The sequence below is a fragment of the Medicago sativa genome, chromosome 8 (assembly GCF_051527215.1).
Source record: "Medicago sativa cultivar Bolivia chromosome 8, Bolivia_mono, whole genome shotgun sequence".
Taxonomy (NCBI): domain Eukaryota; kingdom Viridiplantae; phylum Streptophyta; class Magnoliopsida; order Fabales; family Fabaceae; genus Medicago; species Medicago sativa.
The window spans coordinates 84,647,428-84,718,602 of NC_140756.1; the positions used below are offsets into that span (position 1 = coordinate 84,647,428).

The 71,175-nt window shown below is 33.2% G+C and overlaps 7 protein-coding genes and 1 pseudogene across 12 annotated transcripts; 6 read left to right on the plus strand and 2 right to left on the minus strand.

The window, feature by feature from the left end:
- The first annotated feature begins 971 nt into the window (after positions 1–971).
- On the plus strand, positions 972–2,360 carry LOC146902481 (uncharacterized). Its single transcript, XM_085737144.1, has one exon. The coding sequence runs from the start codon at positions 972–974 to the stop codon at positions 2,358–2,360; it is 1,389 nt and encodes a 462-aa protein (XP_085593270.1).
- Positions 2,361–7,785: 5,425 nt separating this feature from the next.
- LOC146902482 (uncharacterized) lies at positions 7,786–11,662 on the plus strand. 3 transcript variants are annotated; one of them, XM_085735353.1, is made up of 5 exons: positions 7,786–8,078; positions 8,963–9,376; positions 10,365–10,447; positions 10,538–10,628; positions 11,179–11,662. In XM_085735353.1, exons 2-5 carry the CDS (start codon positions 8,975–8,977, stop codon positions 11,443–11,445), a joined length of 843 nt encoding a protein of 280 aa, XP_085591479.1. In that variant the 5' UTR covers positions 7,786–8,078; positions 8,963–8,974; the 3' UTR covers positions 11,446–11,662. The 3 variants fall into 3 exon arrangements, with proteins under 3 accessions (XP_085591479.1, XP_085591477.1, XP_085591478.1); XM_085735351.1 differs by having other exon boundaries at positions 7,787–8,078; positions 8,907–9,376; XM_085735352.1 differs by having other exon boundaries at positions 7,787–8,078; positions 8,952–9,376.
- Positions 11,663–20,338: 8,676 nt separating this feature from the next.
- Positions 20,339–22,061, plus strand: LOC146902483 (S-adenosylmethionine decarboxylase proenzyme 4-like). The gene has a single exon (XM_085735610.1). The coding sequence runs from the start codon at positions 20,723–20,725 to the stop codon at positions 21,761–21,763; it is 1,041 nt and encodes a 346-aa protein (XP_085591736.1). The 5' UTR covers positions 20,339–20,722; the 3' UTR covers positions 21,764–22,061.
- A 4,048-nt stretch (positions 22,062–26,109) lies between these two features.
- Positions 26,110–29,854, plus strand: LOC146902484 (putative protein phosphatase 2C 35). 4 transcript variants are annotated; one of them, XM_085732696.1, is made up of 5 exons: positions 26,110–26,904; positions 27,027–27,569; positions 28,542–28,676; positions 29,176–29,341; positions 29,470–29,854. In XM_085732696.1, the coding sequence occupies exons 1-4, from the start codon at positions 26,782–26,784 to the stop codon at positions 29,335–29,337; spliced, it is 963 nt and encodes a 320-aa protein (XP_085588822.1). In that variant the 5' UTR covers positions 26,110–26,781; the 3' UTR covers positions 29,338–29,341; positions 29,470–29,854. The 4 variants fall into 4 exon arrangements, with proteins under 4 accessions (XP_085588822.1, XP_085588819.1, XP_085588820.1 ...); XM_085732695.1 differs by having other exon boundaries at positions 26,333–26,904; positions 29,176–29,376; XM_085732693.1 differs by having other exon boundaries at positions 26,110–27,569; positions 29,176–29,376.
- A 2,853-nt stretch (positions 29,855–32,707) lies between these two features.
- LOC146902485 (pyruvate, phosphate dikinase 2-like) lies at positions 32,708–42,067 on the plus strand. The gene is made up of 19 exons (XM_085734057.1): positions 32,708–33,022; positions 35,092–35,148; positions 35,302–35,535; positions 36,196–36,333; positions 36,467–36,629; positions 36,723–36,958; positions 37,127–37,255; positions 37,368–37,547; positions 37,869–38,006; positions 38,654–38,818; positions 38,906–39,067; positions 39,166–39,255; positions 39,406–39,722; positions 40,066–40,195; positions 40,451–40,579; positions 40,708–40,845; positions 41,166–41,243; positions 41,365–41,456; positions 41,598–42,067. The coding sequence occupies exons 1-19, from the start codon at positions 32,777–32,779 to the stop codon at positions 41,638–41,640; spliced, it is 2,865 nt and encodes a 954-aa protein (XP_085590183.1). The 5' UTR covers positions 32,708–32,776; the 3' UTR covers positions 41,641–42,067.
- Positions 42,068–49,464: 7,397 nt separating this feature from the next.
- On the plus strand, positions 49,465–56,398 carry LOC146902486 (pyruvate, phosphate dikinase, chloroplastic-like). Its single transcript, XM_085731338.1, has 19 exons — positions 49,465–49,794; positions 50,086–50,142; positions 50,326–50,559; positions 51,501–51,638; positions 51,808–51,970; positions 52,067–52,302; positions 52,426–52,554; positions 52,651–52,830; positions 53,086–53,223; positions 53,471–53,635; positions 53,723–53,884; positions 53,983–54,072; positions 54,269–54,585; positions 54,744–54,873; positions 55,069–55,197; positions 55,339–55,476; positions 55,715–55,792; positions 55,901–55,992; positions 56,077–56,398. Exons 1-19 carry the CDS (start codon positions 49,759–49,761, stop codon positions 56,117–56,119), a joined length of 2,655 nt encoding a protein of 884 aa, XP_085587464.1. The 5' UTR covers positions 49,465–49,758; the 3' UTR covers positions 56,120–56,398.
- Positions 56,399–58,526: 2,128 nt separating this feature from the next.
- LOC146902487 (F-box/kelch-repeat protein At3g23880-like) lies at positions 58,527–59,942 on the minus strand. The gene has a single exon (XM_085733726.1). The coding sequence runs from the start codon at positions 59,828–59,830 to the stop codon at positions 58,760–58,762; it is 1,071 nt and encodes a 356-aa protein (XP_085589852.1). The 5' UTR covers positions 59,831–59,942; the 3' UTR covers positions 58,527–58,759.
- An 8,070-nt stretch (positions 59,943–68,012) lies between these two features.
- Positions 68,013–71,175, minus strand: part of LOC146902488 (F-box/kelch-repeat protein At3g23880-like) — a 4,019-nt pseudogene continuing 856 nt past the window's right edge.

Consider the following 71,175-nt stretch of genomic DNA (forward strand, 5'->3'; position numbering starts at 1 on the left):
ACAAAATAACTCAAGATCCGCCACTACCGACCATATACCAACAACCATAAGAGAATCAATTTCCATGTGAAGAGAAGTAATACTCACTCTGCCGGGTAACCTCAAACCATGCACAAGACATCAAAGCTTTGTCATTAATGAAGTAGATCAACATATGTTGCAAGTAAAATCACTAATAAAACCATCCTTAAAATCTCTTATAAGTCTTTCACAATATAAGAGACCAATGTTACTTAAAATCTCTTATAAGTCTTCTACAATCTAAGAGACTGATATTACTAATGAAAAAACCATCAAAAGAGTACCATTTTACATCAATCATTGTTTTAAGCTCTTATATATAAGAAAACCAGTAGATAAGATGATGATGATGATGAAATGTAGTGAGACACATCCGCAAATTATTCAAAAGTTGCGTAGGACGAAGAGAGGACCCTAAGAAAACAAGTTGATTTTTATCGATCTATAATAAGTCAGTAGTGACTACAAATAAAATAGGTTAATTCCAGTTAAACATTTATTGGTTTGAAGATTAAAACTCAACCACGATGATAAACAAGGACTAAAAATGAGTTCCAATGAACATCTTTCATTGAAACAACCCTTCTCCAAAAGGTCATTGACAACATCGCAATATTGCATTGTGTATAATAGTTTCAGTTTTAAAATCTAACCTTTCAATAAATCTATTTTTTTTTCTTTCAATAGGGACACAAATATGAGACATTATATTTTATTGTTCATCCCATATTTTGTGCTTAATACAGTTTAAATGAATGATTAATTCATATAATAGATGATTAATGATAATATAAATTTAACTAAGGCTGATTACATAAATAATGATAATTTATTTACATAAAAAAATAGCAAGTTTAAATTACGTTAACTATGAAAAGAAAAAAAGGTTCTCTTTGTTGTTCATAAACAAAATTAAATGTAACCTAAATACATCACACAAAACAAGAGCAATGAGTGCTGACTTCGTCTTCTCCGCCCAAAGTGACTTCAACCTGCAAGCCACCAACAAGCCACCCGACCCCCATAACCCCCCAACCCCCAAGCTCTCCTTCCGTGACAAACTCTTGGGACCCTCCCGAGAAATCCAAACCCGTGAAAAAGAGGACATGATCGAAAAGAAACTTGTCCGTATTGAATTGGAGGATGGTAACCGCCTCTTACCCAAAGTCTATCTGGAACCAACTGTTTTTCAAGAACTGTGTACGCCATGGAAGGATGCAATAGTTGTGAAGCTGCTAGGAAAAACCCTTGGATACCATACCATGAGGGATCGTTTGCAGAAGATATGGAAACTTCAAGGAGGTTTTGAAATCATGGACAATGACAACGGATTTTATATGGTGAAATTTGATTTGGCGGCCGACAAGGAAAAAGTTATATCTGGTGGTCCGTGGCTTATTTTTGATCATTGTCTCGCAGTTTCACACTGGTCACCAGATTTCGCCTCACCAGATGCAAAGGTTGATCGCACTGTTGTATGGGTTCGCTTCCCAGGGCTGAACCTTGTTTACTACGACGAGAGTTTCCTATTAGCTATGGCTTCTGCAATCGGTCGACCAATCAAAGTCGACACAAACACTCTGAAAGTTGAAAGAGGTAAATTCGCAAGAGTTTGCGTCGAAATTGATCTCACTGTCCCAGTTGTAGGAAAAATTTGGGTGAATGGCCATTGGTATAAGGTTCAATATGAAGGCCTGCACCTGATTTGCACCACTTGCGGATGTTATGGACATCTAGGAAGAAACTGCACACAGCCAGCCAAACCAGCCGCCGCCACCCAGACAGCGCCGCCCCAACATGTACCCGCCGCCAGCAATTCGGAAGACTCCCACACACCTGATCAGCTCAATCATACGCATTCAATGCAGGACACCCAAAACGGTAACAACACAATTAATTCTCCTATTATTTTGCCAACTGAAAAGGGAAAAGCAGTTACCAATTATGAGGGAAATCAGGAATTTCATGGAGAGTGGTTATTGGTTACCAGGAAAAAGAAAGTGCCGCTCAATTCATCCTTGAATTCAGCAAAAATCGGTACAAACAAAAACAACAAATTCAATGCTTTATTAAATACCTCACAAAAAGTTAAGCCTGGCCCACAGCTCACAAAAATTCCCCCACGCCCCAAACCATCAATTGCTGCACGCGCTAATGCTAACAACCATGACACTAAAAGACGGCGTAGTGATGACCACTACAATGACCAAGCCTTTGACCTCACCATTGACCCGTCTCCCATTGGCCAAACACGAACAACCAAGCCTGGCAGGACCACTCAAACAGCAAACACGCATGGGATCTCCACTCATCAAACTTTCCACAAGCCTAACCAATAACCATGAAAAACATAATGATACCAACAACATACCTCAACCGTATCCCATGATGCAAAATAATACTAACCTTCAGCCTGAAGCAAGCAACAACAGCCATAACATATCAACAACCAATACAACCGTTCCAGACCAAGACACCATTCACACTTTGCTAAACCCTGGTGATGAACAAGTGAAAGTCATTGCAGACAAACATGACCTCCATGAGGAGGATATGGTAACTTAGCCCTTTCCCATTCTCGGCCTATCAATCTTTCAGTTGTTATGGAAGCTATTTTTGACACTACATTTCTCTCTTGGAATATTAGAGGGGCTCTCAGTAACAATGCAAGAAGACACTTGAAAGATTTGATTAGGAAGCACCAGCCAACTTTTATGGCTATCCTTGAAACACATGTTCCTTTTGCTAAACTCTCTGTTTTTTGGTCCAATATGGGATACACCCCTATTCATATTATTGAAGCTAATGGTCACTCTGGAGGAATCTGGCTTTTTCAACATTCTGCAAGTAACACTACCGCCACTATCCTTGACTACAACCAATTCTCCATAACCATCAATATTAGCCGTGGAAATGTTACCACTGCCTGCACCTGCATCTATGCTAGCCCCAACCATACCCAGCGTCCCAACCTTTGGAACTACCTCATGAACATTGGCCAATCAATTGATGTCCCTTGGATGCTCATAGGTGATTTCAATGAAACCCTTCTTCCTAGTGAACAAAGAGGCGGTATTTTTCACCACAGTAGAGCTGCTCTTTTCTCTAACTTTATGAACAATTGCAACCTTCTTGACCTCTCAACCACAGGTGCTCATTTCACTTGGCATCGAAACAACAATGGCATTCGCATTCTCTCCAAGAAACTTGACAGAAGCATAGCGAATGTTGAATGGTGTGTCTCCTTCCCTGAAGCTTTTGTTGAGGTTCTCTGCAGATTCCACTCCGATCATAACCCTCTCCTTCTCCGATTTGGTGGCCTCCCTTTAGCAAGAGGGCCTAGGCCCTTTCGTTTTGAAGCGGCTTGGATAGATCACAAGGAGTATGCGGATTTGGTAAAAAATTATTGGACTCCTCAAAACAACAACATCACTGCGGCATTGGCTTCAGTTCAAGAGCAATCCATCAATTTTAATCATGAAGTATTTGGCAATATTTTCAAAAGGAAGAAGCATGTTGAAAGTAGACTTAAAGGTGTCCAAAACTATCTAGAAAGAGTTGATTCCTCTCGCCACACCCTCCTTGAAAAAGAGTTACAACAAGAATACAATCACATCCTCTTCCAAGAAGAAATGCTCTGGTACCAAAAATCTAGAGAACAATGGGTAAAGTTTGGCGACAAAAATACATCTTTTTTCCATGCTCAAACTATCATAAGAAGAAAGAGAAATAGAGTTCATCGACTTCAATTACCTAATGGCATATGGACCTCCGATAGCTCCATCCTCCAAGAAGAAGCTCAAAAATACTTCAAAGATTTTTTTGGAAGCCATCAACCCCCCACCAGCGCCGTATTCCATGATGGAGTGCCCCCAACCATTGATGACATTGACAAAACTTCCCTCACTAAACCCATCACTAAAAAAGAAGTGTTTGCTGCCCTTAACTCCATGAAGCCCTACAAAGCTCCTGGCCCGGATGGTTTCCACTGTATATTCTTCAAACAATATTGGCATATAGTTGGAGATGACATCTTCCACATGGTTCACTCAGCCTTCACCACCGGTTACTTTGATCCGGAGATTTCAAGCACACTCATTGCTCTCATTCCCAAGATAAACCCACCCACCACTTACAAAGATTTTAGACCCATCAGTCTTTGCAACATAATCTACAAGATTATCACAAAAGTTCTTGTTCATCGCCTCAGGCCTATTCTTAATAATCTTATTGGCCCTTACCAAAGCAGTTTTCTGCCTGGTAGGGGAACTTCTGATAACTCAATTGTTTTGCAGGAAATCATTCACTTCATGAGGAAATCCAAGAAGAAGAAAGGTTATGTAGCTTTCAAGCTGGATTTGGAGAAAGCCTTTGATAATGTCAGATGGGATTTTCTCAACTCTTGCCTTCACGAGTTTGGCTTCCCAGAAATTACCATCAAACTTATCATGCATTGTGTCACCTCCTCCACTTTCTCGGTTTTATGGAACGGTAACAAAATGCCCCCCTTCAAGCCTACCCATGGTCTCAGACAAGGTGATCCGCTCTCTCCTTACCTATTTATTCTTTGTATGGAGAAGCTCTCTATTGCTATTAATACTGCTGTGCATCAAGGAAGCTGGGAGCCTATACACATCAACAATGGAGGACCCCAGATATCTCACCTCCTTTTTGCAGATGATGTGCTTCTTTTCACTAGTGCAAAAAACTCAAATTTTCATTTCATCAATAATTTATTTGATAGATTTAGCAGGGCATCAGGTTTGAAAATTAATATTTCCAAGTCTAGGGCCTTCTATTCTTCAGGGATTCCGCAAGCTAAGATCAACAACCTCACATCTATATCTGGCATCCGCATCACAACGTCTCTTGGCAGGTACCTGGGTTTTCCCATGCTAAAAGGCCGCCCCAAAAGAAGTGATTTCAATTTCATCATTGAAAAAATGCAAACCAGACTGGCATCTTGGAAGAACCGTCTTCTCAACAGAACAGGTAGACTGGCTCTAGCTACATCTGTTCTATCTTCCATCCCTTCCTACTACATGCAAATAAACTGGCTTCCGCAAAACATTTGTGATTCAATTGACCAAACAACTCGCAACTTTATTTGGCATGGTACTAGTAACAAGAGTGTTCATTTGGTTAGTTGGAAGAAAATAACTGTCCCAAAGAGATATGGTGGTTTGGGTATTCGAACGGCTCGAAATGCTAACACTTGTCTTCTCGGGAAGTTAGTTTGGGACATGGTCCAATCCACAAACAAGTTATGGGTAAACCTCCTTTCCTCAAAATATTCAGCAGGGCCTAACGTCCTCCACGCGAACGTATCCAGCAATAGTTCACCTACTTGGGCAGCTATCATCCGTGCCAAAGATATCTTCAAAAATGGGTATTCTTGGCGGCCAGGCTCGGGTTCATCCTCCTTTTGGTTCAGCAATTGGTGTCACCATGGGCGCCTTGGTTCCTTGGTTCCGATTATTGACATTCATGATATTCATCTTACGGTTAGAGATGTGATAAGCTTCAATGGCCAACATACTCAATCTCTATACACTGCCCTCCCTCAATTCATAGCTGATTTCATTGATAACTTTCACGCAAATTTCAATCCCACCGTTGAAGATGCCTTCATTTGGGGTCATAATAAGAACGGTGTTTATTCTACTAAAAGTGGCTATACTTGGCTCCTCTCCACCACCGAATCAGCGAACACCATTAATCCGGGTAATTCGTGGTCTTGGATTTGGAAATTAAAGGTACCGGAGAAGTTTAAATTCTTGCTATGGCTGGCTGTTCATGGAGCGGTCCCAACACTTGCTGTTCTGCATTACAGAAACATAGTGGCGTCTGCAATCTGTGGTAGATGCGGTGAAGATGAAGAATCCTTTATGCATTGTATGAGGGACTGCAAATTCTCGAAACCAATCTGGCACAAGTTTGAGTTCTCGGACAACACTTTTTTCTCTACAAGCTGCACGCAAGAATGGCTCAGAAGCAACGCCAACAGCACCCGCTCAACCATCTTCCTTGTTTGTCTTTGGTGGATTTGGCGTCATCGAAACAACATGTGTTTCAATAACGAGGTCTGGTCCCTCACGCGTTTGAACATCAGCATCATTAACTCAGCTGACACAATCGCGAAAAGCTTCCAGCCAGCCATCATTCCTGCTGGTTCGGACAGATGGGTCACATGGAACAGCAGTAACCATAATTGTCACATTCTCAATGTCGACGGCAGCTGCCTTGGAACTCCAATTCGGGCTGGGTATGGTGGTTTAATTCGCAATAGCTCAGGGTTATTTCTGAAGGGATTCTCCGGTTTCATCCAAGGATCAACGTGCATTCTTCAAGCTGAGCTCATGGCCATCCTCAAAGGCCTTCATCTAGCCTTAAACATGGGAATTGAGGACCTAGTATGTTTCTCAGACTCTCAACTGTCAGTTAATCTCATAGCAGGAGAAGTTTCTAAATTCCATGCCTATGCGGTGCTTATTCAAGATATCAAGGATTTAATAGCTTCCCACAACTATAATATCCTTCACACTCTAAGAGAAGGGAACCATTGCGCCGATTTCATGGCCAAGCTTGGGGCTTCGTCAAATATAGCTTTCTTGGAACATCAGTCACCTCCTCATGATCTCATTGACAAGATTAAAACTGATGCTATAGGAACTTGCTTCCTAAGAGCTTGATTGTCTTTTTTCTTTCTTTCTTTTTTCTTTTGCTTTAGCTTTGTAACCAAAAAAAAAGAAAAAAAGGTTAGTGTTGTTGCCAATAAATATTGAATCAACTCGTAAGGAGTTGATTCACTTATCACAAGGCTTTGATGGCTATGAATAAGTAACTTTGTAAACATTTTTCAGTTTTTAAAGTCAAGTATTATTCTGATAAGTTTCAAAATTTGATTCACCTAACCATTTAAAATGTAATTACATATTTGAGTGTTCGTGCCTCCTTACTCAATTAATGATGTCGAAATTGTTAGATTAAACATTTTTAGCCGAACTTAAACGTCGCAGTCAAGTAGATGTGTGTGTAATTTTTAGCTGTGTTGTTTGGGAGTTTATTTATGTCAAAATAAACCTTGAGTTAACATAACAATTTGTGTGGAAAATTGTGCTAAAAAACATTTCTGAAATTTCCTTAAAAAAAAAAAAGAAACATTTCTGAAATTAGAATGAGGGTTTAAAAATGGGAGCAAGTCTTACATAAGCACAAACCTAAATAAAATTTATTTGTGCGTTTGGTTTGCAAAACAGTAAGTAATGGACAATACAGTACAATGCCGAACAGCACAACACAAGGCATAACATCACAAGACAAATTTTTATGGTATTGAATAATTTCTTGTTTTATATGCTTTTGGGGGGACGAAATGCTATTTTGGTGTTTTAGACAACTTGTATGTGGGACAAAAAGTTGTGCTGTGGTTTGGTGAGGGACAAAAATTTCAGTTTTTGTCCTGTCCCTTGCCTCCAGTTTGTTCTGTCCCTGAAACAGTTTTACAAATCAAACACTGGACAACTAGAGTTGTTCTCTCATGTCCTTTATTTTTTAACAAATCAAACGCACCTTAGACACACACTCATGATTGATAAAATTTAAAAGAGAAATGATATTAAGTGATGAGACTAAATTGTCCAAATACTTTTTTATTTTTTTGTGGTGGTCGTGGTTTAAACCCGACCTTGCATATCAACTGTATACTTTTGATTTGGGGTCGTGTCCAACCAAACCAAGTATTTCTCTTAAAAATGGTTACATCACACTCTTCATTTTCATCTCTCTCATTGCCGCGACAAGCAGCCTCCCTGAGCCCCGCGGAGCATTCTCCTCTTCTCCTCCTCAGCATTCTCCCACCTAGTTGCGCCACCGGTAACCATCACGCCATCCCAAAATATAGTCCAATACCCACCCCAGTTAAAGCAAAAATAAAAATAAAAAATACTTTTCCTAACCTCATTCCTCACGGTCGTGTTTCTCTCTTCTTCTCAGTTCTCCCCTAACCTCGCGTCCCCGCCCAACCTCCATCTCTCTACCGGAAAACGAAATTGAAGGTTGGTTTGAAAATTGCTCCTTCTTTCTTCTTATCTAATTTGCTAATTACTTATTCTTCTTTCCTAATTTCATTACTATTTTGTTGATTCAATTTATTGTTACTTTTCTTATTCTTATTTTTTGTTACTGGAAAAATGAGAATACATATGATATGTTTTTAATCCTTGCCATTCAATTGAATAAGTGGTTATATGCTAATTTAACTTGGTTGAATCCTGTTAAATGATGATGATGATGATGATAATGAAAATGTTGATAATGTTAATGACCTTCACATTGGTGTACATGTATTTCATCCAAGAAATTGGAATTATGGCAAGTCTAAAATGATTGAGTTATTAGCTACAAAAAGAGATTTTACTATTGTGTAGGTTTCTAGAGTGTCATCATGTGAATTAAGAGAACTGCATTTTAGGGGTTTTATTTGATGCTTAAATGAAATTTCATTTCTTTGTAATGTGAATCAGAAATCCGTGTTTCTGGTTATGAACCTCTTTATTTTTTAGATTGTGTTTTTGTGACAAATATGATATCACATTAAACAATTCTATTCTTTGATGCTTACCTGTTATCTATCTGCATTTGTAACTTTGCACCTGGTTTTACTTTTTCGTGTTATGGTTATTGATTTTATTGTTGGTTGTACATTTTGGCACTTGAGTGTTGTATACAGACCTCACTTGTTTTTGTTGATTGGAAACTTGGATTCGGATTCTACATGATTTATTTTTTATTTGGAATTGTAATTGTAATAAACCGATGTCTGATGCATGTTATCTGATTCTTTTAGCATTTTTGTTTATGGTTCTATTTTGGTTGGTTTTAAGGTTTGAAGTTATTACCATCTGGAAGTAACACTTCCTGTTTGTTAGTGAAAAATTAGAGTTGAAGAAAGATGCTAAGGAGAAGGCTTTCTGTTCTCTCGACTTCAATCATCAGAATTTCAACTCACAACAAATCCGTTCTCGGATATCCGTCTATCCAATTTCATCCCTTGCAGCTCCCTCACTCTCTCAACGTTTGTGCCACATTTAATCCCAATGCTCACCCAGATTTTCAAGGTTTTAGAGCTTACAGTCTTCTGGCCTTGAATGATCTGAGAGATAATGTTCCCCGAAAACAGAAGACAAGGAAAGGTCGTGGTATTGGATCTGGAAAGGGAAAGACTGCTGGGAGGGGTCACAAAGGCCAGAGAGCCAGGAAAGTTTCAAAGTTGGGGTTCGAAGGAGGCCAAACCCCTCTTCGCCGTAGGATGCCCAAACGTGGTTTCAAGAACCCATTTAGCCTCACTTTTCAGGTATACCTTTTCCTGTCTATAAATTTTTTTTGTTTTTGATTAATGATTCTTCTTTGTATTTAACCGGGAACTTGACCATTGGCTACCTAATGTTTGCTGCATCAGGAAAATGAAAATATGCCTTGGTATATTACTAGAGTTCATTAGTTATAATTGTGGAATTCCTATAGTTTTGAACATTATAATTCTGAGATTTATCGGTGGTTACTTGTGAGCAATTATGGAGTTCTCCATCTGAGACTTTTTCAGAATTTCTTTTGCATACTTATTAAAACCAATAAAGACTATTCTGCTTGACTTCCATTCCAAGAAAGAAAACCATATCTCCAGGAATATTATTAAAAAGGAAACATACCCGAGCATCCTTGTGAAGCTGAAGTGCTATGCTTAATGCAAATATTAGGTTTTAATTTTATTACAAGACATCACATGCAAGATAAGATTTTTCTTTCAATGACTCTGAAATCTTCTGTAAACATATGTGGCTGTGTGGCTTAACTGTGTTAGTTTTGATTGATAAACCTCTTATTTCCACATGTCAATTGCCAAGTATGATATGCACTAAAAAGTAATGTGAATGCCGGCAACAAATATACGTCAAAGTTTATACTTTATTGTATTGACATTTTACGGATATTTATCGAATGTATTTTAACTGTGTGTGATTTTTGATATAGAATGACATAATTCCAAATGTGTAGTTCACTTTGGCTGATATATTTGAGCCTTCAGGTTTATGAGCGTTAAGTATTCTAGGGGCCTATTCAAGCTGTATTAAATAATTGTGTGCATAATTTAATTCCTTAATAATTTTTATTTTAATGTCTAGATATGTTTATGTGGAGTAGAGTAGTCATAAGCCCCTAGTCGTGGTTTGAGCTCATATTTTTGGACCTACCCTGTTTGGTATCCTTCCCCTTTGTTCCTCAATATATTAGTCATATGTATTGCTATATTCAAAATTTTTGTTTTATTTCTTCTTTTGCAGCCAATAGGTTTGGGAAAAATTGCAACGTTTATCAATGCAGCCAAGATAGATTCTTCTAAATTGATCACAATGAAAACACTCAAGGTTTTTGTGACCACTTCCTCACTTAAAATGAATTTGTTTGCTTCATGTGCTCCCTCTCATTCTTTTGTTTGTTATTATTACCATACACGGGATGCAGGGGTACTTGGGAAGCAAATTAAAGATGGAGTAAGATTGATGGGGCGTGGTTCTGAGAAAATCCAATGGCCAATTCATCTTGAGGTATGTATACTTTGATCTGAAGGCTAAGTAAAAAGTGTTTTTGAGGACCACTAAAAATCTACAATGCCTTTTGATACTTAAATCTTTAGAAATACTTTTTAACTTTTTTGAACTTATCTTTGTCTAATATCATGAATTTAGCCGTTGGTCCTAAGCTCATAACTAATCACCATTCTTGCCTTTGTTTTAACTTTGACAACATGAATGGTATATAAAGTTTCTATGGTGTCTAAGGATAAAGGACAAAGTGTTGGCTTGAGGTTTCGTAATTTGGATTTTGCTATGAAGGGTTGGAATAGCTCTTATATCTTCAGTGTTTACTTGCTAATTGTCTCTAACTTAGGTATTTTCCATTTTGAATTTCAAATAAAGAATTAAACTCATATAGTATGAGATTATGATTACATGTTATGCTTTTGTTTATCAATGAGATGAATAAATGTAAAATTGATACTTTTTTCAATTCTAAACACTTAAGGTGTAGTTTTTATACAGTCATAAACTTTATAGGCATAAAAGAGGGATGTGTTATAACATATTGAGTTTACAGGTGACAAGGGTCACTGTCAGGGCCAAGGAAGCAGTTGAAGCGGCTGGTGGGTCCGTCAAAAAGGTGTATTACAATAAGTTAGGCTTTCGGGCACTGTTGAAGCCCGAGTGGTTTGAGAAGAAAGGAAGATTGTTGCCTAAAGCAGCTAGACCTCCTCCAAAGCAAAAGGATAAAGTTGATAGCATTGGACGACTGCCTGCCCCGAAGAAGCCAATTCCATTTTTAGTTGAAGGAAGCAAAGATCTTCCAGTAGGTCAGCTCAGTTAAATAACTAACATGTTTAGTACTCTTTTTTCTGGAATTTGTAATTTTTTGTAAGCGGTTTTGCCCTAAAGGTTTTTATACAGTCTCTCACAATGTCCCGGTAGTTCATTCCTAATAGATAAATTAGTTTCATTTGGGACAAATGAAATGAGGAAATCTTGTTTTTTATGTAATTTCTTTTCAAGAAACTAGTGTTGATCACTCAGCTGAACAGAACTAATTTGTGTGTGCTGGGAGGATGATGATGGCCTCTTCAATAATGAAAAATGGCTAGAACTATTTCACCTTTCCTTTTACATTTGTGTAAGATTCATAAGGATGGTAGGTCAAATAAATTGGTTGATTTTTTTTTTTTATATAGAAAAAGGTTATATTTTTAACAAACATAAAAAATCACTTGAGTGGTTTTGTAATGTCAAAGAGGGTTTGTGTTTCCAATCTTCTTGTGGCAAATCGTGCATCTTGATCCGAACTTCTTGTTTGTTAGTGAAAGATTAGAGTTAAAGAAAGATGCTAAGGAGAAGGCTTTCTGTTTTCTCGACTTCGATCATCAGAAGTTCGACTCACAACAAATCCATTCTCGGATACCCGTCTATCCAATTTCATCCCTTGCAGCTCCCTCACTCTCTCAACGTTCGTGCCGCATTCAATTCCAATGCTCACCCAGATTTTCAAGGTTTTAGAGCTTATAGTCTTCTGGCCTTGAATGATTTGAGAGATAATGTTCCTCGAAAACAGAAAACAAGGAAAGGTCGTGGTATTGGATCTGGAAAGGGAAAGACTGCTGGGAGGGTTCAATTTAGGAAATATTTGATTTAGTTATTTATTTCTCTTTGATTCCGTCCTAGAATGCGTGACTCAGTTGACTGTTTCACATGACACATTTGGTATCTTTAATTATCTATTAGCAAAAACGATGATGATCTAATCTTTGGATCAATTTTCTCATTAATCCTAATGTGATGGATCCCGTTCCCCTATGGTCATGCTTCCACGCAATCAAAACGTCAATGATCTTTTGATTAAGATTAGACGGCAGAGATTCGAACCTAATATTTTAAATGAAGGAAATGTTTACTTTTTTTGAGGGAGAAGGAAATGCTTACTTGTGCATTGTGCATTAAGACATGTTAAGAAACTAAATATGGAAGTATTTTTTTTTTGAAGGAAAATATGGAAGTATTTTTTGAAAACTATGTCTTTAATATTGTTAATAATTTATCTTTTTAATACAAAACATAACTTTTTTTAACTCGTAAACAAGTTAACATACTTTTTTTTGTCACATTTATAAGTAAAACACGGTTTTCTAAACTCGTTGAATACATAATGTATCCGGTCTACTTCCTCCAGTCACTATTATAAACAAATTTCAATTTTTTAGATTCATTCAATAAATGACGTATGTGGTCTATATTGTAGACCACATACATCATTTATTGAACGAACCTAAAAAGTCAAAATTTGCTTATAATAGTGACTGGAAGGAATATATATAGGTCAGATACATTAGTTATTCAATAAATCTAAAAAATTATTTTTTGTGCTTATAAATGTAACTGGAGGGATTGCTTTTTACAACAAAGATTGCTTGGAGAATTCTAGGAGCACGGAGAATCCAATTTGTAATGTGATGGGTGTGTTCATCCTTCGAGATTGATTTTGCCCTGGCATGGGAAGGGCTCGAGGTATGACATTATACATTACAAAGGGACTACAATAATTTGGTCACCTTTGGTTTGTGGTAAGGGACCAGCGTTTATTTTGCTTGTGGGGACTTCCTATGAGATTTGGCCACTTAAAAGTTCAGAGAATGTCTTGTTTGCTTCAATAAAATCTTAAGCACACCTATCAGGAATGATTCTTGTGGGAGCCATTCGTTGTAGTTCTGGATTACTACTACTAATGTTTCTTCTCAATACAATAATATGGACCACTTTGTGGTCTCCTCTAAGTTTATACTACTCCCTCCGTTTCAAAATGAGTGTCGTTTTAGGTGTTTACACACATATTAAAAAATGCAATGATTAAGAGAAAGAGAATGATTATTTTACCAAATTATCCTTATTAATTATTGGTTAGTTTTAAAAGTAATACTTTGGAAGTGGTGTGCAGAGTATTAATTAGAGGGTACAATTGAAAAGAAAAAGTTATTATTGCATTGGAAACTGAAAGCGACACTCATTTTGAAACAATTTTTTTTGGCTAAAGCGACACTCATTTTGAAACAGAGGGAGTAATATTTTTTGAAACCCTGAATTTTAAATTTGCATGGTTGATTTTTCCCAAAAGAATTCCTTAAGCATGTTCACATAATCATGATCAATATCCTACTTTGATCATAATTGATACATGACATCGTGGTGCTCTCACAATTACTTGACACCTGGGGTGTTTTGGCCATATTAGATTTGTTCATTTTCCTCCAATAGCTTCTGCCACTAAATGCACGAGATTAAAGTCCCGTTTTTCTTGCACTGCACATCACGTTTTTTTTTTTTTTTTTATTATAGAGAAGTGGATGGAAAGTAAATGGAAAGGAATAAGATTAAGACGTATGAGACCCACACCAATCAAGCTGATCAATCCAGTGATCTTGATTCCTCAAATGCTTGAGAAGTGTTATGCCTAGCTACAAAGACAAAACATGAACCCTTTCTAAATTTTTAGTTGAAGCATTGTGGAAACCATGTTTTCATTTTTAAAATGAGGTTGTTGTTGTGGTTACCTTGCAAACTTTTATATCACGGCTAAATGCAGAAAAATACAATCAATCAAATATGTGGTTGTGATGTGACCTCAAATTTTTTTATATTGTGACCGCAATTACATGTGGTTGTGATGTGACCTCAAATTTTTTTATATTGTGATCGCAATTACAGTTACAGTTGAGGACCGCAATTTTAAATCATCGTAGGCACATTTGTCCCTAGCTAGCAAACATTTTACCCAATAACTATGCGCATGGTACAGTGGCACTAGCACTTACTTGTGGCACACTCACTCACTAGTGTGGTGTGTTAAGTTGTGGTGTGCACACTCAAAAATGAAAATTAATTTCCAAAAACAAAACAACCCATTAGTGTGGGTTAAGCCAATAGGCCGCATGTGTGCCAAAAATATGCGCATGCTAGCAAGTATGGCGGCTTAAGCTCGCTTGTTCCTTACCAACTAAAGCCATTGTCTCAAAGCTGAGGGAATGGTGGGGACCACGTGTCTCCTAAATCTAGTTTACACTTGAAACAAATGTACCATGAAGTTGAAACACATGCTAGATGATGTGTAGTCCCATGGAGCCATCCACGGTACTTGTCGGGGGCACATAGTGGGACCAATCATGAGTTTAGGGTTTTATGATGATTTAGGGCAACAAGAGGAGGAGGCATTCAAGCTTGTAGAGAGGTTCATAAAGGTAGAGTAACTACTTTTAGTGGGGTCAAAAAGATTAAGATTAAGTTGGATTTTAATTCAACTCTTAACTTTTGTTTGTGGAGTAGTAATTCAACTCTTAACCTTTGTTTGTGAAGTAGTCAAATGTTCAGAATCTCACACTTAAGTGTGAAGAAGTGGAGAATTGCAAGTTCAAACTTGCATCTCAATAATCGATTGTCATTACCACTATCAACCGAGTTAAACTTACATTACAATTCAACTCTTAACTTTATCTTTTCAAATTACTAAAGTCCACGCCAACAATGAAATTGAGGTTTATTTAGGATTTGCCTTGTAACTATGTGAAAAAGTGGGAGTGGCTAGGTGAGAGTTTGTTTGTAACTTTTTAAGAAAGATTTGATTGGGCTAGTTGGTTGATGATTTTCTACTATCTTTTGTGATGGATATATGCAAAAGGTGAGGAGAGAGTGATTGTGTTTTGTGTATGCAAAAATAGGAGTAGCGTATGTGATGTGTAGATTGCGTGTGAGAGTGAGAGTGTAGTTAATTGGGAGATAGTGTGTTGAGTTTGGTGGTGCGCGTGCATCACAAAGAAGACATAATGGAAGCTGCCAGCCACACCCCATTCATTTTATTCCTCAGGCCATACATTATGCATCATTTCTTCTACATCTCAAAACAGAAAATTTTCATTCTGAACTCACAATTTTTCATCATTGCCTCCCCCTCCCTTCTCTATACTCTTTTACTATATGTATTCTATACATATGTCAATGAAACAATGAATACTTCTGTTTGTATTTTATAGTTTCTTTTTCATTTATTTTAAAAAATTTATGTCAATAGAGATGCAAATATTTTGATAATTTAATAAGCTATTATATCCGTCCCATAAGAAGTGACTCATTTGTTTATATATAAAAATGATTATGACCGTCTGTGCAACTATATCGTCATATTGCAACCGTAGAGGATCCAAGCACATAACTTTGTATCCTAGCTTTAATTGAGAGCTGGAGGCTTATGCAGTATTGATTATGATTAATTATTGATGAGCAATGCAATATCTCTAGAAAAATAACATCAAGAATTCTTCAAGAATAAAGAATAGCCAATCACAATGCACTATTTGCCACAATTCAAGGAGGTGTGGTTGAAAAATAGGAAGTGGACAAATAAATCATCCAATTAAAATTTGTCAACTATTTCTTCAAAAATTCTTGAAGCTATTTTTCTTGAGATGTAGCATTTTCCATTATTGATATAATCTACACAATACTCTTAAACTGAAAGTCAAGGAGACCACTAATTGTATGATGAAGAAGGTAGTTTTACATGTAACGTCTACCAAAACTTGCTATAAAAGACCATAAGCTACTAATTACTCCCTTTTACTACTTTGCAATTAATTACTAGTCACATTAAACTAGTTAAACATAATTATCCAAATCAAACTTAATGCTAAATGAAATTGGAAGAGAGTATAGTTGTTATTATAATTGAATCAGGGTTTGGTTAGAAATAAATTTGCAAGTTGAACAACATCTATGAGCTTTGTTATACTTTTAGTAACAAGTGAAAATTTGAGTACCATTAGACTCAGATGTATGTATCTGGTGGTATAATTAACATGTCTCAAAAAATTATTTAAATGCCATCAACTAAACATAATGATAAACGTCATTTGATTGTTTTTAAAACTAGTGACTTGGAGAATAAAGAGAATCCTTTTTATTAATTTTGATGTTGATATGGGTGCATGCATGCTTTGATAAATGTATAAAACCAATTGATAAATAAAATAGATAAAATATAATGATAATGCCACCTAGCTAGCTACATGAATTTGCATGAAGAATAAAAATGATGTGAGTGCTTTTCATTTCACGTACGGGGCCTCCCTCATTCAAGGATATTCTCATTATTTACATGCCACGCCTGATTCTTTTTTGTTTTCTTTCTTCTCTTTCATGGTTGTCTTCTTCTCCTTAACAATGATAATAATAAGGCAAAATTACTTCAACTTTTTTATCTTATTTACTAGTAAAATTTGAGTTTTTACTTTTTTAACCCGTTTAAATCTTTTATATGTTAAAACGTTTACAAGAGAGTCTTTTCTTCAAATTTTTATCAACAAAAAGTGTTGAGGTAGCTTGCCATATATGATTATTAATAATAGTTTTTATCATGTATAATTTGTATTGTTAATTTTTTTTAGAAAAAACAAATATTCATCTTCGTATGTTTATCACCTTCACTATCATCATCTTTTTCATCAAATCCATGAAATTCAAATCAAAATGTCAATTTAACCCTAACAGCATCCACAATGATAGTACATTGATAGGGACTCCAATGACAATACATTAATAGAGATTCCAATATGTACTTAAATAAGTCTCATTAATTTTACATCATTATACAAAAGTAATTTATTTATTAAATTATAAATTACCTCATAAAATATATACTTATTTTGAAAGTGAGACTAGCTTGTATATATTTTATTACTTCTGTTAAAAGTGAGACCCGTTGGTTGGTCAAAGAAATGATCCTTATATAGTTGCATGTTATCTAATATGTACTCACTTTTTCTTCCTTCAATAAGGGTCCTTAAGAGAGAAATAATCATATGTGGCTAGTCTCGTCAATGTTTTTTTTTAATGAAAATGAAATAAATGACTAACTTGCATACGTTTCAAGAGATAAAGGACTTGAATAGTTAAAAAAAAAAAGATAAAAGACTCGGTTGTTACAAATAAATTAGATAAATGACCCCTAAATATAATTAATTTTGGTTAAAAATAATGTCTCGTAAGCGTAGTTCAAAAGGTAAAAGAATGCATAAACATTTTATGCAATGACATATGACATTCGATATGTTGGTGTGCAAGTTCAAACTTCTAATATCCTTCTTCTCTGTGTTTAGTGTGCGGGAATTTTCCCTCAAAGACTCTTCATAGAAAGAAAAAAAATTGATTATTACTCCCTCTGTTTTAAAATGAGTGTCGCTTTAGCCAAAAAAATTTGTTTCAAAATGAATGTCACTTTCAGTTTCCAATGCAATAATAACTTTTTCTTTTCAATTGTACCCTCCAATTAATACCCTGCACACTACTTTTAAAATATTACTTTTAAAACTAACTAATAGTTAATAAGGATAATTTGGTAAAATAACCATTCTCTTTCTTTTAATCATTGCATTTCTTAATATGTGTGTAAACACCTAAAACGACACTCATTTTAAAACGGAGGGAGTATTATTCCAACCCAAAATATGGATGACATTTCGAGCACGTTAAACTTTTTGTTAATTAACGTTTGCTCTCCTAGGAATAGACAACGTTGTCTCCATCAATTTGAGTTGTTTTCACCTTTCCATTATGCAGTAGCCATTATCATCAGTATTGGAGTGTGCTCATTTATCAAACAACTCTCAAGTGATTGGTGCTTCTTCTATTTTGAATTTACTCCCTCCGTTCCATATTACTTGACACAGTTGACTCTAACACACATATCAATGCATGTTTTTTATCTTCAATATATTTAATTCTCTATTAAAAAAAATTATGAAAATTTAATATTTTAAAAATACACATTGAGACGAATCCAACAACATCTTATATGATACTGTTTTTCTTTGTATGTTAGTAGAAAAATACGGTCAAAATATGTTAAGTTAATATTGTAAATTGTCAAATAGGTCATCTATTGTGGGACGGGGGAGTAAGTTTTTAGTTGCAATTTAACTAAACCGTGCTGTGTTTTTAACATCCCTTGCTAGTGATGTAGCTCTAATTAAATTGATCAATTTTACCATAACAAAGCTAATAATTGTTGTCTTGCATAGCAACAATACAACATCTACCTCTGGTTTTATGATTATGTTTCTATTTTATCAGATCTATCATTCAAACAGTTACGTTGAATCCTCAATTTTGACTCATCAATCCAAATTCCTCTATCATTTTGAAAAGGAAAAAAAAAAAAACTTTTACGATATTGTTTCCATACAGTTATGTATGATATTTACCGTCATTTGTTCAACCAACTATTTTAGTCAAAATAGGCCCCCTTTGACCTTCAAATCACAAAATTGAACTAATCAACTATAGATTAAATTCTAGTGTACCGATTTAATCTAGGGGTTAAAGGAGTTAAATAACCAAAGTTTAAACTTTGTCAAAGAAAAAAAGTAACATAACATACTAACATTCTTTTTTAAGCCAAAAGATAAAATATAAAATAAAATGAAAAAGATATAAAGATTGGGGACATAGGACCTGACCCAGGAAAATCCAAACGGGAATACATCGTGATAAATTAGCCTAAGTGGATCTACTCTAATCTATCATAACAAAGATTCACTAATCACGGGCGCAACCCAGCGAACCCGCGTACGGGCGCGAAACCAGGTTACAAAAAAGAATGAAAAGTGAACATCTGCATAGAACAGTTAGAGTGTGATTATGGCGAATGGATCGACCGCCAACACGGTAACAAAATCCAAGTGCCAACAGCTCCCTGAACAACAGCAAGCATAAAAGCTCTTTCGAGCAAACAACGCGTGAGAACTCAGATCGAGGGATGAATCCAATACGAACACGACACAGACACCGACACATCGACACCGTTAATAATTTGAGAAAATCATATAATTCAATGTGATTAACACACCTAATCAAAGAGTGTCCGTACTCCATAGATACCATCAGACTAACCCAAGTGAGTTAGTTCTCTTGTTATTAAGTTTTGTTTTTTGGATAACCAATGTTATCCAAAAAACAAAACTTAATAACAAGATAACTAACTCACTTGGGTTAGTCTGATGGTATCTATGGAGTACGGACACTCTTTGATTAGGTGTGTTAATCACACTAATGTTATCCAAAAAACAAAACTTAATAACAAGATAACTAACTCACTTGGGTTAGTCTGATGGTATCTATGGAGTACGGACACTCTTTGATTAGGTGTGTTAATCACACTGAATTATATGATTTTCTCAAATTATTAACGGTGTCGATGTGTCGGTGTCCGTGTTGTGTTCGTATCCGTGCTTCATAGGATGATATTAACTTGGGATTTGGAAGTGTGTTTCTCCTCAAAATCTATGGTTCGATTCTTTTTAATGTTAATTTAAGTGGACTAATTTATCTTGTATTAAAAGAAATAACAAGAAAGAGAACTAACTTTACATCCAAAAAATTCTTAATAACAGAAAGAGGACTAACTTTACATACCATAAAGCCCAAATATTTTAAAACATTCTATCAATTTATTTTTCTTTAACCAACTAAACCCAATGAATTAATAATAATATAGTGACTGATATATCATGTGAGCAAATAAGTTGGAGAACTATTTAATGTGATGATTGACTATCTTTGAATTCTTTAATGGAATCCAAAATCTATTAATGGATAAAGAAAAGACAGGAAAAAGCACTAATGCTATATATTGTACTAGCTTGTAGGATACTAAAGAATAAAGATATGCAAAACTAGAAATCTAAAAAAAAAACAGTGATGAAGGTGAGTGGAGAATAGAGACAAAGAACAATTGAAAGTTGCAACACTAAGAAAAAACACTTAACAAAAATAAATGTTGTATATCATAATCCTACTCACTTCATTATGCCTACAATTATGATTCTTGGTTCCATCACCCGCATGCTCTTTTCTAAACACTCTCACACTTCTTCTTAATACTCTCATTCTTATTCATACACACCTATAAATCTCATTCACCCCCAATCCTTTCTCTCACTTCAACCTCAACATTTCATTCAAATATTACTCTCTCAACTTCTCTAGCTAGCTTCCAAACAAAACTCCTCTGTTTTCCTCTGTTACATCCAAGACTTTCATTACCCTCTACACCCCAAATGGCTGTATCTGGCTTTGAAGGATTTGAGAAACGGTTGGAACTTCATTTCTTTGGAGATGATCCAATCACCTTCCAACTGGGTCTAAGAAAAATTGATTTTGAATCAATACAACAAGTGTTAGAAGCTGTTCAATGCACAGTGGTTTCAGCAGTTGGAAACTCTTACTTTGATGCATATGTTCTATCAGAATCAAGCCTCTTTGTTTATCCAACTAAGATCATAATCAAAACTTGTGGAACAACCCAACTTCTCAAATCCATTCTTCCTTTAATTCACTATGCAAACCAAATAGGCCTCACTTTATGCTCTTGTCGCTACACAAGAGGAAGCTTCATCTTCCCAAATGCACAACCTTTCCCTTACACAAGCTTCAATGACGAAGTAACCTATTTAGAAGACACTATCCCTTCAAATCTTTGCCATAGAAAAGCTTCCATCATGCCCTCTAAATCCTCTTCACACTCATGGCATGTTTTCACTGCACACTCTTCAATAACTCATCACAATTACAGTCACACTCATAGTGACAGTGATATCTTCACCATGGAGATATGCATGACAGAGTTAGACCCTATTCTAGCTCGGAAATTCTTCCGGCCACCCGGAGATGGAAAAACCGGTGACTCAGCCGGAAAAGAGATGACGGAGCTTACTGGAATCAATGAAATAAATCCAAATGCATTCATTTGTGACTTTGCATTTGATCCTTGTGGATATTCAATGAATGGAATGGATGATGATTGGTATTCCACCATTCATGTTACACCAGAAGATGGTTTCAGCTATGCAAGCTTTGAATGTGTTGGTTCTGTTAACGACAACATAGTACATGTGTTAAGGAAAGTTGTTCAGATTTTCCGACCAGGTACTATGTCTATATCAATGACATGCAGTAATTATAGTAATGAGATGTTGAAGAAGATGGTGAATGCAGTCGAGCCTCTTGGACTGAAATGTAGGAGTCGTGCTGTCGATCGGTTTCCCGCGGCGGATATGGTTGTTTTTCAAACTTTTACGGCTCGCCGGAGAAATGTTTAATGCCGGCGAGGTGGTGGTTGTGGTGGTGGAGGGAAAAAAAATTAAGTAAGATTAGTGAATTGGTTTTAGAGTTAGTTGAAAAAAATGTAGGGGTGGGCTGACGTGGCTTAATGTGATTGGTTTGATTTTGATGAATGGTGATGTACAAGAATTAATCTTGAGAATGGCATGGTAAAGGTTTTGGCATGATCATATGATAGTGCAGCCCACTTAGGATTGTCACGCATAAGATTTTTTGAAGATGTTTAGTGGGTGTAAAAGTGTTCTTGTTTGAGATTAATATTCAACTTTTTTTTTTTTTATGATCTTGTTTCGTTTTTTTCACTCACTTTTCCCTCTACTAGCTACCTTTCTTGTCTTTTATGCTTTCATTGTAGATTATTGTTACACTTTTAAATTAGGGTTATGTTACAAGCCACCCTTTGGTGGTGTCTTTTATCAAGTCACACTTTAAGGTGTGATTTTCACTTTTTAGTTATAACTTTGATAAAAGACACCTTCCTAAAAGTAAATTGGTGTCTTTTCGCAAATGCTCATAGAGTAACTTAATAAAAGACACCTTCATAAAAGGTGTCTTCTATCATAACTCTTTAAATTAACAACTTCACACTTTTTGCTACATTTTTCATTTGGTGAAAGTGTTTTTAAGTCAACACTTGGTATAGTTATTATGTTGAGAAATTTGAAGATGTTATAGCACGCCTGTACTGTATATGCACTATGTGGATATTGTTAACAAGTCAGGTTGACTTAACCTTGAGGGGCCAATGCTAAATTTTCATAAACACAAGCGGAAAAAAATAAGGTGTTAACTAGTGTTTGGGTACTAATTAAGAAAACAAAAAAAAAGTAAGTTTTATATATAGAACAATATTTTATACATTTTTAAATGTTTAATTACACAAGTTCTAAGAAATTTTTAATATACTTATTTTTGTTAATTAGTGTTCTGGAGACCTTAATTAACATTTTCTAAAAAAAATGAGACATAATTGTGCGGAGAAAAATGAACCGATGAATGAGGCGGTCAAGATAAAGAATGACAGTAAAAAAATGTCACAAAAATATATCTGAGAATGATCCAGAAGTGCAAAATACATATAGATAAGAGGCATTTTAGCTTTCTATACTCTGGTGGTGTCTAAAGTAATAAACCTTTTAAAATGTGGTACATTGAAGCATGGACTCTTTTGGGTTCTTGACCATTGTCATTGGACTAAACAGAAATAGCAATGATATTTGGATACGCCAAATTTTCCTACATTTAATAATACTTTCTTTTTTCTTTATCTCTATTTTTATAATATTATCAATGTATCATATAATTCTCTTTTATCTCTATCCCTCTTAAAGTGTATACACATTTGGAGAGTAAAAAAAACATTTTCCAAGCAAAAGCCACTACAAAATCGCTTTTATCAACCCCAATCATGTTTATTTTTTATTTTTTGTAAACGAAAAGCATAATGACATCAAAGATAGCAGATTTCAACCAGGTTGACACCCCTTGTACCCTTAATTCTATGTCAAATGCTCATAAATATTATTAAAAACGAGGAAATATATATATATATAAAGGGGGGACCAAACCAAAACTCCAAAAAAGAAAAAGGCCCCAACGGAAACGGAAATAGGAAGACCACGCTGATCCCTAAAAAAGTCATCGTCGGATACTTTGAGGCAAGGTATCTACCCAGTAGAACCCAGAAGAGGCCTGCCCCATGATGGCTAACTTATCAGCGTAAACATTCCCTTCACGTAAGATGTGGGAGAACATAAGAGCCAGGTTGAAAGAAAAGCAACCACTCCATCTGTTTCTATGGTCTCAAGGAATAATAGAATGGGATTTAGCAACAAGAATCGCGGCCAGAGAGTCACTCTCAATCCAAATATGTTGCCAACCTATAGGATGCGCTTGCTCTATAGCAAGAATAATGTCGTATAACTCAGCATGCAAAACTGAAACATTAGAGAGATTACAATAGAAGTCGCCCATGAATGTGTCGTTAAGATTGCAGAAAATACCATCTTAAGCTACCACGTTATCAAGTACAAAACCATCAATGTTAGCCTTAAACCTGGAAACACATGCGGTTTTCCAATAGACCAGAATGACCAAAGGCACTGGCTTCAACCGGGAAATAGAAATGTATTAATTTTGGCAATAGCCGAAGGAACAAATATTTCGACATTACTAAAATTAATACCATTCCAGGCTATCCAAATGTTGGGAAGAGTATGGATAACTGCCACTAGCAAAAGATATGCAATCTAGTTGCTACCATTGCTCAGACAACACTAAATTATAAATAAAAGTTGAATGAGAAGAATAATCTAGTTCAACCTGAAATTCAACTTCTATCCAAAGCCAAAAAGATCGAGCAACGAGCAAGAGAATAACAAGTGATTTGTGGTTTCGTAGTCGCAAAGACATAAAACTCAAACAGAACAATAATACATCATCAATTTATAATATTACCATATGTGGGTATCTTATCATGAATCATCCTCCAACTTACAAACAAGAGATGTTGATGAATTTGAACCAAATTTTTGTAGCCCAAAAGAGAGGTGGACCCATAGGGAAAATATGTTGATATGCCTCTTTTGCTGTTAAAAACCCGTCTTTGGATTGTTTCCAAACTAGGACATCTAACATATCATTAACAGGGAGGACACCATTAAGAATCTCGTCATGTAACAAAGGTGCATGATCATTGATGAATCGAGGAATTTTCTAAATACCATTCTCAATGATATTAGAAACTTTGGTATTAAAGTGCACAAAAGACGAAATGCTCGAAGCTTCAACAAGAGTACTACCAGGCTAATTGTTTGACTAAAAGGAGATATTTCGATCATTGCTCGGAACCTCTTCAAAATAAAATTTGATATTGGACCAAATAGAATATTGAACATAATAAATGAAATGCTTATTCTGACGCAAGAACGTGCTTCTGCAAAGAATAGCCCATATCTCATTTCTCGAAAAAAAGACTAGATAAAATTAAAATTCAAAGAGACATTGATATTACGAACAAAAAGATATTTGAATCGCCACTATCAAAAGGAGCGAGCACACAACTTAGACCCGGAAACCATTCACATCTTTTTAATATGAATATCTTCATTACAAATAAAGTTTCTAATCCAAGTGTCAATCTACTTTAAGAGGTTCAAAGACCACCGATAGATAAGAAATGAATACACCAACATACCAAGGATAATGAACTTCATCAAAATAAAAACATGTCTTTCCACACAACTAACTTCTCTTTAGTATTTGTAAGAATGTGTTTCTTAGACTTGAAACAAACACTTCATAAGATTAAAATTAGTTTTTGAAAAATAAGCTTAAAATTAGGCTTAAATAGGTCTTTCGTCCTTGCAAATATAGGCCATTTGAATTTTCGTCCCTAAAATTACCAATCCTTCCAATCTGCCACTGCAAATATTAATCATTTGAAAAATGGTCCTAATTACATCTGATTAGTAACTTCATGGACGAAAATTCAAATGACCTATATTTGCAGGGACGAAAGACCTATTTAAGCCTTAAAATTAATTAAAATTATTTAAAAATGAATTAGAAGACGAAAATCATACACGAGTACACTCTATATCTTTTGATAGAATAAAATCACATATTATAATATTCAGGGCCGGACCCTGGGGGGTGCAAGCAGCGCTATAGCACCAGGCCTCCCCAAGGTATGGGCCTCCAAAAAATATTTACAGCCTAGTACCCCCCACTAACATACCAGTTCCTATGCTGTTGTAGCATGCTTTGCTGTTGCTGTTTCGGTATTTTGGGAGGGATTTTGTTTATTTTTCTTTTGGTGTATGGCTTTTTGGTTTCTTTCCTGTTGCTGGCCTTTTTTTCTGCTGTGTCCTTTGCCGCTGTTTGCTTTGGTATAGTAGGCTGGGCACCTTATTTTATCTGTTGTAACAGTTTGCCATTTAGTGCACTCCTGGTGCTTGGCACTTGAAATATATGCAGTTTCAAAAAAAAAATTAGCGTTTTCCCCTTTCCAAAACACATTGTATGAATGAGCCTCATTTTACTTCCGGCACTGAGCCTCCAAATTCGTTGGAACGGCCCTGATAATATTAGCCAATAACCCCCTAAAATAATAAAATAAAATAAAATAAAATAGCCAATAGCTATAAAAAAATCCAATTGATAAACTATAATACTTTTTTTTTTTGACAAAGATAAACTATAATACTTATAAAAAGAAGAAAAAGAAAAAAGAAGACAGGTTGGTTTTGTTTGTGGAAAAAGAAATGGACTAATGCAAAAATGCAACAACACACAAAAGAATCTGAAATCTTCCACTTCTTCTGTCTCTCTCATTCCAAAATTCTTCACGTCAACTCGTCTTTTGACTCTTCCTTCTTCATTAGGGTTTTCCTTCATGTTCCTCTGTTTCTCTTCTCTGAAGGTGCACTGCACCCCACGAAAGGTACTACCTTTTTTGTCTCTTTCCTAGAACCTTCATTGCATTTTCTTGTGTGAAACCCACTTGCACCTTTTTCTCAAAGTCACCCCAAAATCAAACAGTTTCTACCCTTTTTTCTACCTATTTTGTTGCTCTAGGGTTCTTGTTTTTTCTACCTATTGACCTCAAATTTGACTCTTTTTTTGGTCTTTGCTCAATTGAACAAAACCCCATTTGTTTGTTGTTGTCAAATTTGAAAATTCTCAGCTCAAAGTTACTAATTTTGTAACTAGGGTTTGTACATGATCCCCAAAATTTCAGAAGGCTCGACTTTGGAGTTACAATGCAAAGGAGTTACTACTTCCTGTAAAGTTTTGTTTTTTTTCAATGCTTTCAGTTTCATGTCTTGTTTGTAACAACATTATAGTATAGTATAGCATAGCATATCACCTGTTTGAAACATGGGTTGTGTTCATGGTAAATGTTGCTGTGTGAAATCTTCGGATGGCGGCTCTAGAAAACTTGGTTATCATCATAGCCATAGGAAGAACATACATGCTCAAAGAGTATTGAAAAATGTTTCTGTTCCTTCACACAATTTTGTTTTGGAGTATACCTTTCTCACACTGCGAGGTTACTACCCTGATTCGCTGGATAAGCAAAACCAAGATAGTTTTTGCATTAGGACGGAAATTCAAGGTAACCCGAATATCCATTTCTTTGGTGTTTTTGATGGGCATGGTCAATTTGGTAGTCAATGTTCAAACTTTGTTAGAGATAGGTTGGTAGAGAAGTTATCTAACGACCCTGAATTGGTGAAGGATCCTGTTCGAGCTTACGATTCTGCGTTCTCGGCAACAAATCACGAATTGCATACTAGTGACATTGATGATTCTATGAGTGGTACAACGGCTATTACAGTGCTTGTTGTTGGAGACACCCTTTATGTTGCTAATGTCGGTGATTCAAGAGCTGTGATAGCTGTTAAGGGTGGGGATCGGATTATTGCGGAGGACTTGTCCTCCGATCAGACACCATTTCGGAGAGATGAATACGAGAGAGTGAAACTTTGTGGAGCAAGGGTGTTGAGTGTTGATCAAGTGGAAGGGATTAAGGATCCAAATATCCAACACTGGGGTAACGAAGAGAGTTGGGATGGTGATCCTCCGAGATTGTGGTTCCCAAATGGGATGTTTCCTGGAACTGCATTTACAAGGAGTTTAGGGGATAGATTGGCGGAGACAATTGGTGTGGTTGCAACTCCAGAGGTGTCAATAGTTCAGCTTACACCTAATCATCTCTTCTTTATTGTTGCTAGTGATGGCATATTTGAATTCTTGTCAAGCCAAACTGTTGTTGATATGGTATGATATGAAACCTCTCTTAGTTTTTTTTTTCTAGCTCTCAGTTTTAAATTGTGATTGCAGTCATAGACTCATAGTTGATATTGTGAATGACTGTGGACAAAGGTGTCTGATGCTGCCAAATTATGGCTGTGGTGTGGTTATGAAGAAAAATCTTTACATTTTGGCCACAATTATGGTTTTGGACTGCAATTATGCTGAGCATTTAGATAATATCATCTTAGGTTGAATTTTTTTTCTGTAATGTTTGCTAAACCTATTATCTACTTATTAGAAATCGTATCATCTATCAATGGTATGCAAGTTGCAATTGAAGACTTTGACTTGAAAATCAGGATAAAACTGATGTTTTCTGTGTGCAATTATGTTAATGGTTTATGGTTATTCGGTATTGCAAATAACTGTAAAGTCTTTTCTATAGAAGAGCTCTACACCAAGCTAAATACCATTCCAATTTTACTTTATAATTGATATATATATATATATATATATATATATATATATATATATATATCCCCATGGGGTAATATACAAACATAGGTTAGGTTCCTTGTTTAGCATAACTATGGTTCATTTACCAGGTAGTTGTGCAAATATATTTGAAATAAGAGAGCACAAGAAAAATTGTTTGTCACAATCATATGGGTGTGACGTAAGTTTATCCAAATTCCATCTGTTAATTAGGTCTATCCATTTATCATTTGTATTAACTTTTGGAATCATGTGAATCTTAATTCTAAATAGCATATGATAAAAAAATGCCAATTGCCAATTCGTTTAATTGGAAGTTACTTGTTCAGTAGAGAAATGTAAAAACTTGCCCTGCTTGCTGCTGGTCATCCCTAACCCGTTGCAATACTGTTGACACTGATTTCGATGTTTACTTCCCTGCTGCATTACTGTGTAGAATTTTAACTCTGGCAGGACTCCCCTTCTTATCTTGATGAATATGTGTTTTATTTGATTCTGTAGGCAGCAAGATATACAGATCCTCGTGATGCATGTGCGGCTATTGCTGAAGAGTCATATAAACTGTGGTCGGAACTTGTGAATCGAACAGATGATATAACAATTATCATTGTCCAGATTAAAGGACTCTCTAATAATGTATGGATTATTGAATGCATTAACTCCTTCATTACCATTTTCCTTTTATGTGTAGTTTCTCCAAGCTTGTTTTAAAATTTTAGATTTGTATTATTAATGGATCTTCTTATCCCATGAAAAACAAGGTATTATCTCATCAAAGGGGGCCAGAGGAATAACTTTGATTAATTCACTCCATAGACTTTAGGAATTTTTTTTATTACCAATAAAAAAAATTATGTATTACCAAAAATAGAAATTATATATTGGAAATTGTGCAAATTATTTCTCAAAAAAATTGAAAATTATTTTTTCTCAATAAATACTTGCTATTTGGGGAATCCTTAACATGTGTCCTTAGGGCTCATGTTAGCATGGCCCAAAAAGAAAAACATGTAGAGCATCAATCTTCTCATCAATCTAGTATGCAAAATCAAAATCTTGCTACTGGTAGTTCAATAATTTGAATCAACTCATCATTGGTTGACTTGTTTGTCTAATATTTAGTTTGACATTGTAGTCAAGCACATCTGGAGTTCAATTAAGTGAGGTCAATGTCGGTACTGCTATGAGAACCAGGACAGGAACTTCTGAGATGTCTACTACCACTGAATTTGATGTTTATCATTCTGTGACGAACAGTTTCTCTGATTCACAATCCTGCCAGTCAAAGATCAGTTGAATAAGTATGATCTCAACACTCAAAAGATCAGTTGAATAAGTATGATCTCGACACTCATTGTTGATATATTTTATATTGTTTGATCATGGTCTTTATAATTTCTTTATCCTTTTCCTCCGATTTTCTTTACAGGGAAAAAAGAGAGGGGTTTTACGGAAGCTCACCAGGTCTCCTTGTAGTTTCTCCTAAGTGGTACATTTCTATGTTCCAACTTTTCTGAGTCTTTTGCATTGCTCCTGTACATTTACCGGTCACTATATATTTGGTTGTTCAAGGTAGCCGGGTATGAGGTTCATTGTCTTGGCAGCAAAAATGGACCTTGTTCAGAAAGTAGAAATTAGAGTTGGTAAAATCCAAGACACATGAAGCCAAAAGAAAATTCTAGTTACTTGTTTAGCCATACCCTCTCTGGAAAGAAAAAAAAATTGTTTAACCATAAAGAATCTCACCTGGAGAATGTTTTATTGTATCATAAGATAATAAATTATATTCAATGTTACTTAACTGTCTTTTATGATTCTAGTTCTAGCAAACAATAATTAAAAACTGGGTCCTATTGTCATTCGGCCAAAATATGGAAATCAATTATTGATCTTAGATAATTTAAAAATGATTAATAAATAGAGAACCAGAAAAATGATTGCTTGCAAAAATAAAGCATTATATATTATTTTGTGAACAAAAAAAAAAATATGCAACAAGATAAGATTCTGAAAATGATGGATGATGATAAATTAATGTTTTGTGTGTCTTTGGTATTAGCCACGTGGCATCATTTACTTGGATCTAGAGTACATTGCACTTGGGTTCTACGAGTCCCTGTCAACACTTTTTAGTTATTGTGGAATTTGATTCTCTTGTCTTTTGATTTTGTGATTTGTTATCTTGCATTTAATTTTTAGTCAAAATCCATTTTTTAATGAGTATTGGCATTTCAAAGCCTTTGTTTTGAAAGTGACTATATTGCTTATAAATGAAGAGGGATACAATCATAGATGGTTTTCAATCAGCTCTATTCGTATGTAAAAATTGTATAGAATTTTGTATGCATGTTATGAGACTGAGAGATTAGCGATATAAACGAGTTTTGGGAGGAAGTCATTGACCCAGATGAACATGAACTTATCTTGCTAAACAAGAACATATCTTCAAGATAGTTTGGTAAAAATAAATGCCAATGTTAAGTTTTGTATAATGTTGCTTTATTTGATATTTGGAAGCCTCAAAATGAGTTGGTTCTTTTCTCAGCTTGTCAGTGTAGGTATTGATTTGTATGGCAACTTTGATAATCAAGTTCAATTTATTTGTCATTAAAATTGTCTCTTTCTGTAGCCTTCTAAATGTAAACTTGTACCCCGCCCCCTCTCAAGGTTGCTTCAAGTTCAATGTGGATTACTCACATAAATATTTGTTCTAATATATGGTGCCTAATGTTAAATGTTAATGGCACTTTTTGTGGAGGTTTTGTCAAATATTGAAATGTCTGGTATGTGAAATGTTTCTACACCAAGTTTGGATCCTGCATCTCGGTATATGATAAACTTTGGACCCTTCATTTTGGGAATTAAGATAAAGATGGCACAAAACCAGTATATAAATTAGATTGTGTTTTGGCCAAAAGAAAGTGGATTGTGTTTAATTGAATTATAATGTCATTGTTAACATGGTGAGGTTGAGATCATCCACCGACATTTTCATTCAACATATTATGCAAGTTACACTTGTTAAGGTCCCTGGTTGGAGAACCTGAGTGACTCATAATCAATCTCGTAAAGACTTTATAGCCAACAAGGGTCATACTTTTTTCTTTGGAGGAGTCGGATGATCAACTCAGTTAGGGACTGTTTGGGAGTTGAGAAGGGGAAGGCTTGGGAAAAAGGAAGAAGAAAGCGGAAGAAATAGAGGGTTTTAGGAGGGAGGATTTTGGAGGGTTTAGATAAATTCTAAAAATCAAATCCATGTTGTTATAACAGTCTTAGAATTGAAAATATATTAATAAGTATGGATCTATCATACCCCTAAAAAAAAGTATCGATCTATCTTCTCTACAAACTCACTTTCTTAAAAAAGATGGAAAATTTCTCATTTTTCCCCCTTTATCCCCTCCCGTCCCCTTCAATCTTCCAAACAAACCTTTAATTTTGTAAACTTGTCTTTTCTTATTGCAAAGAATTATGAAGTGATACACCCAAAGACATCATGTGTCTTAATGTTGTATTTCTTAGGCATTTAGAAAATAAAGTTGATTGGTTTTCAATAAGATAATGCCTGTGTTTGGAATTGCGGTAAACAAATAGCAAAACCATGTTGAAGCTAGGATTTTCAGCTTCATAAAAGTGGCGTTGAAGTTACATTGGGAAGCGGGAATTGTGTTACAAACACCACCCCAAATACACTAAATGTCAACAATACAAAGATGACACATATACGTATTAAAAAACATGGTTGCTAGCATGGTAACATGTCACCTTGCTTTCCTCCTCACAACAAATCTAATAGTTCGTATAATTCTCAAGCTAAAAATGTGTCACAGCTTCGTGTGATAGATCATGTTACCCACCCACCATTACTTGCTTGAAATACACGTCAAAAATAATTCATCTCAAACATCAGCTTGTGGCTCCCAAAATAATGCATCCATTTGATAGCTTCAAACAATCCCATGACTTGTAGTAGTTCCGAAGATTTTGATTTTTGAATCGCCAAAAAAATAGAGAACTGCTTCTTTTTTCAGTAATAAAAAAACGTATATAGAAAAAGTGATGTAATTTCAGTAATAAAAAAACGTATATAGAAAAAGTGATGTAATAAATAACATTTTCCACTTTATTTGTCAAAATATGTTCTAATTTTTGATAAGAAATACTCTCTGACTGATATGATAAGAAACCATATGGATCCGATCGTTGTAAGTTTATTACAATAAGAAAATCAGATGTGCATTAATATGCGTGCCGGAGACCATTATCTAGCTTAGAGACAAAACAGCAAACGTGTACACAGGCTTATTCTTCCGATGATAAGTTGTGATGATCATGTCAATAAGTCCTGATTCAACATAACAAAATGTTAAAATTGTTAGATCGAATGTTATGATCAGGATTCGAACCACGTCACCACTATTTATATGTGTAAATTTACAATGATTTTGCCATTTTGTCTGTCTATCAAAAAAATAGTGATCATTATTATTTTCACGAAAAATTAAAAATAAAATTAGTGAGAATTAGCTGGTCAAAGAAAGTTGTGTTATGATGCGACTATATAACACTATAATCGTAATTTCGTCCACTCATTTCTAATCATATACCCGCCTCATATTTGTCAATAATTTGAAATATCATAAATAATAATAATAGAACATAGAGACAATAGAACATAATACAACAACTGCCATTTCGATTTCGGGAAGTTTCTCTTTGGGAGAAGAACAGCAGAGATGTCTACCATAGTAAGAGGCATAGTCATAAGGAACACATCAACATCAGATAATAGGATTTTCAAAGGGAACAAGAATGATGTTATTGGAGTTGGTGTTGGTGGAAGAAGAAGTACAAAGGTGCAGTGGAAGGAGTTGCAGTTACGGCTTACATCAACATGGAAAGCTAGAAGAACAAGTACATATCAGCCTTCAATTCGTTGCCAAACTATTCTTACCCCAACAACACCACCCACCACAAAAAAGGTACACTTCTAGACCTTTATCTTATCTTTTGTTTTTCAATAATAAATTCTCTGGTTTTTTCCTTTCTTTAACATCCTTAATTTTTAATGTTTGTAATTGCCTCAAAAAAAGTTTTTATTATTTTTTTTTTTTATCGTAATATAAATATGCACTCATGTGTCGATAAAAGTCTAATAATCAAAAATATAATATAATTTCAATCACATTTAATAAAATCGATTCATATAAAAAAATTTAGTAATCTAAACTAAGCAAAACCAACTGCATGCTATTTTTACGTTTTGTCTCAACAGTGATCTAAACATGTTGCTAACTCCATCCTCCATCTAATTAAGAATGATTATTGATATAACAAAATGTCATTTAGTCTCGGCAATTACAGAAAACTACTGCTTAACTTAATGATTCGTGTTTCTTTGGACATCTCAAAATATGGCTCATGAGATATTCGTGAAAGCGTACCTTGTTTCTGGACCACAAAATGTAAAAGCAGACCTCAATACGAAACTACATAAGGCTAGAGGTGGTCCTTGTCAGAAGTCAACAAACAAAAGTTAAGGGAAACGGCTCTTCCCCCCGATCCCACCCAAATACCCACAGAAAATGGACTTGCTTATAGTCATAATTTTAATAGATCCATTTTTGTGGAAAATGTAGGTTTTGACAGTAAATATAGTTTACTAATTGTAAAACGTTTAATTACTCGAATGTATCAACAGAATCATTTAATCATTTCGGCTAATGATTCTAACAAAAATCCATTTTGGGGCTATAATAAGAATTTTTATTCTCAAATAATATCAAAGGGTTTTGCCATCGTCGTGGAAATTCCATTTTTCCTAGAATTAAGCTCTTCCTTAGAGGAGGCAGAAATCATAAAATCTTATAAAAATTTGAGATCAATTCATTCCATTTTTCCCTTTTTGGAGGATAAATTTACATATTTAAATTATGTGTAGCAAATGTTTGTCCAAAGCCGAGTTTAAAAGCTCAATTAAGTACGCCTAAAATAACAGGTTTAATGGATCGGTCCGAAGGGCTTGACCCGGTTTTGTCATCCCTAGAAATGAGTAATAAAATAAACAACAAAGTGGCCGTTTATTTATTGTAAGCTAATTGGCCTTTCATTTAACATAACATGTTTTTTTTAACAAAGGGCATCCAAAATGAAATGCTTTGTGCTTCACCTATTTAGTACCATGTTAAATAGACACCTAATTGTGGAGAGAAAATGTTGGTTGTTTATAGAGAAGAGTGACTTTGTAAGTACACTCTCTCTTCCCTTTATGTGGATCATATTAAATAAATTGTATTATAATAGTAACTTTTGTTGAAATATTGTTATAGCTTTTTTCTAAAATGATTTTTATAGTGTTTTTTTTTTTGTTATAAATTTTTTAAAAAAGAATTTTGTAAATAAAACTTCAAATGAAAAATTGGTTTAAATAGCTTCTCATAAAAGTCATTTTAAGTTTTTCATTCTTTTGTCATGAATTTTATTGGATATAAAATTTCAAAAAATGTTTAAAATGAGAAGCTATTTTGAATAGATTTTAATAAAAATAATTTTCAAGAGATATTTTTTCAAAAAAATATGTGGTTTTTATTATTTAAAGTCTCTAACAGTAAATGTCTATGTTAGTGAATGTCAAAATTACTCTTTTACATTTATAAATTAAGTATGTGAGGTCCACTTAAGCATCCAAAATAAGGAGGTCTATTGTGGATAGTTTGACACCTTATATTAGTTATGAATTAACATATTCCTTGTTTGATTACATAGTTACACTAACTCTGAGCTGATACTTTTCAAAAAAATTAGTAGTATAGCACATAGTTCTTTATTTTGACCAGAAACATTTTAAAAGTTTAAATTGTCATTTTTTTTTCTATAAAAAATTCTTATGTTAATGAGTTATAAAAGAGTTTTTTTTTGACAAAAGTTATAAAAGAGTTGTAAGGGTGTGTGCAATGCAACTATGATTTCCAAAAGTAGTCACATTTAATAGTGTTCTATTTTTGGAAAAAAAAACTGAAGCAATTCTCTTCTGTATTTCTGTTTTAAACAGAGGGTGTTCACTTTTGGCAAAGGTAAAAGTGAAGGAAACAAGGCCATGAAGTCCTTGGTAAGTATTCTCTATCCTTCCATGACTAAGTTTGTTTTTTTAACTAAACACTAAACACATTGTGTTTAGCAAAACAAAGCTATATGTTTTCCATGTAATTAACAACTAAGTTTTACTTTTGAATGGATGAACAATTGCTTGTGTTAATTGTAGTTGGGAGGAAAGGGAGCCAACTTAGCAGAAATGGCAACAATTGGATTATCTGTGCCCCCTGGACTCACTATATCAACAGAAGCATGTCAAGAATATCAACAAAATGTAAAGAACCTACCAGATGGTTTGTGGGACGAGATACTTGAAGGCCTTAGTTTTGTTGAAAATGAAATGGAGGCCTTTCTTGGGAATCCTTCAAAACCTCTCCTCCTCTCCGTGCGCTCTGGTGCTGCGGTAAAAGCCTTTTTCCTGTTTGGTTTTACTTTCTCATTATGTCCTAGGATTTGTTTGGACTGAGTTATTTGAGCTTATCTAAATGCATAACCATTTGCGAGACTGTTTGGTAGAGCTTATGGAAATAGCTTATGACATGTCTATAGGCTCTCTAGAATAGTTTATGAAAACAACTTAATAGTTTTTTTGAAAAAAGTTTGTGTTTATTTCATCTTTTGTTATAGAAATAACTTATACATTAATAACTATATAGCGCTTGCTTATGCTATAAGAGCTTAATTAAGTTGTTTATCCAAACAGGGAGAAACTTGGGGTCACATTTGATATGGAATGTGTAAAAGTAAAAAAAAAAAAATGGTATAAGGTTTATGTATTTAGAAAGGTCAATAATGCAACATACAAGAAAAATGTGTTTCTTTTATAGCATTGATTTAGCTCAACTTAGGATTTATATCCAAGGTTTTTAAGTTCAAGTTATTGATGTAAATAGTTGGTAACATTTTCTCTAAATCATTAAATAGTTTAAGCTGTAAATTAGGAAATTGATTTATTTTGATTGTTAAAAAGTTCACCTTGAAAACTGAAAAGTTCCATTGTATATATATGGTGTGCTTAACATGTCTATTGCATAAACTTGTTTGTTTATTCTACATCTATCAGATTTCCATGCCTGGAATGATGGACACAGTTCTTAATCTTGGATTGAATGATGAAGTGGTTGCTGGGTTGGCTTCAAAAAGTGGAGAGCGGTTCGCTTATGATTCTTATAGACGTTTCTTAGACATGTTTGGAGGTGTTGTAAGTAGTTAGTTCTTTTAAAGCTTAAGTTGTCTTTTAAAATCTCAATCCAATACACTCCGTTAATGAGTGTCATCTGTTAGTATCTTCCATTGCTTCCTTGAAACTTTTCTTATATATATGTTAAATTTAGGTATTGGACATTCCACATTCATTGTTTGAGGAGAAATTAGAAAAGCTAAAGTATTCAAAAGGCGTTAAACATGACACTGATCTAACAGCCAACGACCTCAAAGATCTGGTTGAGCAGTACAAGAGTGTCTACCTCGAAGCTAAGGGAGAAAAGTTTCCCTCAGGTGCTAACTGCAACTCCATTAACTTCGTCATGTTTTGTTTCTACTCATTCTTATTGTAATCTGTCCTTACGCTCCTTGATCTACCAATTGCAGATCCGAAGAAGCAACTAGAATTAGCTGTTAAAGCTGTTTTCAATTCTTGGGATAGCCCAAGGGCTAATAAGTATAGGAGCATTAATCAGATAACTGGACTAGTAGGCACGGCCGTAAACATTCAATCCATGGTGTTTGGTAATATGGGAAATACTTCAGGAACTGGCGTTTTATTCACTAGAAATCCAAGCACCGGGGAAAAGAAACTTTATGGGGAGTTTCTCATTAATGCTCAGGTTATATATGAATTAATTACTACTTGTTATTTTATATTCATAAATCATGCCATTGTCATATCTATTAGTTTTTATTTATTTTTCTTTAAACCATTGTCATCATATCTATTAGTAATAGATTACTAATTACTTTTGGTGTTGATGTTTCTACAAAATTGTTTATAATAGGGCGAGGATGTAGTTGCTGGAATCAGGACACCTGAAGATTTAGAGACCATGAAAACTTGCATGCCAGATGCTTATAAGGAGCTTGAGGAGAACTGTAAGATTCTAGAGAATCATTACAAGGATATGATGGTAAAAAATTCAAACCCTTTAGATTTGTTTTACTATTTTTGCATTGTTTGTTTGTATCGATAGACTGGCAAGTAATTCTTCTGAATTTGATATATTATATACGATATTGTAGGATATTGAGTTCACTGTTCAGGAAAATAGATTGTGGATGTTGCAATGTCGAAGTGGAAAACGTACTGGTAAAGGTGCAATCAAAATAGCTGTAGATATGGTCAATGAGGGGCTTGTTGATATTCGTTCTGCAATCAAGATGGTAGAGCCGCAGCATCTCGATCAGCTCTTACACCCACAGGTACATACTTAGTTGCAACTAATGTTATTCATTCGCTGTGTTCCTTGAACTTTCTTTTGTAAATAATAAACTAATCAGGACAACTTATGATGTCAATTTACTCATACAATTATCTGAAAACATAATTATAGAGGCTAATAATCATATCTGTATAATCAAATAACATCATTTAGCTAAATGATCTTTTTTTTGTTCGATGAATCAACGTTCTTATTTTCAAAAGATATGTACATTTATTTGCATTTTATTTTTTTTATCAACTTCTCATTTTTAACGTAAGATGCCCCAATGTTATTGATTGCTTTAAGTTTATTTATTTAGTTTGAGGATCCATCTAAGTACAAGGACAAAGTGGTTGCCACTGGCTTGCCTGCATCCCCTGGAGCTGCAGTTGGGCAGGTTGTGTTCACTGCTGAGGCTGCCGAACAATGGCATGCACAAGGAAAGAGTGCAATTTTGGTATTCCTTTTCATTATAAAGCAATCATTTTTCTTATTTCTTTGTTCCTCTTCATTTCATTTTATCATTAATATCAAGTCAGATTAAAAAGTCCAGATTGGATGAAAATGTGAATGTTGAGCAATGTATAAGTGAAGACGACTCATATAGTATATTATGGTTTAAGATTTTGGAAGAATATGCGGTGTTCAATTCCAACCCATTTGTGTGGTTTCTCTAAGTATAGTATGGATATCTCCCGGTGTTTTAGTCTCCTATGTGGACGAAAACAATTTCCGCTTTAGGGGGAGCATATGTGATGAGTGCATGGTCTGGACTCACACTCGAAAGGGAGATAGTTAAAGTATCAAGTGTGAGTAGGAAGTCTCACATGTTTTGAAAATGCGAGTTTTTGAGCAACATTTAAATGAGGCAACCAATAAAATATCCAATACAAGTTTTATGTGAATATGTGGTATCCAATCCAGTTATGTTGTTGCTCTGAGACCAATGTGGAGATCTTCCTGGTGTTTAGGTGAAATACTTATTTGTACCAGATATATTATGGTTAGGATGTATATTATGTTCTATATTTAACTTCATGACTAAGTTAAACAAATCATCCATAAGGAATCATTGAATTCTAATACACACTTGCATTATTGAAGGTAAGGACAGAGACAAGTCCAGAGGATGTCGGGGGCATGCATTCAGCTGTTGGCATCTTGACAGCTAGAGGTGGTATGACATCTCATGCGGCTGTTGTAGCCCGTGGATGGGGAAAGTGTTGTGTGTCCGGTTGCTCTGATATCCAAGTAAACGACCATGAAAAGGTAACCTCAGATTCTATAACGTTGACAAATTAGTAAAAGATCATGTTCAAAGTAATTGAGTATAATAATCTCCATCTATGGTGATAGGTGGTTGTTATCGGGGACAATGTAATATCAGAAGGAGAATGGATCTCGTTGAATGGATCCACAGGTGAGGTGATACTAGGAAAGCAGGCACTTTCTCCTCCGGCTCTAAGTGATGATTTGGGAACTTTCATGTCTTGGGCTGATGAAATAAGGAATCTGAAGGTGCTGCTGCATATTCTTTATTATCTGCAAAAGTTGAGTTGAAGCAAAATATCTAATTCTTGCTAGGTAATTTCACTCATATCATTGTTGTGTATCAGGTTTTGGCAAATGCTGACACACCTGAAGATGCAATAGCAGCTAGACAAAACGGTGCGCAAGGAATTGGACTTTGCAGGACAGAACACATGGTACAATAATTTTCAACTCTATGTTATAAAAAACTGAAAATTATGAATGCATTAAAAGGCGTGTATTGTAACTTTTTAACTTTTTAGAGCATGACACAGGGTAGTTAGTAGTTACAAATTATGATTTTGTGCATGTTTTGTTGTGTTTAGTTTTTTGCTTCAGATGAAAGGATAAAGGCTGTGAGAATGATGATATTGGCTATTACGCAAGAACAGAGGAAAGCTGCACTTGATTTGTTGTTACCTTATCAAAGATCAGATTTTGAGGGAATTTTTCGAGCAATGGATGGTCTCCCAGTAACAATCCGGTTATTAGATCCTCCACTTCATGAATTTCTTCCTGAAGGTGATTTAAATGAAATTGTTGGTGAACTAACTTCTCAGACAGGCATGAAAGAAGAAGAAATAGTCTCTAGGATAGAAAAACTCTTTGAAGTTAATCCCATGCTTGGTTTTCGTGGCTGCAGGTTTGTCCTCTTTTTATGATCCTTGTTCATAACAAATTACCATCAATATCATATGACTTGTGTTTAGTGTTGAAATTCCAAGTTCATAATTTATAGCAATTCAGTAGGGTTAGAGGAGGGACATGGTGGAGTGGGGTGATAAATAGCTAACAAGTTCAAGTATAATTCTAAATTGTGGTTTGCAACCACAATTATGGCCGCAATATAAGGTTCACAGTGTAACCACAACCACGATTTAGGACAAAATATCAGTTAACAACCAACGATTTTCAATTAAAAAATATATATATATAATAATTTGTAGTAATTCCTCATGTTTGACAATTTGAAATTACGTGAACAGGTTGGGAATATCATATCCTGAATTGACTGAGATGCAGGCCCGTGCCGTTTTCCAAGCTGCTATTTCAGTGAGTAGCCATGGTATTACAGTCCTTCCAGAGATAATGGTTCCACTCGTCGGTACACCTCAGGCATGATCTTTTTTCTAACTTATTTATTCTTTAGTTATTTCTCTTAATTTGTTTCATACCTATCATCTATGCATAAAAATTATGAGGAGAATTCAGAATGTTCTACTTTGAAATATTAGCTTGTTTATCTTTTCCCTCAATTTATCAGCTTGAAATATATCATGAAGCAATTTTTTGCAGTTTGATATTAATGAAACTCTTGTAGTCTTGTGACATGATTATTATATGATAAGCTCGATCCTTTTTAACCGACAGGAATTAAGACATCAAGTGAGTTTAATAAGGAACGTTGCTGAGAAAGTGTTCTCTGAGATGGGCTCTTCATTAAGCTATAAGGTTGGAACTATGATAGAAGTTCCAAGAGCTGCACTAGTTGCAGATGAGGTAATACTGATATTCTTTTATCTTGAAGATACTAACTTGATCTTTAACATGCAATAATGAAAATAAATTAAAGAAAAACAATATTTTGTCCTCTTTGCACTTTCTAATTTTATTTTCCATTTGTGTAGATTGCAAATGAAGCCGATTTCTTTTCATTTGGAACCAACGACCTTACCCAAATGACATTTGGTTACAGTAGAGATGATGTTAGTAAGTTTCTTCCTACATACCTATCCGCAGGGATTTTGCAGCATGATCCATTTGAGGTTAGTTCCATAGTCGTGTGACCGGTGATTTCTCATACTGTTGTTACTCTTGTCTCATCCCAGGACACATAATAATAAAAATTTGCACTATGTGTGTAAAAATGACAGACACACACAAACACATGCACGACTGTCTTTAGTCCGACTTTATAAAATGACTTTAGAGGTGTAGGATAAGTGGGAGCTGGAAATGGCGAAAACGAAATACCATTACTTTCAACGTTATTTTACCTATTTGCTAAATTGGAGGTGGTACTATTTGCGTTAGCTTAATATATAAAGGATGTTTGCTAAATTCAAATTATTGACAACAACTGCAGGTACTTGACCAGAAAGGTGTGGGTCAACTCATCAAAATTTGCACAGAAAAGGGTCGTGCTGCTAAGCCAAATTTGAAGGTAACTTACCAATGCAAATTTAAACAACAAAATTTTGTCACGCATCTTGGTTATTCTTAATATTTATATTATGGTGATAAAAGACTTTTGAAATTAATTAATCAATGAATTTGATTATCAGGTTGGAATATGTGGAGAGCATGGCGGGGAGCCTTCTTCTGTTGCATTCTTTGCTCAACTTGGACTTGACTATGTCTCATGTTCACCATTCAGGTCAGATTAGTATGATGCTCTTCAATTTGCCACGGCACTTTATTTTTTACACATGTTTGTAAAAGCTTGTCAAATTTCTACAAAAAATGAGACATTTGTATTTTCATTAGTCAAACTGAAAATTTGAGGATTCTTTTGCAGGGTTCCGATTGCTAGACTTGCAGCAGCTCAATTTGCAGCGTAAGGAACGGTTATTAGACTGTTTCTGTCAAGGGCACAACTCTACAGCTGCAAATAATTGTGATTTATCATTTATTAAACCATATCATTAATAAAAAAAATGAAGGCTTATATAAAGTCTGATAAAGCAAGGATACTAACATACTTGATAGAAAATAAAGCAAAGGGAAATTATTAATATGAAAAACCTTTTGCATATAAAATTCAAAGTAAAAAAATAGAGAAAACATTGTGTACATATATATTCAGACGATGTTTCTCTTGTAATTTTTTTTACATTGTTTCTTTTGTAATTTGATTGCATACCGTGTCTTGGTGTATTTGGTGTATAAGACACTGGTGTGGAATTATATATAGGTATATCTTTAATTCTGTGAAATATTGTACATGTTTTATTGGATGACTAATAAAATCTTTGAAATATTCTTCCACGTATTATCTTTGTTCGAATTAATTGATCCGAACATGGGTCCATGAAGTGAATTAAGAATGAGTTCCAAATACTTGTTTCTCTTGTTATTTATATATAAAAAAGTAAGTGTTTCTCTTAATAGTTCACGCCATTACTTTCTCTTTCATAACTTCCGAAAAGGTGGGATTTAGCATGGGAAAGCAAAGTTTTTTCCCACCATGGGAAAGTTGAATTTTTACCACTAGATTAAAAGAAGAACATGTTATTATCATGCACTCTCTACACTGGATTTTTTAAACTATCTTCCCTAACCATTCTCTCTCATCTCTCACCCACCACAACATCAAGCTCACGGTCCCAACTCTCCTCCATACTTTTCTCATTCTTCTGAATAAGCAACATCGACATAAAGATCCTTAAAGAAAATGTTGTAAGAACTAAGAACATCTTAACAAAATAAAACCACTACCAACTTCCTGATTCAATTTGTAGAATAAAAAAAAATTGAGGTCAAATTTCATGTTATTAATACCCAGACTTAGCTATTTTTGCATTAAGATGGAAACAAATGCATCAAGTTTACCATACTTTGTTTCACTCTAAAATGCGGCAAAATACTTCCATTCTGTGATAATCAATATGAACTAATTGAGTAAGATCTGGAACCTCGGTGATAGCATAGTCAAAACCACTGAAGTTATTCTCTTGCCAGAGTGAATTCAACACAAGAACAGACAGGTTTCACTCGTCATACTTGATGATAGTACACAAAGAACAGAAGGGGTTGTCCCTAGTACACAAAGAAATTCAGAAGAATGAGAAGAGTATGGAGGAGAGTTGGGACCGTGAGCTTGATGTTGTGGTGGGTGAGAGATGAGAGAGAATGGTTAGGGAAGATAGTATAAAAAATCCAGTGTAGAGAGTGCATGATAATAGCATGCTCTTCTTTTAATCTAGTGGTAAAAATTCAACTTTCCCATGGTGGGAAAAAACTATGCTTTCCCATGCTAAATCCCACCCTTCGAAAAATACTAGGGCTGGACAAGATGGTCCGACCCGCCCCGGAACCGGCCGAACCGCAAGAAAATAAAGGTGAACGGGCGGGTCAAACCGGGTTGGCGGTTTGGCGGGTTGGGGAATTCGGTTTGTGCTGGGTAGTAAGGGACGGTTACGGGGGGTGTGTATAGCACCGTTTTAAACCGAACCCGAACCGCAGTTAAGCCCAATATGTTTTTCAACTCAGTCCAGCCCAAACAGCCTCCATATAAATACTTAATTTTTTTCCCACTGAAACCCTAGATGCATTTGTGCCGCCGTTCCACTCTTTCACTCAAATCTTCTCCAGTTCATCTTTCTGTTTTGCTTCCCTGTTTCTTGTTCAGCTGTACCGCAGCTTCATGAATCTATTCCTGTACATCACAGTTCATCATCTTTATCATTCTATGCATCATCATCAGACTACATCATCACCATCTTCATTGTTGTAGCATAATTTTTCTTTCTCTTCTATTTTCGAATCTGGGTTTATTCGTACTAGATCATAATCTTCATTGTTCATCATAGTTTTACTGGTTTATTTGTGGATGGAATCATATGTCTTCTCCTCTGTCAAATCTGGATTTGTGTTCTTTTAAACCCGATACAAACCACCCGAAACAACCGCCCAAACCGAGAAACCGAAATCTCGGTTACCCGAAGCTGAAACGGACGAAGAAGGGGGTGGTTTTGTCACCCGCGGTTTACGGCGGAATGAGGTTTTGGCCCCGAAAACCGGCCGAAACCGTCCGCTGTCCACCCCTAAAAAATACTAAACTTCAAAGCAATAAAATTTGTGTTGGAAAAGTATAGTCCATGTGCAGAATTTAGGCAACAAAGTTTAACGTCCTTTGCATGAATAAAAGGGAATTAAGAAAGGAAAATTTTATGGTGAAGTCATGAGAATGACTTTTCTGGTGAAGTTAACACTATATCATCAAAAATATAGTGAGTAACACCCCATTATTTGTACAGTGGCATCAAAAGTTCAGTCCCTATAGTATCATCAATTCATCAGATTAACAAGACTACACTTAATCTAATTTTATCCAACCTTGTTTTAAGTGTAACACCCCATAAAGTGTAACACTTAAGACTATCACATAATATCATCAACTCTGTTTGCATGTTAAAGATGTCAACGATAAAATAGTACCTGTAAGTCCAAGATGTTGCAAGTATTACTAGATGAATTACTATTGATCATTAATCAGTAATCAACAATTTAAAAATGAATCAAACATTAAGATCAAAATTAACTTTTCCAAAAAAGTCAGTTTTCTGACTGCACCATAGAATCTCCCTTTAAGAAATCGGTAATCAAAGCAAACAGCGATGCCACTAGTATTTGGGCGGTGCATGCTATACCATTTATATCATGTGCATAATTGTTAATTTAATAACCTACTGAGAATAGTGTCTATATTGACGGTGCTATGTTTACTACACCATGTGTTCAATTATTAACTTAACTTCATATTATGACTCTGTTTGGTAAAAATAGTGGATAGCTGATAGCTTTTAGCTGATAACTTATAGCTGATAAGCTAATTAAAGTGTTTTGTAAAATTAGCGGTTCAACTAGCTGATAAATGTAAAATAACATAAAATGACATTTTTAATTTTAATAAAATTATTAAATTATGTTCTTAATCTATATTTTATATATTACTAATTTTTTTACTCTTTTAAAAAATATTATTTTTTTGTTGAAGTTTCATTTTAAATTTATTCCATTTCAGTTTTTATACTTTACAAAAAAAATATAAATTTTTTTTAAAAAAATAAAGTATAAAATTTTATTTTGAAAATAAAAATTGTTACGAGAACAAAAAAAGTTAAAAACGAATCATCATCTACATGCAAAGCTTTGAAAACGTGATATACATAGGAGCCGAAAAACTAGGAACAAAAGAAATAGAGCAACACATTGAAAACATAACAATAAGTGTGCTTTAATATATAAAGGGTAAATGTGGGTTTTAATTAAAATGATAAGGGTAAAAGTGGAAGAAAAATCAATAAGCTAGAAGCTATAAGCTCAAACGCTACTTGAAGTAGCTTCTGAAAAATAGCTTATAAGCTCCTGAAATAAGCTATAAGCTCGTTGTAAAAAGCGTTACCAAACAGAGCTATTTTTTGTCAGACGAGCTTATAAGCTATGAGCTAAAAGCTAAAAGCTCTTTTTTGGTGTTACCAAACAGAGCCACCGGCCAACTGCTCTATCATTTTGATTTTTTTTAATTATTATTATATAATATATTAAGCTTAAATGAATTAAAGGAAATAATGTGATGCATGGATGGTACGTAAAGCTAACCGTTACTGATGATATTTTTACATGTGACTTTTTATCTTAATATTTGGCCGAGATTTTTTTAACTTCAAAAGCTACTTTAAACTTTAAATAAAAAATAAGAGCTTTGTAAATAAAGCTAAAGTTGTTTGGTTGCTATTATTGTTATTATTTTGTAACCAGCTTAAAATATATCTTTAATGAAAATTATTTGATAAAATATTTTTACGAACTCATTTTTCTATTAAGAAATTATAAACGAATTCATTAAGGCAAAAAATTTATGATATAAATAAAAACCATATATAATAATAATATTTTTTTTGGTAGTGATATATAATAATAAATTAAGAGAACTGAATTATTTCAAGATGATTTAATAATACGATAAAAAAATGACGTTTTTTTTTTAAAACAACAACATATTCTTTTTGTTAGGGGAAAAATGATGTATTTTTTTATTATTATTCAATAACTCAATTTATACTCAATTTATGAAAAAAATTGTATTAATAAGTGATAACGTTGCCACTTGCCAATAAAAAGAGAAAATACACCTCAAAAAAATAATAACAAGAGTAAATAAAATCAAGAGATTTGTTTGCGGCTGGAATCGAAGTGTGGTGCAATAGGAAGCTCCGTGTAATTGAAAAAAGCTGCTAGAATTAACTTTTGGAGAAAGTCCTTATGCCTTTGGTTTTATTCATTAGAAATAAGCTACTTAATATTTTTAGAGCTTTTGCAAAAATGTGTTTGGCCCAACTTCTACCGTTAAGGAGAAGATAAGTTAATAAAAAGCTGGGCCAAACTGTACATGTAATACTACACGTATATATGCATCTTACTAATAATATTTAATAACTATTATTATATTATTATTATTTATTTTATTTTTGAAAAGTCTAATAATAATCTCTTATAACTTCCTTAAAAAAAAAATCTCTTATAACTATTTTTATTTTATCTAATACCCTCGCAATATAGTTTAGAAAAATTAGGATGTTACATGGGGTGTGTTAGATAATGAAAAAATCTATATATTTAGCTTGTATATATATCATTAGAAATTATTAGGAGTCCTTATTTATTAATTTTGTTACGTCTGCAACAACTTAACCTAATTTTTTCCCGCTCATTTGCTTTATTAGGTTTGCAATTATTTAACCTAACAAATTCCATCTAAAAAAATGCATTGCACACCAATTTCATTCCCATCCGCTTGCCTTTTTTTTTGAAGAAAACATTTTCTACCATATCAACGATCTTATAGGTTAAAAATTATTTATTGGTCTCTATTATAGTCGAGAAAACCCGTGCGACGCATGGGTCAAAAGTCTAGTTAGAGTTTAATGTATGCTCGGCTAGTGTACAATTATTTTACACATCCATCCAATGATGTGTTGTCACGTCAACTAATGAATATGACAACTCATGCATTTATGTTACCTTTCAATAATTAAGTGATGACGTTTCTGAATTAATGTGACCTTTGTAATATTGGTACTTGTCAAAATACTTAATATATCAGTATATGGTGATGTACTTGTGTTCAACAATTCACATGGTAATGTCCTTGTGTTCATATTCATTAGTTGACATAATAACATATTATTGGATGCATAAAATGTATTAAATAAATTCTTAGAAGTTATTCATCTTGATTGTATGAGAACTATTATGAGAATTATATGGAGTTATTAGGTGTTAGTATGAATAATCATAGGCACAACCAATATTTCTATTAGGTGTGGTTTTTTCCTTTTCAATTTTACCCTCAGTAAGATGATGAATACAAATTTTTCCTCCTGATTGTGTTTTGCTCGGTAGGTTTTGGCTATTACTTTTCTCACCTTATCACATTCTCATGTAGGTTTGCAATTATTTATCCAGAATATTTGCTCTATACATTCAAGTTTTGGCTATTACTTTTCTCACCTTATCACATTATTATTATTATTATTATTATTATTATTATTATTATTATTATTATTATTATTATTATTATTATTATTATTATTATTATTATTATTATTATTATTATTATTATTATTTATTTTACAAAAATGCTCATGGGGATTGTCGAATTATAGAATTTGAATTAAGTTTTCGCCATGTTTTTGGGTGGAAAATGAGTTTCTCACTTATTCAGAATATACAATCCGAAAACCCCATTATAACAAGGTGTGTTTCTTGTGTTTTTCAGATTATAAAATCCTTACACTCCATACATACCCCTATTGTACCAAGAATTTAGGGAAAACTAATTTGAATTATATAATTCAAACTTTATCAGCACAAAAACTGAGCCATGGAGATGAGAATAGGCTAATTTAAGAACTATACTAACCATCATAATCCCCCTCCTTGTATTTCAGGTCATTGTTAGTTGTTACCGTCGAGTCTGCGTCGAAAATTTGGTTTTTAGGCTATTTAATCGGACTGCTCTGAACTTACTCAAAAAACCCCGAAATAAAAGGAACAAGACTCCCCTAGAAGGGACTCTGCCTTTCAAAATCTAAAATTTCATCGTTTAGTCCCATTTTTGTTATTCTTAGAAAAATCTAAAAAAAATTGCATTAACTTTATTTGATTTTTAAAAAAATTTGGCAAAATTTGGCTGTATTTATATTTTTCTGATTTTATTTAACATGCTTTATCATTTTTTTTCCTTTGTTTTTAAAAGTAAAATTCAAAACTGTTAAAAGCAAAATTTGGGTTTTATTAAAGAAGATAAGGATAAGGATATCATCTCTTGGTGTCACTCTCGAATTGCGTACCCCAAAGCTGAAGTGTTACGTTACAAGTTACAACCATATGGCTTCACACGAAACTTGGCAGGATAAGGATATCATCTAATTGTGTGAATTAAGTTTTTAGTCCCTATAAATATTCATAGTTTTGTTTTTAGTCTCTACAAAATAAAATCACACTTTTTAATTTCTGTGACATTTTCCTTAAGCATTTTAGGGACCAAAACTGTTGATGAAAATTTTTGACAGAGACTAAAGTGCTGATAGAAAAATTTATAGGGATTAAAATTGTTGATGGAAAATTTTATAGGGATTAAAAAATGTGATTTTATTTTGTAGGGACTAAAAACAAAACTATGAATATTTATAGGGACTAAAAACTTAATTAACCCTTGTGCATAAAGTCTAACTAATTCATAATATTGAAACGGGTATTCCCTCCGGACACATTTATAAACAACTTTAACATTTTTAAATTCATTAAATAACTTATATATTCAAACTATATATTCATTAAATTCATTAAACAACTTTAACATTTTATACGCTAACATTAACATTTTATACGCTAACATTTGTATTTATATATTGGTTATAAAATATAGTCAAAATAAGCTATGTGAATAATGTATATTATAAAAGTGAGATATGTATTTAAGAATGAAGGGAAAATTTGTTTAGTTATTCTCGTTAATTTTTTTTTATCAAAACAAAATCCAAATCCAAATCCTCTTCATATGTTCTTTATTTTATTTTTATTTTTGACAGGTTCATATGTTCTTTATTATTTGTGTACTTATCGGATATATCAAAAGTATATATTTTTTTTAATGAAAGTAAAAGTAGTCCTAAATTGTAAGAAAAAAAAACCAAATTACACTTATTAAGAAAACTAAAATATAAGAATTTGAATTATAGTTTTTTGTGTTTTCTTTAGAATAAGTTGTATGGGAAGATATAAAAACAATTTTAATTGGTTATTGGTTATGGAGAAAATGGAAGAGAGAGAAAATTGGATACAATTTGCATTTAAATTCATGAGAATAAACAAAAGTTTTTCTTGAAAAAAATGATTTAAAAAAAAAACAAGATTAATTTGTCTTTTTTCTTACATTTTGCTAGAAAGAAAGTGAGTTTTTTTTTTTGCTTGCATTTTGGAACGGAGGGAGTATTTTTTTTAGGAGAAAATAATTATTTAGTATTTTGCAAATGTCGTGTCAAAACAAAATAATAATTGTCTTATTAGAAAGCATGAGACTCCCGTATTTTGCTCTTTATCCGAAAATTGTCTTTATTAGAGCTAAATAAGTATTTTTGAAAAATTCCATTCTTCCCACTTGAGCATTAATAGCATCTCATTAATTTTTGACTTGGTATGTTCTATAACAAAATCATATCTCCCCCATTTGCTGAATGTGCACCACATCATACGTTAAACTTCTCCCTTCATCTTCACTACTATTTAATACTCAGTAGTTCACTTTCATTAACAGTTCTAGTAAGAGTTTTGGTTACTTGCTTGTCGTGTACTCATATCTTCGGTACGTCCATCACCGATAGCTAGTTCCTTGGAAGAGGGACTACACATTTGTTCTTTTCCGATCATTTGCTACAACAATCCGAGCAATCATGGTGGCTGTTTATGATTCTGGCAATAGCAACAAGGTCGTTGTTTCATTTGTTCTTGTAGTCACTTATTGTCATTTTTTTCGATACAAAATGTCTTACATTAATGAGATTATAAAAGAGTTGGTAAGGATGTGTCTAATACAATTATGATTTCCAAAAGGTACATTGATCAGTTCTAAGATAGTCAAATTTTGAAGGATTAAGCAACACACTAAACTGGTATACTTGTAGAGACTAAAATAAAAAACATTACGGACATTAAAAGCAAAACATTGTCTACTTGCAAGGATGAAAAAGTGATATTCTTCTGTCTTTCTGTTTTAACAGCGGGTGTTCACCTTTGGCAAAGGTAGAAGTGATGGAAACAAAGCAATGAAGTCCTTGGTAAGCATTCTTTATCTATTCATAATAAGCATTTTTAAACTAACTCAAATTGATTTCTCTCATTCATGTTCACTTAGCTAGCATGCTAAAACACTAAACACAATATGGCAAAACAAGGCTATTTGATTTTTCATGTAACAACTAATTTTTATTCCTTTGAATTGCTGCTTTCTTTATGTGTAGTTGGGAGGAAAGGGAGCAAACTTGGCAGAAATGGCAACAATTGGATTATCTGTGCCTCCTGGACTCACTATATCAACCGAAGCATGTCGAGAATATCAACAAAATGTGAAGAACCTACCAAATGGTTTGTGGGAGGAGATACTTGAAGGTCTTAATTTTGTGCAAAATGAAATGGGGGCCTTTCTTGGGAATCCTTCAAAACCTCTCCTTGTCTCTGTTCGCTCTGGTGCTGCGGTAAGAGCCTATTCCTTATATTTCACTTTGTCCCAACACTTGTTTGAATTGGGTTATTTGAGCTTATTCATATGCCTAATGCATAAGCATTGGTGACACTTTTTGGGAAAGCTTATAGAAACATCTTATGACATGTCCATTATTTGTCATAAGATGTTTTCATAAGTTCTCTATGTTAGCTTATATCGTATATGCACTTAATAGTGTGATTTTGCTATAAGCACTTAATTAACTTTGTTATCCAAACAATGAGTGTTTCAACCTCTGATCACATTTAAGGTCACCTTTATTATGTCATGTGTGAAGGAACTAGAAAAATGGTATAAGGTTTATGTTAGAACAACAATTAGTAACAAATGATTAAAGAAATCGCAAACAATGGAACATGATCATTTGTTTCCGTTGTTTGGCCAATTTTGTCTACCGCTGTGATTATATAGCAAATATAGTTTCATATATTACTGGAGTGAAGTAGGGCTTACAATGTCACAAGCCATATATATAGTACTAGTGGAGGGAGCTTTGCAACGCTTCGCTAGCTCAACTCCCCCGCCCCTCTCCCCTCTTCTGTGTCTATATGTGAGCCATACTCAACGGTTTATATACTTAAGAAGGAAAGTAACGCAACTTAGGATTTATATAAGAAAAATGTACATATATTATAGTATTGCTTAGCTCAATTTAGGATGTATATTCCAGGTTTTTAACTTCAAGTTATTGATTTAAATAGTGAATAACATTTTCTCTAAATCTTAAAAGAGTTTAAGAAGTAAATTACAAAATTTATTTGTTTTGATTGTTTAAAGTTCCACTTGAAAACTGAAAAGTTCCATTGAATTTATAGGTGTACTTATTTTTGTCTGGTTTAAATTTGATTCCTTTTATGGTTGTATTTAGCATGTTTATAGCATAAAGTTGTTTGTTTCCTCTACATCTATCAGATTTCCATGCCTGGAATGATGGACACAGTTCTTAATCTTGGATTGAATGATGAAGTGGTTGCTGGGTTGGCTTCAAAAAGTGGAGAGCGGTTTGCTTATGATTCTTATAGACGTTTCTTAGACATGTTTGGAAATGTTGTAAGTATTTCTCTTATATCATACGAACAAAATTGCATTTCGTCCGCAACACTTCTCTAAGCAATAATTGTCATTTAAAATATCTATCCAATACACTTCCTCAATGAACGTCATCTTTTAGTATCTTCCATTGATTTGGTTGAAACTTTTTATTGTATGTTATACTTAGGTAATGGACATTCCACACTCATTGTTTGAGGACAAGTTAGAAAAGCTAAAGCAATCAAAAGGCATTAAACATGACACAGGTCTATCAGCCAATGATCTCAAAAATTTGGTTGAGCAGTACAAGAATGTCTATGTTGAAGCTAAGGGAGAAAAGTTTCCCTCAGGTGCTAACTTCAACACTATCAAATTCTTCATGTTTTGTTGTTATACATTCTTAGTGTAATCCATCCACAAACCCTCTCTTGATTTATCAATTGCAGATCCAAAGAAGCAACTAGAATTAGCTGTTAAAGCCGTTTTCAACTCTTGGGATAGTCCAAGGGCTATTAAGTATCGAAACATTAATCAGATAACTGGGCTAATGGGCACTGCTGTGAATATTCAATCTATGGTGTTTGGTAATATGGGAAATACTTCAGGAACTGGTGTTCTGTTCACTAGAAATCCAAGCACTGGTGAAAAGAAACTTTATGGAGAGTTTCTCACTAATGCTCAGGTTATATATAATATGATTTACTAGTTGTTATTTTACAATACCCATGTCACTATGATTTGTATTTAGTAGTAAATTAATAACTACTTTGCTGATGTTTCAACAAAAAAACAAAAATTATAATAGGGAGAAGATGTAGTTGCTGGAATCAGGACACCTGAAGTTCTAGAGACCATGAAAACTTGCATGCCAGATGCTTATAAGGAACTTGAGGAGAATTGTAAAATTCTTGAGAATCACTACAAGGATATGATGGTGAAAGTTTCAATCTCTTTAGATATGTTTTACTGTTTTTGCATTGTTTATATCAAAAGACTGACATGCAATTCTCAAATTGAAATGATATTGTAGGATATTGAGTTCACTGTTCAAGAAAATAGATTGTGGATGTTGCAATGTCGAATTGGAAAGCGTACTGGTAAAGGTGCAATCAAAATAGCTACAGACATGGTCAATGAGGGGCTTGTTGATATTCGTTCTGCAATCAAGATGGTAGAGCCACAACATCTTAATCAGTTCCTACATCCACAGGTATATACATTGTTGTAATTAACGTAATCCATGTACGGTTTTCCTTTAACTTTCTTTTGTAAATAATGCACTGATTATAAAAGGATAGTGATCATTTTGCTAAATAATGCACGGTTTCATTTTGTTTGATGACTGATTATATAGTGTTTGATGATTGATATGTACATTTATTTCCATTTATTTATTTTTCATTAACTTTTCATTTCAAATGTAAGATGCGCAAGTTTATTGATTGCTTTTAGTTTATTTGTTTAGTTTGAGGATCCATCTAAGTACAAGAACAAAGTGGTTGCCACTGGTTTGCCTGCATCCCCTGGAGCTGCGGTTGGGCAGGTTGTGTTCACTGCTGAAGATGCCGAGGAATGGCATGCACAAGGAAAGAGTGCAATTTTGGTATTCTTTTTCATTCTCAAAGCCATCATTTTCCTTTTCTCTTTTTTTCCCCTTCATTATATCCAATGTCTTAAAGTTTTGAATGAGTATCAATCCATTTGTGTTTGGTCTCTTAGCCCATCATAGAGATCAAACCAGTATGTATAAAGTATCTCTATATAATGTCCTAGATTTAGTTTCATGACTAGGTTAAAGAAATAATTAAGAAGCAATCATTAAATTCTAATACATACTTGCATTATTAAAGGTAAGGACAGAGACAAGTCCAGAGGACATTGGGGGCATGCATTCAGCTGTTGGCATCTTGACAGCTAGAGGTGGTATGACATCTCATGCTGCTGTTGTAGCTCGTGGATGGGGAAAGTGTTGCGTGTCTGGTTGCTCCAATATTGAAGTAAACGAGTCTAGAAAGGTAACCTCCTATATTATTGACAAATTAGTAAAAGATCTTCTTCATGTTCAAATAATCCAGTATAATAATATCCATTTATGATGATAGGTGGTTGTAATTGGGGATATGGTAATATCAGAAGGAGAATGGATCTCGCTGAATGGATCCACCGGTGAGGTGATTCTAGGAAAGCAAGCACTTTCTCCTCCGGCATTAAGCGAGGATTTGGAAACTTTCATGTCTTGGGCTGATCAAATAAGGAAGCTGAAGGTGCTGCTGTGTATTCTTTATTAGCTACAGAAGTTGAGTTGAATCAAAACATTTAATTTGTGTTCCGTAATTTCACTCATATCATTGTTGTGTATCAGGTTTTGGCAAATGCTGACACACCTGAAGATGCAATAACAGCTAGAAGAAATGGTGCACAAGGAATTGGACTTTGCAGGACTGAACACATGGTATAAATAATTTTCAACTCGTTGTTATAACTAACTGAAAACTGTGAATGCACTAAAATTTAAAAGGCTTGTATTGTGGTTTTGTTATAACAAGTTTTAGCATTGCTTTTTGAAATAAAAAGAAAAAACACTCATGTAGAGTGAGCATAAGATAAAAATGATCCTCTTTATATGCTATAAGTTTGGTGTGTTTTAGTTTTTTGCTTCAGATGAAAGGCTAAAGGCTGTGAGAAGGATGATAATGGCCATTACGCAAGAACAAAGGAAAGCTGCACTTGAAATGTTGTTACCTTATCAACAATCAGATTTTGAGGGAATTTTCCGTGCAATGGATGGCCTCCCAGTAACAATCCGATTATTAGATCCTCCACTTCATGAATTTCTTCCTGAAGGTGACTTGGCACATGTTGTCAGTGAACTAACTTCTCAGACAGGCATGAAAGAAGCAGAAATATTCTCTAGGATTGAAAAACTCTCTGAGGTTAATCCCATGCTTGGTTTTCGCGGCTGCAGGTTTGCCCTCCTCTTAATATGATGCTTGCTGCGTAACAAATAACTATCACATGACTTATGTTTAGTTTGTACATTCCAAGTTCATAATTTATCAGAAGGAATCAAACTCGTTGCCCTATGATTTACTGATGTTTGACAATTTGAAATCATGTGAACAGGCTGGGAATATCATATCCAGAATTGACTGAGATGCAGGCTCGTGCAATCTTCCAAGCCGCTGTTTCAGTGAGTCGCAATGGTATTGTAGTTCTACCAGAGATAATGGTTCCACTTATTGGTACACCACAGGCATGTTCCTTTTTCTTACTTAAATCTTTAGTTATTTCTCCGATTTGTTTCACATCTATCATGTATGTGTAAGATTATGACGAAAATATAGAATGTTTTCTCTCGAAATATAACATGAAGCAACATTTTTTGGTTCGATCTTAATAAAAATCTTGACATAATTATTATACAAGCCCAATACTCTTTAACTAGCAGGAATTAAGACATCAAGTGAGTTTAATAAGGAACGTTGCTGAGAAAGTGTTCTGTGAGATGGGTTCTTCTCTAAGCTATAAGGTTGGAACTATGATTGAAGTTCCAAGAGCTGCACTAGTTGCTGATGAGGTAATACTTATACTTCTCTTTGTCTTGAAGATGTACGCTTGAATTTTAACATACAATAATAAAAATGTGTTATTAAAGAAAAAACAATATTTTGTCCTCTTTAGTCTTTACACTTTCTAATTTTATAATCCATTTGTGTAGATTGCAAATGAAGCAGATTTTTTTTCATTTGGAACCAATGACCTTACCCAAATGACATTTGGCTACAGTAGAGATGATGTTGGAAAATTTCTTCCTTCATACCTTTCTGCTGGGATTTTGCAGCATGACCCATTCGAGGTTAGTTGCATAGTTGTGTGGTGTGTGATTTCTGGAATCGAAAATTTTGCACTGTTGTGTGTAAAAATAACACACGCGCACACGACTCTCTATTCAAACTTCTTGAAACAACAATAATAAAATACCATTACTTTTATCGTTATTTCCATTATTGCATAGTTGGTGCGATGGTGCATTTTACCTTTTCTTAATATATAAAGTATGTTTGCTAAATTCACATTATTGACAACAATTACAGGTACTTGACCAGAAAGGTGTGGGTCAACTAATCAAAATGTGCACAGAAAAGGGTCGTACTGCTAAACCAAATTTGAAGGTAACTTAACAATACAAATTTCAACAGCAAAATTTGATCACACATCTTGGTTATTCTTAATATGGTATTTAAACACTACTGTAAATGATTAATTACGTTGATTATCAGGTTGGAATATGCGGAGAGCATGGTGGCGAGCCGTCTTCTATTGCATTCTTTGCTCAACTTGGACTTGATTATGTCTCGTGTTCTCCGTTCAGGTTAGATTTTTGGTTCAAAGTTGTATGAAATGAGACATTTGTATTTTTAGTAGTCAAATTGAAAATTTGAGGACTCTTTTGCAGGATTCCAATTGCTAGGCTTGCGGCAGCTCAAGTTGCAGTGTGAGGAACAATTATTAGACTGCTTCCTGTCTTGTGGCACATGGCTCTCTACAGCTGCAAAATAATTGTGGTTTATTGGAGAAAACATTGTTTGGAATTTTTTTTGACAAAGAAAATAGGGAAAACATTGTGTACATATTCAAAAAATGTTTCTCTCATAATATCTTTGGAATTTTCTTCCACCTGCCATCTTTGTTAGAATTAATTTATGAGCAATGTGTTAGACATAATTGGAGATTTGTTAGAGTTAATTTGATATTTCGTTTCTAGTTATTGGTTATAATTAGTTGTTAGCTGGTTTTATTGGTTACCTCTAGTTATTGGTTATAATTAGTTGTTAGCTGGTTTTATTGGTTACCTTAAGATCACTATATAAAGTGCATCAAATGTGTAATCAAATTCTTCAATCATCAATTCCAAAATTTAATCTTTCTATCATTTTACTTTTCTCTTTGTTCAGCTCTACTGTGTTTCTCAACATGATATCAAAGTCATGGTATCCACCATGAATGCTCTGCCTCATTTCTTTTTTATTTCCATCCTTTTCTTGTATTCTGTTTCAGAATTTTCAATCGATCATTTGGCTTCTCCTTTCTTTTGAGTTTAATTTTTCTCCACAAAGATTTGGCTGTGTTAAGTTGCTCCTTGCATCTTTTGAAGATTGACAAAACCTTCAACTTAATCTCTAACTACCTCTTCAATTGACTCCACCAACCATAAAAAATTAAAATAAGTAGTACTTACTATTATTAATAAATCTTCAAGTTAAATTATAGTTAAGGGACTAATTTGTTAGATTAAAATCATCACTCATCCCAAGTTGCACACACTTGTAGCTATATTCTCAATAATGTTTTTCTTGCAATTGGAATATGAGTGCTGCACAACCAAACACCCTAAAATGCTCACAACCTCTCATCAAATAACCCTTGGCTGCTCCACATAAATATTTGCAATCAATGTCTCATACAAGAATGCAGATCATCTATAATTTTCCTCATCTATGATTTGCAATAGCTATGATCATTCTCATAGTATCCGTCAAACAAGGGCAAACACTTCAGCATAATCTACTCCATGCTCCTATTTCTGCATGCTCATAAGTCACAACGCCTACCTCTGTGGTGTCTAACACACTGCTATCATGAACCTCTTCATTTGTTTCACCGCCTGCTTTCCCTTTCTTCCTAATTAATGTCTACATCACTTTCATGATCACCCCAATCTAATATAATTTTCAGCTCTTCTTTATGAGTTATGATTTTCATTCTAATTCCACTGAGATGCTAATCCTAATTTCACATCTCTACACAAAATATTTGAATGCATATAAAGCTCTGAAATCATTGTATAATTCAGTCAATCAAATAAATAGTTATCTCTCTCTCTCTCTGTTGTTTTATTTGCAGCACTTTCCTCTATAAAATATGAACACATTTTCCCTGTGTCGATTTCACATACCTACCCGCTAAGTAAAGAACCAGCCATGAGTATCAAAAAAGGTATGCTAATGTAATGTTTGTTTACTTTGCCAATGGCACAAACAAGCCTTCAATGCATCTTTAATGTTTTTATTTTTATTTTTGAGTTATTAAAATGGAAAATGATTTAAAATATTCTCATGAACACAATGTAATATTCCCCACCTGACTGCTTAGAAATTTTTTGCTTTCCTTTCATGGCCTAATCTCATCCCTAATAGAGGCAGGTCAATAAAGCTAAATCTTTACATATTTCAGACATCGATAAAAGCTTTGTCGTTTGTGAAATAGAATTTCAACAAAACCAAAGACAGAGAATTTGACGCAGTTGGATTTGAACATGAAGGGAAGAAAAACTACTTTTGAATTTGAATTCATCGCAAAAACAGTATGCTAGTCATTCGGAGAACAAATAAATGTTCAATTCAAAAGAAGATATACTACAAATCTAATCAAACTCCAATAAATAGCTTGTTTTCCATATGCATATGGCTATCAATTTAACAATTAAAACCCTCCTCTGCAGCTTATAACCTTTGCAAACTTCATTTTCTTTTTCTTAAACCCCTTTCTTTGAAAACTGAGTTGTAATTGTAACTCTATTTAGGTTCATGAGGCGATTTAGTTTTCAAGATATTCTTATGATCTAATAAAGTATTGAAAATTCATTTAATTGTTCATGTGTAGATAATGGCAACCACCAAAGTTATTAGAGTCCGCTAAAATTAGAGAATATAACCTTCTATTTCATTCATATGCATACAAGGCTATGATGAAATTTTTAATGAAGTGCTTTAAATCAAAGTCGTACAATTGAGATCCTGATTAACATGCATAAACTCATCAGACTAATTTACCATATAACACACTTTCAAGCAGTCCCCACAACATACATTGGTACACAATTCAGTTACACATGCATAATAACAGTGAATCACACAAACAAAGCCGTCAATATTACTAATAAGCATATTACATACAGTTAACCAATATACATTTTGTGACATATCGAATCAACTCATTCAGCATACTGGCTCATGTGAGTCATGTCACATATGCAGCCACCCAGTAGTTCATAAAATAATACAATATAATTATAAATATCAAGAAAATGATCAAGGAGAATATTTGACTACCTCATTCTTCTTGTTTGTGCCATCTTCTTAAGTTTGCTCACTGTCATTGGGGAGTGAAAGCAGAGACTCTGTATACAAAGTCATTTGGAATCCCGGTGCATCTTCACAATAGGAGTTATGCTCTAGAAACTCTCCTTTGTCATTATATTTCACCAGTCCAATACAGCCATTTGATGCAACAATATTGCCACTTTTTGTATAGCATATAGGGGAAAGGTATGGAATAACATCAATAGGAAGCACAAGAGTTTTAATCCAAGATGAATGCACTCCGTATTCTTCCATGACCCATATATCAACCGCATGATCCCCCGAAACCCATAAACTGAGAAATCCTCTAAATACCCATAAATCACGATCATTAGAATCATTGTCAATATCATCTGGGAGAGGTATCAATAGAAGCTCCCTTTCCGTTAAATGAAAGGCAACAATAACATAAACACATATGTCATGACGAAAAGCCAACCAATGAATAGCCCCGTTGAAGAACGAGTCTACCATGGGATAATAAGAGGAAACGACCTTACTACAATAAGGCCAATGGGTAGTACCCACAATTTCCTTCCACACATTAGCTCTTAATGAGAAAATCTCCATGTGAGATAGCATGTCATCTGAGTTTGGAATACTATCATACGATACTGAAACCACCAAGTAATCATCTTTTGACGGATCATACCCAAAACCGGAGAAATTTAAATAATAATCATTAGGAGGCAAAGGTATTTGTTTCTGAGCTCCGGTGGATGGATTCCATAGGTAGATGTTTGAAGCACAGTAGAAAACAATAAAGCCTCTGCATGAAGCTTTAATATTAAGATCTGAATAAGGTTGGGGAAGCATAAAAGCAGAATCATCGTGAATCGATGCTTCTAAATCTATATAACGAATTTCAGAAGTTGATGTTCTGAACATGATTCTACGAGTGTGTGTTACGGCAGTAAGTTGAAAATGAGAATTTGCAAAATGGGGATTAGAGATAAGAGAAAACCAAGACTTGCAAACGCATTTAAAACGAATAAGAGACTTCACTGGCAATCTCATTAGAATTAGGATGATCAATTCATGAGGGAGATACATTGGATTCGTCTCCATGCGCTTTCTTACTCTGCAATGGTTGTTTCTGTTCTTAAAACTTGAAAGGGATTCACAAAGTTATGAGAGAAACAACAATCCCACGCCTGCAGAGATGATATGTAGCGACAACCGCGACGGTGAATACAAAGCAAGGGATTCCAAGTTCTGGGACAATAAAATATTGTCAAATAACATAACATGATACTACATTTCTATACGTGAAAAAATAAAAAATTCGTGAGAATTTATAGTTTTTTGTTTTTATTCACCGAGGGTGTGACATTTCGGACCAAGTATTTTTTTTTTTTTAAGTAACCAAGTACTTTGTTTATTATTCGAACAAATGGAAAGGGGCAAAAAAATAAAAAAAATAAAATATATATATATAATCTATGACACACGAACACTCTTGGATTAGACATGTCCCACACCGATATGACACTGAGACGTATAATTACACTTAATCATATGATTTTTTCAAATTATTAGAGGTATCGGCGTGTCAGTATCTGTATCGTGTCAGGTGTCCATGTACGCATTCGTGCTAGCATGATCTATTTAAATAAAGAGTCATGCTAACGAGTCCCACAATGATATTGTTTAAGAAATTCATAGAAGGAAATTGTGCTTTAAAAATATAAGTCAAACACTTGTCATAGTTATAATTTATAAATACACAATTTTTAATACAAAAATTTCTTCGTTTGACTTCGTAAATATTTGTTAGCATTTTCCTTTAATAAATAGGCCCTGACATAGTCCAATGCTAGAGTTTTCATTAAATTAGTCAAAAAATTGAGTTTAAGTAGTTAATGAGTTCCACCGAAGACGGATTGTTCATGAGAACCATAGTTTGATTCCTGGATTGAACAATTCTTGGTTAGACTTGACTTACCTCCCGACCGAACTTCAGATAACTAGGGCCATTTCCCTTCTGAAATGAAAAGTTATCACCAAACATCGTTAGAACACAAAGCGCTCCTTGTTTAAAAAAAAAAAAAGAAAAAAACTTTTTACTAAATGAGTTAAACCGAACCTAACTTTAAGTAGGCTAGATGATCATAAGTCTCTCTGTCGTACAATGCCTGCCTAACTCGTTAGAGAAAAGTTGAAAATCATTAATAGCCTCGGTTACTACTCTACTATATGAATTTTTTTTTGCATGAACCCTTCGGTTTTTGGGCAAAGGGCTCCTCGTAATCAGGAGTTCAATCGTAGGTAAGGATTGTCTGTCCAAAAATTATTCCACTCAAAAATTGAACTTGTCTTCTTTCGAACGATTCATCTTTAATGAAGCTCATTAACCATTTAAACGAACTCAATTGCTCAGTTTTCGTTACTATCTGATTCAATTTGCAAATGATGAGAACTCTTTTTAAATACAATCATTTTTTTAGACAAAAGGAAGATTATATTAATAAAAAGAACGAGATACAAAGATTGAGGGGACATTAGACTTGATCCAGGAACACAGAGATACAACATTATAAATCAAACCTAGTGATAAGGCTTATCCTAACAAAGAATTCATTAATCACAAGCGCAATCCAGTGAACCCGCGTACGGGAGCGAAAACAGGTTACAAAAAATATGACAAGTAAACATCTGAAAAGAACAATTAAAGTTTAATTTCGACGAATGGATCGACCGCCAGTACGGTATCAAAAATCAAGTGCCAACAGCTTTCTGAACAAAGCAGCAAGCAAATGGCTTCTTTTTGTCAAGGTGATATCTAATTTAAAACTAAGTTGATCTTGTCAATATTATGTTCTATTACTTTTAACTATATATATATATGAAACGCACCGTTTCATATCTATTTTTTTAAGTTAAAAATAATAATAATAATAATAATAATAATAATAATAATAATAATAATAATAATAATAATAATAATAATAATAATAATAAATTATGAAATAAATAAAACAGGGGGGATCGAGAACCTTCCTTATTTTCTTTTCTTTCTCATTCTGACCTTCCATGTCACTTTTCCATTTCTCCTTTTTCTTTGTTCCAAACCGATCCATCCTTCTCCTCCATGCCATTCTTCTACTTCATATTGTTCAAACTTATCTGAAACTTTTAACAAAACTTGACACATTCAATCGAAGCTTTTAATTCATCCTCTTACAAGTGCTTTTGGATAGAGTTTTGAGTTGGGTGTGGGCTATAAGAAAGGATAGGAATATCCACTCATGGAAGGTGTGCACTTTAGTGATCCTTGAGGTAAAGTTCTATGATTCATAAATTTTAGAGTTAACTAGTTTGGACACCCGTGCCAAGCACGGGCTAGAATTTCGTTATACTCAAGATGATGGAAAATATTGTGATTTAGCAAGTGTCACATAAAGCTCAACATTGGATAAAATAGTGGAAGTGGAACCAAAATTAAGTGAAAAAATTCATATACTTATGCCTTAAAATTTTGGAAGATGATGTATTATTCTCACTTGTGTGGTTGCTATTTCTTTAACATGTTGATCCACAACAATGTTGACCCCCCCCCCCCCCCCCCCCCCCCCCCCCCCACCCATCCCACAGGAAGAATCATATCCCGGTTCAGCATTGTGGGGGAGAGGGAATGCTTCTTGGTGGTCACAGGGAGAGTCCAACACTTAATGGAGAGATATTAATGTGTCAAGAAAAAAAATTTATTCAACCTCTATTATTTCGAATTCTTTCATTGTTGATCTTTGATGGGATCAAAAAATGAAAAAATATAGATGTGTTCTACTAATTTAACGAAATATATGTTTATTATCCTTAAAAAATACGTGCTTATTAAGCAACATATAAGTGAGATTACCAATGCACTTAATGCCTTAATGTTTTGGGTGAAGATGTGGTGTCAATCCTACTTGTGGGGTTTCTCTTAGTCAAGTGTGATGATCCATTTACTTAATTTTTGGATGTCAAAGTTAACGTGTCAAATATGAATCAAAGTTATGCAATAATAGAAGAGTGGATGTTGAATAACATATAAGTGATATATATATATATATATATATATATATATATATATATATATATATATATATATATATATATATTCCTATAGACTTTAGTGGAAAAGTTATAACTTGATGGAAGATTGGGTGTTATGTTGAGTTAATAAAATATGTGTTTATTATTTTAAATTGATGTGGCATTTTTTTAATGAGCCTAATATTTTGGTAGCATGACTGCCCAGTAATCACCAACAAATCCATAAAATTATCAGCAACTCACTTTTATTTTTGTCATGTTCATAATCCTTTCTCATCTTGTTTCTTTTCCTAATTTACTTTTCTCTCTTCTCGTGAAAGAAAGAAACAAAAACACTCATCTTTGAAAGCTAATAATATTAACATCATCGACAACCAATTGTAAAAAATAAAAATTGAATAGGCTCTTGAAAAAGAATAAGATTGTAAGTAAAACTTTCTAATTAATTAATTTGTATGATTTCATAGGATTCAGATTGTGTGACTTTAGCGAGGGAAATATATGTGACTTTAGTCTTTGTTATTGTGTTTTATGAGAGAGAAAGATGAAAGACATAATAGTAAAGATGAGAGAGAGAGAGAGAGAGAGAGAGAGAGAGAGGGAGAGGGAGGGAGAGGGAGAGGGAGAGGGAGAGGGAGGAGAGAGAGAGAGAGAGAGAGAGAGAGAGAGAGAGACTCATGGTGACTATCCCTCCACAAAGTCACTCAATCTCAACCCAATTTATTAATTCATGGTGACTTATGGTAACTTATCTCTGTAGCATTCAAAAATTGGATCAATTACATAAATTATTTTTATAAGGAATTTAAACAATTGGAATCAAGATTCACAATTTAGCCATTTTCGATATTTTCTTGGCTAAAAGTTTGTTCTTCAACTCTGATATATCATGCCTAATTCATCAATGATATACTATAATGATTTAAAAAAAAGGAAGTCAGAGAAGTAGAAGAATAAATGGGAGAAAAAACATATTTCTGACATGTTCATTAGGCTCAGATCGACAAACTTTATTTGTTTGGTGTCCATTAAAAATAATAAAATATTAATATACCAAACTAAAAAAATATTAATATAAAGTGATTTTAATATTATTTTGTGTTGCCAAAAGAGGTTGAATAAATTATAAATAATTATAGATTTTTTTACAAAGTTCATTTTTATGTAAAAAAATGTAATTGTGAATATCCGTACAAATACTCGACTGACGGATAGTTGTGTACATATGGAGAGAGAACATATATCATTACTATCCAATGGAGGGCCTAATGACGTTTAGGGATCACACATGAGCCCATTTATTTAAAGGCAACAACTTTTTTCTTTGTAATTAATTTTTTTTATATATAAGAAATTTTAGGGAACCATCTTCTCTTACCCTTGATCTTAAAGTCGTACTTAATTTTCATTTTTAAATAAGTATGTCTCACTTTATTCTAAGATCATTCACAATGGTGAGTGTTTCACCTATTTAGCATCACGTTAAATAGGCACCTCCATTGTGGAGTATAATATATGGGTGTCTATGAAGAAGAGTGGCTATGGAAGCACCATCTCTCTTTCTTCATTTTTTGCGAGGCCCATTTGATAAATTTTAATAAAATAAAGAAATTTTGTTGAAATGTAATTATATAGAATTATTTGTTGGATTTATTTAATAATTTCTTTTGAGGTGCTGGCTTTGAGAAAATCAGTGTTTATTAAGTATTGCTGTAAAATGAGTGAGGTGGACATAGGGGACCCATTTAAGCACTCAATTTGGGATGCTATGTTGTGAATGGTCTAATGCTCTAATATGATTTCTTTAAAATATTGAACCCTCACTTATGTTTTTGTAATATGATATTTAATTATTTTCTTAATGCATAATCTCACTTATAGAATAAATAATATTAAGTATTTATGCTACTTTGCATCTACTTATATAAACTTTTCTTAATTGAAATTGTTAGAGTAGGAGACCCAGAATATAGGTAGCCCTATTTGTCTCCATAGATAAAATATGAGTATTTGTGCTCATGGATATTTGTTGACATCCCTAACTTGTTGATAGATGTGTGATTTAAAACTAATACAATGTACCCCAAATCTTCATTACAAAACAAAAGTACCACAAAGTAGATTAATGATAAGAGTGTGTCTAATATGAATCTCTCAAAGATGGTCTAAAGGTGGATCTTTACCATTTTTAATAAAAAACTAAATTTTAAATAATAAAAAATGAACAACAAAAATGATATTTGTATTAAAATTTACCAAACATATGATGGTCCACTTTTGAATCGAGTTCATATTAGGCACCCCGTAATGATAATCTTTTTAAAAAAAGGATAATTTTATTAATATAATATTAGTGGCATATGTTGATAGCATAGGAGAAAATTCTTTAACTACGAATGTTAAGATTCATGAAAAATATCCTAAATATTGCCTTAAATTATCTATAAGAAATTGAAAATGTACAATTTTTTTTTACAAAATTTAAAATATACAATTGTTTAATAAATTTTTATTCAATTATATTTTTAATAACTAATTCAAAAAAAAAAAATTCATTTCCAAAGGTATTGGTTATTAGAAAATATTTTTTAAAATTATGGCTATTACAAAAAATATTTATCAAAATATTTATTTCCATTCAAGTTTATTTAATCTAGATTAAGAGTATCTTGTTTCAAGTAGTATAAAATATTACTTTTTTTGTTTAACAACTCTCTTTTTTGGCCGACTGTTTTTCTGCTAAAGATTACCACATGATTAAAAAACTTAATTATATGTCAAATTGTCAAACCATGTTGGTAAGACAACACCAGCCTATTCAAATATTAGTTTGTCAAATTGTGGGAGTTTAACCTTTTCAGATAGTCTCTCTAGAAAAAACAAAAACTTTTTAATGAAAGTTATGAAGATTTATGAAACTTTTCCATATTTTAATTCTTACAACTCTTCTTTATGTTTTTACAATTCTTTAGATTGAAAATAATTAAATCGTAGGAAAGTTTATGTTCTTTTGATGAACAAATCTTTTTTGATGAATAACTCTTTTTTTGGTTTATAATAGTGACCGGAGATTGTATTTATTATTTGATTTGCTTTGTTGACATTGATTTTTAAATTTTATTTGAATGGTAATTCAGCAAGTAATTGATTATATTGATCTTGATTACATGTAAATTAAAGAGATGATCCGGGTTATTAAAAATGTTTCAAAAGAGTTGAATATCTTAACAATGGTCTATTAATGCCTTAATATAAGGCATGTGTTTATAAAATAATGTAATGAATTTCTTCTTCTTCTTCTTCTAAATTGACTTGTGTAAGTTGTGTTGATGTGAGAAAAAAATTAAATGAGTAAACATTAAATGATAATTAGACCATAACAATATCACAGTTACTTTATAATAGAAACTTTTTTTTTTTAGCAAATTTAGAATAGAAACTTATAATAGAAGATGAAATTTTGGTTGATGATAATAGTTTATGAACAGGATTTGGATCTTGGTAATGTTGAAATTATAGGTGTTAATCTGTAGAAATTTCAGTAAACATGATTTTAAATCAAAAGTTAACTTCAAAATTGTTTATTTAATTCTTTTGTCATCAGGCTTGCCGAACTATAAGGTATTAGTTCGTGCGCCGGTCACGATTATATTTTTGGGTCGTGACAATATATATATATATATATATATATATATATATATATATATATATATATATTTTAAGGGAAATATTAACTAGTGCCTCCGGGGCACTATTTAAAGACCATAAGTAGTAACTATTTATGAAAATATGTGTATTCAATGCATTGGAAATCGATAGATTTAACTTTTTTAAAGAATAATTTCTTATTTTAGAATGTTTAAAGAGTGCCCCGGGGGCACTCGTTAACAAGACCCATATTTTAAAAAGCATTGTATTTTCTTTCTTTGAAAAAAAAAACTATATATTTATTTATATTTATTTTTTTTGGATTTTTCACCTCGCCTCTCCACTTTTCTGCAACTTTTCTAAAAGCAAAATAAGCTAAAATGTATTTTTAGTACCCCTATTTTTTTGTCCCCGTGAGTTTAGATCAGTTGGGAAGGACAATGCATAATATATGAGGTCTGGGGTTCGAATCCCGGACATCACCGAAAAAAAAAAGTATCCCTATTTTAAAATTCAGCTTTTTAGTCCTCCTATTTTCTTTTTTGATTTTTCGTCCCCTACCCCTAGTATCTAGAAACTTGGCTTTTAGTGACAGTAAATTTTTATATAAGTAAAATTCCTTTGACCTTAGGTGTAGTCCTAAGTATCTATACCCATGGATTTGTATGTTTTGATTAAACTTTATACCTATGACTAAAATCTATAGGTAAAACAAAAAGTTTTGTTCGAGTTGTAAAATCCATCACTGTAAACTATAGAGATGGCCAAAAAATCTGTGGGTATAGGTCCTTGGGGCTATACCTATGGTAAAAGGACTTTACCTACCGAAATTTACTGTCACTAAATTAAAATATGAGGAACAAAAAATTGAATTTTTAAACAGGTTACCTAAACATCAAGAAAAAAGGGTACCAAAATGCATTTAAGTCAACAAAATATGTTCAGGAAAATTAAACCAAGTATTTTAGGAAATAAATCTTTTTGGAATGTAATTCTTTTGGAAAACTTAAGTTTTAGATTTTTTTTTTTTAAACATTTGAATTTGATGAAAAACCCAAATTTGATTTTTCTGAAGCTTAATTTTAATTTTAAAATTTTATTTGTTTGGAAGTTAATGAGAATGCCCAAGTCAATTTAGTTTTCCAGAATTTGCGCACCCCCGGTGACTAATTGGCTCATTTCTCACGGGCGTTGTATCTATCACTTGTTGACAGGAAGAAGAAAAAAAAATAACATTGAAACTATGATTAATTCCTATTGAATTAGCTCATTAATTTGAAATCAATTTTTTTTCTTTCTTGTTTGAAAGAGAGGAATGGCAAAGGTCCAAAGTTATTAGCATCCACTAAAAAGAAAACAAACACCTTTTATTTCCTTCAAATATATACGTGGCCGTGATCAAGCTTCTAATGAAGTGCTTTGAATCAAAGTGTGTATTTGTAATTTTGATCTTTAGTAACACGCATAAACTCATCAAATAAATTACAATTTAAAACAATTACAAGCAGCTCATCAAAGTGCGTTGATCTTTAGTAACATGATTTAGAATAGATCCAATTACATGTGCATAAACAATAGTGAATCACACACATTTCATGACATATTACATCAGCTCATCTGGCATAGTGACTCATGTTACATAACCTTATTCTTCTTGTTTATGTCATCTTCTTAAACTTGTTCGCTATCACCGAGGAGTGAAAGCAAAGACTCTGTATACATAGCCACTTGGGATGTGCGATTCTATTTATAATAGGAGGTATACTCTAGAAACTGTCCTTTTTCATCATACTTCACCAATCCAACTTCACCATCAATTCCAATAATATCACCACTTTTTGTACTACATATTGGAGGGAAGTAATGAGTGGGAATGACATCAATTGAAAAAACAAGAGTCTTAGTCCATGACGAATGCACTTGGTACTCTTTAATCACCCATATTTCAACTATATCATCCTGCTTAGTCCATACACTGAGAAACTCACCAAATACCCACAAATCACAATCTGTAGGTTCATGTTCAAAATCACCTGGCAAACCTCCCCAAAAAGGTGAGACCTAGATTACCCTCTCTTGTTTAGGGGGTATTTACCCTTTCAAGATATCAACCAATCAAAATATAATATACAAATGTAACATTAAATGTCAAATAAATGAGTCAATTTTTCTATAAAAAAATCAATTTTAATAAGATAACTTTTAATTTTTATTTAATTATATTTAGGTATACAATCTTAATTAATTTACACTATAGGGTTTATAACAATTAAAATTTCACATCAAATTCAACCCATAAATATTTATTTTTTAGGATGCAAAATAAATAAGTTTTTGGAATACTTTTAAAACATTATTTGTTTTTTTAATTAAAAACAAAAAGGTGTAACCAATTTTTTCTCTACAAAAAAAAATTGTTCCTAATTTGTACTTCCACGGATAAGTTGATATAACAAATTTCCACCAATATTTGTATTTTTGTTGCAAAATTAACAAGTCTTTGGAATACTTTAAAATTTTAAATATTATTTGTTTTTTTAATCTACTAACAATATATAAAAAAATTATTAAAAAAACAATATATTTATTAAAAATATATATATCAAAATCAAAATCCAACAAAATTTCATAATTGTCCTTCTTAAAAGCCAATATATTATCATGATAATTACAGACAACTATTTTTTCAACTCCACACAACAAATTTAAATATCCACTTTTACTACTAATCTACTACTACTAATACTATAATAAGAAAATTAGAAAATCTTACTCGAGTAAAATTTATTATCCTCACAATCTTCTTAATTTTATGGGTTTAATTGTCATTTTTAAAAAATAAAATAAAAAATTATTCATTTTGAAAAAATTATTATATATATTTTTGTTTATCTTTCTAGCCTAACTAATTCTCTATGTATCTTCATTTTTCAGATTTATCACTTCCAAGCCTAACTAATTCTCTATATCGTCATTTTGTTCTCATCTATTTTAATCTCTTAATCTTAATAATTTGCATATTTAAAAAATTAATAGAAACGATACAATAATGTTAAATTTTTTTAAATAATCATTAGTTTTCAAAATTTAAGCATATCAACTTTCTCATATCGGTATACATAAAATTTGATTTTGGAGATATAAGCACATAAAGTCTACAATGACTGCGGTGTAAATATTTAATGGTATTTTGGAGAAACAATACAGTGATGTTGATATTTTAAAAATAGTCACGAGTTTTCTAAATTTTATCATATTGACTCTTACATATTGTTAAAAAAAAAAATTCTTCTGCATATATAAGTATATAAAATCTTCAACGAGTGCGGTGCAAATATTTATCGGTGTTTTAAAATATAAAATAAAAAGTTATTTAATAGAAACATTACATCGATGTTGATATTTTGAAAATAGTCACGAGTTTTCAAAATTTTATCATATCGATTTTCTCATATATGTACATAAAAATTTATTTATGCATATATAAACACATAAAATCTGCAACGGGTGCGGTGCAAATATTGAACAGTGTTTTGCATATAAAATAAAAAGTTATTCAATAGAAACACTATATTAATGTTAATATTTTGACAATATTAATGAGTTTCTACGATTTGATCATATCAACTTCCTCATATATTAACATAAAAAATTATACCTGCAGATAAATCACATAAAATCTACAACGGGTACGGTGAAAACATTGAACGGTGTTTTGCATATAAAATAAAAAGTTATTTAATAGAAACACTACATTGATGTTGATATTTTGAAAATAATCATGAGTTTTAAAAAATTTATTTTACTGACTTTCTTATATGTGTATACTGACTTTCTTATATGTGTATATAAAAATTTGTTTTCGTGTACATAAGAAAATAAAATCCACAACATACGCGATTCAAATTTTTAACATTTTTTTTATATATAATATATTAAAAAAATATTTGATAGTACTAACAAAGTAATTATTTTTTATATGATTACCACAATGTTACGTGACCCGTGCGTAACCACACGGGTCTATTACTAGTTAAAAAATAAAATAAAATATGGCAGTTTTTTTCAAAGGAGAAAACGTGACAGTTGTTTTATTAAAAAATAAGCTATGAACTTGGCCGTTATTTTTTAAGTCATGAACATGTTGTTTTATTAAAAAATAATTAAATTGAATTAATAGGGTTAAAATTGGTAGAAAATATAAAAAAAAACTACCAGCTATAAGCTTAAAAGCTACTTGAAATAGCTTCTCAAAAAACGCTATAAGCTAGTGGAAAAAGCTTTTTACCCAACACATCTTATTATATCAAAACAAACTTATAAGTTAGTCCAACAAGCTATAAGCTAGCTTATTCGTGTTACCAAACACAGCCATGATGGGTTGAATTTGATGTGAAATTTTAATTGTTATAAGCCCTATAGTGTAAATTAATTAAGATTGTATACCTAAATATAATTAAATAAAAATTAAAAGTTACCTTATTAAAATTTATTTTTTAATATAAAAAATTGACTCATTTATTTGACATTTAATGTTACATTTGTATATTACATTTTGATTGGTTGATATCTTTGAAGGGGTAAATACCCCCTAAACAAGAGAGGGTAATGTAGAAAAAACCCTCCAAAAAAGATCATCTGGCAAAGATATGTCTAAAAGTTTCCTTTCAATTAAATCAAAGGCAACAATAACATTCATTGATAAATCAAGGTGAAAAGCCAACCAA

What these genes read in the sequence shown, in the direction of transcription:
- LOC146902484 (XM_085732693.1), top strand. Translation starts at nt 26,667, where the DNA reads ATGGGTTGTGTTCATGGTAAATGTTGCTGTGTGAAATCTTCGGATGGC. An exon ending in GCCAAACTGTTGTTGATATG is followed by an intron (nt 27,570 to 28,541) that starts GTATGATATGAA and finishes TTGATTCTGTAG; the next exon opens with GCAGCAAGATATACAGATCC. An exon ending in TTAAAGGACTCTCTAATAAT is followed by an intron (nt 28,677 to 29,175) that starts GTATGGATTATT and finishes TTGACATTGTAG; the next exon opens with TCAAGCACATCTGGAGTTCA.
- LOC146902483 (XM_085735610.1), top strand. Translation starts at nt 20,723, where the DNA reads ATGGCTGTATCTGGCTTTGAAGGATTTGAGAAACGGTTGGAACTTCAT.
- LOC146902486 (XM_085731338.1), top strand. Translation starts at nt 49,759, where the DNA reads ATGGTGGCTGTTTATGATTCTGGCAATAGCAACAAG. An exon ending in ATCAGTTCCTACATCCACAG is followed by an intron (nt 52,831 to 53,085) that starts GTATATACATTG and finishes TTATTTGTTTAG; the next exon opens with TTTGAGGATCCATCTAAGTA. An exon ending in TGCAGCATGACCCATTCGAG is followed by an intron (nt 55,477 to 55,714) that starts GTTAGTTGCATA and finishes CAACAATTACAG; the next exon opens with GTACTTGACCAGAAAGGTGT.
- LOC146902487 (XM_085733726.1), bottom strand. Translation starts at nt 59,830, where the DNA reads ATGGAGACGAATCCAATGTATCTCCCTCATGAATTGATCATCCTAATT.
- LOC146902481 (XM_085737144.1), top strand. Translation starts at nt 972, where the DNA reads ATGAGTGCTGACTTCGTCTTCTCCGCCCAAAGTGACTTCAACCTGCAA.
- LOC146902482 (XM_085735353.1), top strand. Translation starts at nt 8,975, where the DNA reads ATGCTAAGGAGAAGGCTTTCTGTTCTCTCGACTTCAATCATCAGAATT. An exon ending in ATCACAATGAAAACACTCAA is followed by an intron (nt 10,448 to 10,537) that starts GGTTTTTGTGAC and finishes TTACCATACACG; the next exon opens with GGATGCAGGGGTACTTGGGA. An exon ending in AATGGCCAATTCATCTTGAG is followed by an intron (nt 10,629 to 11,178) that starts GTATGTATACTT and finishes TTGAGTTTACAG; the next exon opens with GTGACAAGGGTCACTGTCAG.
- LOC146902485 (XM_085734057.1), top strand. Translation starts at nt 32,777, where the DNA reads ATGTCTACCATAGTAAGAGGCATAGTCATAAGGAACACATCAACATCA. An exon ending in CACCACCCACCACAAAAAAG is followed by an intron (nt 33,023 to 35,091) that starts GTACACTTCTAG and finishes TGTTTTAAACAG; the next exon opens with AGGGTGTTCACTTTTGGCAA. An exon ending in CACTCGTCGGTACACCTCAG is followed by an intron (nt 40,196 to 40,450) that starts GCATGATCTTTT and finishes TTTAACCGACAG; the next exon opens with GAATTAAGACATCAAGTGAG.